This window comes from Cornus florida, unplaced genomic scaffold (genome assembly GCF_030987335.1).
Source record: "Cornus florida cultivar Cherokee Brave unplaced genomic scaffold, ASM3098733v1 CherokeeBrave_3.0.0_Hap2_Chr10, whole genome shotgun sequence".
Lineage (NCBI taxonomy): Eukaryota > Viridiplantae > Streptophyta > Magnoliopsida > Cornales > Cornaceae > Cornus > Cornus florida.
This window is the reverse complement of record NW_026775580.1, coordinates 31,264,879-31,336,967: the sequence shown is the minus strand read 5'-3', so window position 1 is coordinate 31,336,967 and position 72,089 is coordinate 31,264,879. Positions and strand designations below refer to the sequence as shown.

At 36.9% G+C, this 72,089-nt stretch overlaps 1 protein-coding gene and 1 pseudogene across 1 annotated transcript; both read right to left on the bottom strand.

The window, feature by feature from the left end:
- Window positions 1-14,896: 14,896 nt before the first annotated feature.
- On the bottom strand, window positions 14,897-14,997 carry LOC132280595 (small nucleolar RNA R71; annotated as a pseudogene).
- Window positions 14,998-35,214: 20,217 nt separating this feature from the next.
- Window positions 35,215-53,884, bottom strand: LOC132278622 (protein ESSENTIAL FOR POTEXVIRUS ACCUMULATION 1). The gene is made up of 10 exons (XM_059780457.1): window positions 53,690-53,884; window positions 43,645-43,733; window positions 42,501-43,418; window positions 42,299-42,419; window positions 42,020-42,211; window positions 40,833-41,624; window positions 37,970-40,712; window positions 36,299-36,489; window positions 36,172-36,231; window positions 35,215-35,814 (listed from the first exon to the last, which is right to left on the bottom strand). Exons 1-10 carry the CDS (start codon window positions 53,736-53,738, stop codon window positions 35,426-35,428), a joined length of 5,544 nt encoding a protein of 1,847 aa, XP_059636440.1. The 5' UTR covers window positions 53,739-53,884; the 3' UTR covers window positions 35,215-35,425.
- Window positions 53,885-72,089: the final 18,205 nt, after the last annotated feature.

Sequence of the window (72,089 nt, the reverse complement as noted above, 5' to 3'; positions counted from 1 at the left end):
ATTTATAGAAAAACCCTAAAAGTGTCCCGAACGAGTCCCGCCAGGTCCAAAAAAGTGAAATTTGCGCAGACGCGCTCAAACGGTAAAACACTGTGAACAAAAAAGAACCAAAATGATTATAAAAAAAAAATGTGTAAAAAAAAAACGGCGTCAAAAACCGAATCCCGTGTAGAAAGATATGCCCCGAACAAGTTCGGCGGCAACCGGGGCCAGAAATCCTAAAACTGGTGAAAACGATCAAAAGACAATTCTAAGAGTACATGACTTGATGAAAAGTAAGAATGAATCTCGTACAAAGATCCAGGCTCAAAACGAGGCATTTTGCAATAACTTTCATTAATTACACAATGGCCCCTACAAAAATGATAACTGCAAAACTGGCCCAGAATGAAAATATCTTCCAAAAGATATTTTCTTAAAAAACCCTGAAATAAATATCTTTAAAAGATATTTATGAAAAACACCTCAAGAAAGAAAAATGTTTCTGAAGAATCCACGCCCCTACGAGAAAATGAAACAACCGGCGAACTTTTCTCTAAAAGTAAAGTTACGCGTTTCGAGGAAATCAACTGGAATGAAAAATCATGAAGTCAAAACTCAACTCCAAACATGAAACGTGAGGTTGTGTCAACAAAGTGACAAACGAGGAAAAAGACGAAAATTAAATAGTGTCCAAAAAATAAAAATGTGGAAATGACGCAGTCCTTTAAGGAAGTTGTCAATTCAAATGATAGAGTCTCAGAAACCAATCCCGAGCACTCAAGACGACACCAAGTGATGAGAAACCGAACTCAAAAAAGAAAAGATCAACAGAAAAAAATATCTATAAAAATCTAAGAAAAAGGAAAGGAAGGAAAAAGACCGGGTCATTACATTGTCCCTAAGTTTAGCCTTTCTTTCATATTCTGAGAGAGAGGAAGAGCTAGAACTTACATGAGTAACAAGAAATTAGAGTTGATGTTGTAATTTGGTAAGGGAAGCTTGGATACATTCTGGAAATCCATGGTGTTTCTTGAGAGTAGCTATAGTGCCGACCAGGTTTTGATGAAAATTTCCAACATTTTCCACATCATGAGCAAGATAAGATAACAATTTTTCTTTTGCCGCTGTGATTGGGTCCACTGAAGGATCTGAAAGCATGAGTATATCGGCACTTAATGCTAAAGTGCTTGAAGATTGAATGGCCTTGATTACCTTGTATAAATCGGCCAATGCTGGAAGAGCTCCTCTATGAATCATGAAATATGTTGATATAGACAAAGAAGGGGTAGCCTAAAGGAAAGAAAAGCTTTGTTTATTAGACAGAAAGTAAGAAAGGAGGTGAAGTTAAAAGTATAAAGACTTATCTCTGGGATGGAAAGAGTATGGCCTATAGAAGTTCCACTAGTACCGGAAGAAATAGATGTTCCACTAGTGGGAGTTAGAATGGGCAAACTTTTTCCACTTTGACCAACAAGACTTTCTAGAATAGAGGATTGAAGGGCTATGTCCTCCCCTTGGGCAACATGTAAATCCGATTAAATATTGAAAGGATTGTGTCCATGGAGGAGCCCTATTAATCAAGTTTAGAATGAAATTATGAATACTTCAAGAAACGAAAAGGTGGAAAGAGATAGTAATTGAGACTTACCAAAACAATCCCCTTGGATGGTTTTAACTTCTTACTTTTGGAGAGTCTCTCAGCTATTTGAACTCCTCAGTCTTTTCCAAATAGATTTTCCTTTTTGCTTTCCAAGTGATCTTTCTAGAAGGGCTACGTTTTCGTGAGTGTCTTGCTAGAATGTTGAGTGGAGGGTTGTCCTTTGGAAATACCATCATCATCGGAAGAATCGTCATCAGAGGAGGAAAACCGGGGTTGAAATTCTTTCTTCATAATAGCCAGTCCCTGCAAAAGTAAGTATTAGGGAAATCTAGAATTTGAAAAAGTTAAGTCGTGTTGGAAATACCTGAGGGGTCTTCTCTTTTCCTTTTGTCTTATACAAAGCATCCTCTTTTCCTTCTTCTTCCTCAACTTCTTCTTCTCTTCGTCACTGGAAGAAAGACTTTCATGATTCACACCACTTTCGGCCACACCCTCAGCCTTGGTGGGCAAAATAGTGGTTTTCTCTTCACTTTCATCTTCATCACTTTCCTCAGGAATTTATTCTTCTCCACCTGAGAAGTGTCAGGCCAAATTTTCAGTATGTGGAAAGGCAACAGATTTCAACATAAAGAAAGATGAAAGGAAAAGTATAATGAAAGTACATGTTACCTGGAGATAAGGGTTTGAAGGATGCTAATATGGTGTCACAAACAGCTTTATAATTCTTTGTCTGAGTGGAAAAGATGTAAGTTTTCCACCATACGTTAAACTCATTGGTTGACTGAGACTGGCTACTATGGCCTTGAAAGTTGAAAGTCGATCTCTCTACCTCATAAGCCTTGTCAATTGCTGCAAATTTTATAACATCTATGATCCGCACCCGTTGATCAAATAATCTGTTTTGAGATTTATACGGTGGCAGGGGAATAAGTTGGGTAAACCCCATTTGCCTAGCCAGTTGGGTAAATTGTAGAACTCCATGCCACAAAACTTATTCCTTAGAGTGTGATACCCCCTAATTTCGGAACACGGGTTGATCAAGTCCGCGTACAAAACCAGGGGATATCAAAACAATTAAAGTATTTCAAACAAGCACAGAGTACAAAAAGAAATAAAAAGAATAAATAACTCGCTGAAGGGAATCTATTAAATAAATGTTGTATTAATAATTCTCCAAAATTTACAACTCGGGAATCCTATAACTCAAGGACTCCTTAACTATAATCCACTATCCAGAAGTTCATTATTAAATACTAACATTAAAGGAAATGATAATAATATCCTACTTTTAAATAAACTGAAAGAATGGATAAGTCCTCCAGTTGCGGATACTCAACCTTAAGACTTGAACTTCTAATAACCTGAAAAACAAATCGCGGATTAAACCCTACAAGCAAGCTCTCTCTACCAAGCCTCTGAAAATCAATAAGTAGATCATCTCTAATCAAAACCAAACCTAATAAAGTTTTAAGTTTAATAAACGATGATACACATATGTATAAATAATTATATACAGTATAACATTCACATCCATTAATAGGTTCATTAATTTTCAAAACCATTAAAGCATGATTAAAACATAATCATACCTAAACCAATCCAAAATCTCTTTTTCTTTTAAAGAGAAATCTCTTTAACCTTAACTCCATTTTAAATAATTATTTAATCATTTAAATAATAAAATATAATTCAAAGAAAATTATATTTAATCCAAAAGCCAATAATGAATTTAATTATTTAAATCATATAGCCAATATCTAGACTTTGACAAATCATCCATATCTTTACCAATATTATTTTATTAATATATATAAAATAATACACTAACATGTAACTACTAGATTATTCTAATTTAAGAATACCTAATCCTAATCCAACTTATACATACAATATCCATAGATGAATTTTAATCATCTAATACACATAGCAATTTAATTATGCTTTAGCAATTCAACCATGCCATTATGAATATATTTATTTATATATTGGCAACTCAACCATGCCTCCTTAAGTATATTTATTGATAATTGGCAAATCAACCATGCCTCCACAAGTATATTTATTTATACATTGACAATTCAACCATGCCTCCACAAGTATATTTACTTATACATTGGCAATTCAACCATGCCTCCACAAGTATATATATTTATACCTGTAAACTAGTAACACATTTATACTTCCTATGTATGTATTTTATTCATACAAATACTTAGGCAATATATTCACGCCTTTGGCAACTCATTCATGCCTACAATTTAACCATGTACCAACCTTAAACTTAACAATAACCTAAATTATACATAAACATCTCATGCATATTATATGCATATTAATAATTTAACAACCAGCCTATTATGATTTAATCAACCACATTTCTATACCGAATAAGAATAATAATATTAATACTCTTAAATGATATATATACATACACATATATTATATATAATATATAAATATGTGTAATACCATCCATAATAATAATTGATTATTTAAAAACACATATACATATATATAAATATATATATATATATAAATATATATATATATATATATATATATATATATATATATACCCCCTTCTATACGAATCATAAATTAAATCAACCATATGTATGTACACATATATAACTATATATACATATATACACATCCTTCCATGACAAAATATTTAATTAATTATATTTACGCCAATTAAATGATACTAAATATCTTAGTAACACTCTAAGGCTCTCAGAACACCAAGAACACACCCTCTAATGGTTAATTTCAACCCTAACAAGCTTAAAATAAATTCTGAAAATTCACCGGACTCCCTAGAAACTTTCTGGGACCTCACACGTATCTCCACGCGCCGCCACATACTCCTAGAACACCCCCACGCGCCGCCATGCGTTTCCCCTTATTAGCAAGCACGTCCACGCGCCTGCACGCGCCCTCACACTCCAAATCTACTCTCGGCGTGTGTTGGCAGCTTCCCATTGGCTGTCCTTCCGTTTTGTGGTGAGCTCGTCCACACCGTGTCTTCTCCCACTATTAAATTTGCTTCCAGCGGTTAGATCTTGCAGGCGCACCAACTTTATAATACCCCTAATTTTAAAAGGATAATCTCGGTATTTATTTATTATTTTTATTATATTTATCGTGATTATTTGGTTTAATTATTTTTATTTATTGATTTGATTTAATTGTTTACCTATGTGTCATGTGTTTTAAATTGAATTAAGTTATCTTTTATTATTTAATTGGCATTTTATTGTTTAAGTGTTATTAATTATTTAATTGAGTTTTTAATTGGAATTAATTAGTTAAGTGGATTTAATTATTTAATTGTTTTTTTTTTCCATTTAATTCTGTTTTAAGTTACAGTTGACTTTGGGGTTGGAATTTCACATATAGGTAAGCCGTAACAGAGATAGTTTCATGGGCCGACTAGGTTTAGAATTAGGGCTCTGTCTCTAATTAAACACGGATTAGGGTTTATGTTTTTTACGCCTATATATATACGGTTATAATCTGTATCAAGGGTTGGAAAAACCCTATTCACGTACCAAAGATATAGAGAGAGAAACAGAGAGCAGTTGTGGGAAAACAGAGTGAGGCTTAAGAAAAATTGTATAGAGAGGACCAAGGAGGTTGAGTAAGGATTAGAGACAGAGTTATAGGAAGCTTGGCGGCGTTTAGAATTGTCGGAAAACTTAGAGACGACACAGGGATTTCAAAATTGAAATCACAGGCAAGTTCTTATCTTCCTCCTTCCCTCTGGCTTGTGTTCTGTGCACCTAGATAACCTCTAGGGGATTAATTGGACATTAACTGAACTATGCATGATTTGTATATGTTTACTTGAGGATCTTTTATCCGTGAAAATTTGTCTGTAAAACCATTATGTCTGGTATGTGTTCTATTCTTTGTTTTGGCGTAACGTCCCACTGTTCTAATTTTTATTTTGAACCTTACTGAAATCAACCAAGGTCTGAATGGATACTAGATGTAATTTAAGACCTTCAAATTTAAATTGGAGTAAGAACAGAGGGGTTGGGATAGAACTGATGTTGCAAACTAGTTTCAGTGCTGTTCTTCAACAATGCTAGTTTAAATGACTTGATTAAACTCCGTAATTGCTTTCAAAATTATTGTAAAAAATCTTAGGGAATACTTCTAGACTAAATTAAGACTCCTAAGACTAGTTTTTGAAACCAACAGAGTAGTAGAATTTGATCAGAGAAGGAGCAGACGGACTGAAACGAAGAACAGACGGACGGTAGGCTCTCAAAGAGGAGAGAGCATGCTCCACAATGGAAGGATCCGGCTCCCCCATCTAAAAGAGCTGGCTCTATGATGTTTAGAGCCGGCTCTAGGCTCTAAAAAAGAGGCTACTCCAAATTTTGGAGCAGGCTCCCTTTTTATTTTTGATTTATTTTAAGTTTTTTTTTTTTTTTTCTACGTACTATGTTCACTGTTGGAGCATGGAGACTATTTGAGAGAATTTGGAACTTTACAGAGGGATGGAGGAATGAATTTTGAGTGTTATTAAGACCCTAAATTGATTAAAGTTTAATTCTGTTGGGACAAACAGTGTAAAAATTAAGACACTCCCTATGTTGTTAACAAATGGAAGATGAATTAATTGTTGAATTAAATTTCAGCAATTTGATGGAATATAATGTGTTTATAAAACTTGTTTTAGAATGCATTCAAGTGCATGATAAGGTCATTTAATTATTAATTTTGATCTATGCATGCTTAGGAGGCTAGTTGCTGAATTATTAAATCGTTTCCTGCAACTATATGGTTAATGCTTGGATTTAAATTGCCGAAATATTAAACAATCTTCTGAAATTGTTTTAGCAATTTATTGGATAATAATAGGATTATTTAACCTATTCACATGCATGATGGAGTCCCTGACATATTAAATTTGGTTTATGCATGCTCTGGATGTTAGTTGTTGATTTGTTAAATCGTCTCCTGCAACTATATGGTTAAATGCTTGGATTTAAATTGCTGAAGCTTTAAATATTTTTCTGCAATTGTTTAGATGGTGGTTCTTGGGTCTGTAAATTATTAAACTGTTATATATGTTGTAATTTACCTGGATATGGAGGATTGTATGTACCGGTATGGGACGGTGACATACTAGGGATGGTTTAGCTCAAACGCATAAACCTAACCTAATGGATTAATGGAATGGATTGAAAGATATCGAATCCTAATTGTGACTAAGTCAGATCAGCTGTAACCAAGTTGAATGACTTCCTGGATTAACGGATGGTAGTTATGTCATATCAACTGAATAAGTTGAGTGACTAACTAGTTGGTTTATTGTATGTCAGTTTAATAAATAGTTGAATTGCATACCCTGGATTTGGACGGACTTTATATATATGTTTATGGTACCACGAGTTGAGCTTGAGTCTCAGACTCATTGGTTAGGGTGCGTATATGCAGTGGATGCGTAGCTGGTTATAATAGGTTGAGGTGTACCCTGTTAGGTCTAGGTACTCATGCCCACATTTGGGTGTGTATTCGCATGTTGCCTTCTATTCAGGTTGAGACCCCTATTATAGACTAGTGAATGTCCCTTAGTGTGGATATATTTATACGTATGGACTAGATAGATATTGTGAGGTGTCTACGGTGTATTTGCGTATCGGGTCACTGTATGGATTGCAGTTAGATTAGAACTTGCTCGTGGGTCTGACCCACTCCTTTATTATTCTTTTCAGGTACAAGATGGTTCCAGCCTTAGAGCTTGATCGTGCTTGTCGAGGACAGTCTCACTTTCATCGGATTACGTAGGACTTTCCCCGATGTTTCTAGTATTATCTATTTTTCAGTTTCAGTCTCAGTTGAATTTTTAGTTAGGGGTCCATCAGTGGATTTCCAAGTTGTAACTTTGAAGTTTTGGAGGATTGGAGTTTTAAATTTTCAGTTACACATGGAGGATTTTATTATTATTATTTCTTTCAGTTTTATTCTATCTTTATTGGTTTTTGTCATCTGTGTTCGTTTTAAAATACTTTAATTGTTTGATATTCCCTCGGATTTGGGCCTGGGCCTGATCAACCCGTGTCTCGGATCCGAGGGGTATCACAAACTTCCCATGGATCGCACCGCACCAGATCATCCTCCAACATCCATCATCTCCACCCATGGCCCAGATCAATGAGTGCACCATTCTCCTATGCATACGCACACACTGGAACATTCGATGATCATCAGGACCATTCTATGGTCCTGATTTGGGCGCATCGAAGCTTTGTGAGCTGCGCCGCACTGAATCGCACTCCCGTTGTATACGCCGTTGTATATACAGTAAATAGTGCATAATAATTTAACTAAAAAATATAAAAAACAATTTTAAAATAATTCCTAAAAATTATAAAATAAATCCAGAAAAATCTAAAAAAATTCCAGAAAAATCTATAAAAACCAAGAAATAAAGAAATCCTAATTAACCCTCTTGGGTCACAAATTCACCTATATTTTGATTTTAAAATATATATACAACACCTATATATATCAATTAAAATCCAATAATCAAAAATTAAATATAATAATTTATAATTTTAATTATTCCGATCTAACCATTATTTTAAACAAATAAATTTAATCTAAACATTGATACTCAAGGTAAAATCCTTATGAGTTCTAAGAGAAAAGTTAGAGAAGAACTCGCCTGAAGGTTTTGAAATGAAACCGATGCTTCAAGCCTTGATTGCCTCTTCAAATCCCAACGTCCTCCTTCTCAGATCCGGCCTCCTCCTTGTCAGTCCTTTTTCTTCCTCTCTCTCTCTACCTCTCTTATTTTTCTAACGTGTAAAACTTTTAACCCTAAAACCTTATGTGTATATTTATATACATTAGAATCCAAATCATATTCCTACTAGGACTACCAAACAAAATAATACAATAATGATCTTTAAATAATATAATATATATAAACATATCATATATACATATATATATATATATATATATATATATATTCCATAATTAACCATTGGTTAATTAAATCATATATCCTATATATATCCATAAATATATATCTATATATATATCCTTTCATAACTCTTATTAATTAATTATATTTATATATAATTAAATATATATTTATAATTATACAAAAAGAATCATTTAAATAATCAAATAACCATAGGCCTTTATTAATTAACCCAATAAGGCTTCATACAAGCCCAAGACCACATCCATTAGTCTCACTCCTCTTAAGCCCAATCCAATTAAAATAAAATAATTAAATTAATTAAATTAAAACTAATAATTACAAATAATTAACAAATAATTCACGCAAACATAAATACACACAAATCAAATAGACAATATAATCATAACATTCCATAAAGCAAAACACCATATCAATTCTACAAATATACTCACGAAATATAATCTAATTAAAATAAAACAATTAACCTAAGCACTCAATTAAATAAAACAAATTAGTTAAAAATAAAATAAAATCAATTAATCCCAATTAAATCAAACAAATCATTTAAAAATAAAATTAAAGTAATTAATCCCAATTATATCGGGGTATTACAGGATTGGCAGTGCTGTAATGAAGGTCTCGAGCAAGTAGAAAGCTTGCCCAAATGTTTTTCTATTCTCTAGAATGCGTTTTAGTGGAAACCCCTAGGGAAGGGACTAGTAATGATGGCATGCGACCAAGGAAAGTAAATGGATCGAAGAACTTGTCGTCTCCAGTCTCACATTGATTGTAAAAATACTCAAAGTTTTCAGCAAAGCTGAAAAAGGAAGGGGCTAAAGTTGCCAAGGAATAGCATAGAAGGGTTTTTCCAGTCTGCATGGCAAGAGGTGAAGTTCTGTCTTGGAAATATACCTTAAGCCACATCTGGAATAACCAGAAAGGGCCTTGAAATCTTGAGAATTTGGAAGCAATAAGGTTATTTAATCGTTCGTACAGATGGGAGAGAATAAGAGGGGCCAACGCCAAATCTCCATTCCTGGCTAAAGAGATGGCAACCTGAACAAAGTCCTTGGTAACCTGGCTGGATAGAATGCGCAGTAAATAACCAGAAGCCAACCGATCAGGAAAGCTATGTGCTCGTCTTTCTCGACTGGTCCAGTTTTCTTATAATGCTTGATGAAATGAAGGTGGGAGGACATGAATTTCTTACTGCTAGTAGTTTTGGTAGGAAAAGGGAACTGGTCAACGAAGATAGTTGTACTAACATCATCTCCATGGGGTTTAAGGCCGGTAATGTAACAAACATCTCTTAAAGTAGGAGATATCATTCCATATTTTAGGTGGAGGGCATTCATGGTTATGGACCAGAAAAAAGGGCTAGAAAAAGGAGATTTGGGTCAAGTGTGATGGAGGCCTTGCTAATTTGAATAATGTCAAAGATACCTTACCTTCTCTATTGTGAAGAAATCTTTTCATCTTTGGAAAGACGATTTACCCAAGAAGTCCAAGAGGAGCGGTATGGTGGCCAATTCTTTATACTGAAGAAGGGTTTTACTTTCTTTCCCTTCTTTAAAATAAAAGGGAACTCTGAATCAATGGGAAGGGGAAACGTACCAGAATGATAGAACTTTGCCAACTTGGAAGGGGACATACCTGCAAAGGCTGGTCCAATCCCAACTAAAGAATCTTCAAAGGAAGCCAGGGGTTCAAGGTGAAGCCTAGTAAGATTTAAGGATTTCAGAAGTAATTGGACTTGATGGCTAGGGCTTCAGGTTTTAGCCTTGGGTTGAGCTGAAGGGGCTGGAAGAGAGGAACTAGTGGCTTGTTTGGAAGGTTTCTTGACTTTGGCAGGAGCCATGGCTCGTGACTTCCAATAAAGTAGGGTTTGTTGCTTTAGGGTTTGGTTAGAGGAAAATAAATAAGAAAAGAAAAAGTGGCTTTGTGCGTAAGATGATAAGGATAGAAGTATATGCACATATATATATATAGGCAGTGAAGGAATAAAAAGAGAGGAACGGCTTTTAAGGTTGGTGGTTGGAAAGTTCAAAATTCAAAAAGGAAGTAATGAGGATTAGGAAGTTTTTGCCATAAATGGATAAGACTCCTATTAAGATACGGAATGCCTTTTAAAATTGGCGGCAAGTGAGATTGACATGGAAGAAATTGAGGAGACAGCCGCGTGTTATGCAAAAACTCTTCATGATTATTTCAAGTGTCCAATCCAAGGATGATATGTTAGGGAGTTATTTGGAAAGTTCAAAATTCAAAAGGGAAGTAATGAGGATTAGGAAGTTTTTGCCATAAATGGATAAGACTCCTATTAAGATACGGAATGCCTTTTGAAATTGGCGACAAGTGAGATTGACATGGTGAAAATCGAGAAAAGAGCCGCGTGTTATGCAAAAACTCTTTAAGATTATTTCAAGTGTCCAATCCAAGGATAATTTGTTAGGGAGTTGTTTGGAAAGTTCAAAATTCAAAAGAATGAAGTTGATCATGATGGCGAAATAATGCCTTAAAATTCAAGTAGATCATGATGGCGAAATTCAAATCCCATGCTTTGTCATCAATTTGTTCTTCACGACATGGAATTTAAGGGGTATATGTTTACTCCATTATTTTTGTCCCAATGGAAAGGCGACATGTGGCTAGTTTCAATGAGCTTGCCACACTTGATTGGTGTTTTAAATGTCCAAAAGAAGAACATATGAGGTGGAATTGTTGAAGGGAGATTGGATACAATCTACCAATAAAGAAGAGGTATGTGGTGAGTTCCAATGGAACTTGCCACGCCAGATCACAACTCTTGAAGAATTCTATTCAGAGTATTTAAATTACGTGATCTCACGTGAAAGTAAGGAATACGTGGACCTATCAAAGTCTACCACGTAAGTTCTTTTATTCTTTAAAAAGGAAGAGGCAAGTCCAATTAGGACTTGCCATCTTTAAAGCAATGGCCCTATTTGGAATAAAGGGAATGAAGCGTGAAAGTACTACACTACATGCACCCTCATGCAATTATCTAGTCAACGTTCATGTAACGAGCCACTCTACTACATGGTACAATCCACCCCCCTTGGAGGCCCGACGTCCCCGTCGGCACACTTCCGGCTGGGTCAGGCTCTGATACCATTTGTAATGACCCACTCCACCACATGGTATGATATTGTTCGCTTTAGGCCTGAACCCGTGATGAGCGCTGAAAAGTGCGTATTTAAACCCCTTAAGCTTAAGCATTATAGTACCTTTATCTATCTTACTTTACCGTTTTAGATTGATTTCGTATTATTTTCATTTTCAGGCACTTATCCCGAAAATAAGCTCACTCAGCCAAATAAGAGCAGAAATTAAGCAATTCTGGGATAAATCAAAGAAAGGTGCCAAGTGGAAGCAAAAAGAAGAAAAAGGTGAAAATTAACATTTTCGATCGATCTCAGATCAAGGTTCGATCGATCTCAGATCAAGGCTCGATCGATCCAACATGATCGATCTCAACACTTTAAGATGGATCAGAGCCATGATGACATTTTCAGAGATCTCAAAAGTTTGATCGATCCAACATTATTCTTCGATCGATCGAACTGTTTTGTCCTTATCCAAATGATTGATCTTATCTAGTTATACCACCCTACCAACCACTTTCATCCTTTTTCCCAAAAATATCTTCAAAATATTTTAGATTTGTCTTTATCCAAAAAGCGCCACCAATGAAGATCGATCCAGCCTAAGTTCAATAGATCTCAGCCATGTTCGATCGATTCAAGTCCAAGGTTTGATCGATCGAACTTCCTCCAGTGCAAAAAAGTTAAATTTCCAGCTCATTGAAAGTTGTCCTTTATCCAATCATTGGGGAATATTGTGTACACGACCCCGCTCATTTTGGGTATCATTTGACCTACCTATATAAGGATAAGGATTGCTTTTTACATGGGAGGACATCATACCATATCATATCATCTCTTGGAGAGCAAGCTTAGAGGAGAAAGAGGCTAGAGACACCATTGGAGACTCTTCATCAACCAAGGAGCAAATCTCTACCATCAAGTTAGCCCTTGAGGGTTAGAGAAGCACTACCATGAGTGGCTAGACATCTTCTTGGGGCTAGAGTTAGCCCCAAGCATGCTTTCTACATCTTGATTTTGTGTATTATTGAGGAATTAGTGTTACAATACATATTTTGGCACTTTTATATATATATATCTTGTTTATTCAATGATTTATGTGGTTTAATGCTTCCAATTGATCATTTCATTCTATTCATATGTCTATGTATGCTAGAATAGATATTCATGTGTTTGTCTCTATTTCTTGTGTTATTGACGCATGTCTATATGTATTAATGCTATAAATCTAGAGATTGTCAAAACATAGTGCTTAAAGGAATGCTCTTATAATTTTCTAGATGGTCCATGCTCATTTCTTGATGGATTGTGCCTCTCTCTTAGCTTAATTAGTTTAATTTCATGTCATTAGCATAATTGTAATGTAGTGGTAGCATAGTTGTTAGATGGGAGGACAATCTATGCTTGTTGTATGATATTCCATACTTTTGAATGCAAGTAGAATATGTCTCTAAACTTGTGGTGTATTTGGCTTGTGAGCTTAATGAAATGATTAATGACTTGCTAGATATATTGTGTTTTTCACATGCAATTTAGACAATATATACTTAATTGCTAGATATATTGTGTTTTTCACATGTTGATTAGACAATGTATGCTTAATTGGTCACCCTTACTAATTAAATCAACCAAACACACACACACACATCAATATTGCAACACACATTTCCCTCATTAGTCACTAGTTAAGGGTATAGAAAAGCATTGCTTGGTGGTGACCTCTAAACCCCAAGATCTCTCTCTCTCTTACTTACTCCTTATTACATTCAACTATTTAGTTTAATTTGCACTCTAGTTTAATCAACCAACCAATCATTTGTTTGATCACTCGACCTACTAACCCTAATTGTGATTCCACAAGCTAGTACGACTCCAATCCCTTAGGACGATCCCTACTCACCCTAACTATATTTTCAGTGAAGGTAGTAGTGGCTTTTATAAATGTAAAACTTGGTCGTCGCCTTAACACACACTCTTAAGATTGTGGTGTAGCGACACACCATAGTTTTTGGCGCCGTTGCCGGGGATTAGGCAATGTCGTATTTATGGAATCAATTAGGAATTAGTACTCTTTTGATCATGTCTTTACTTTGTTTTTATTTTTCTTTAGATTACTTATTGTGTTTGTTCATCTTTGACAAAGAGTATTGAGCTAGGATTCATGCAAAGGAGCATCCAAGCAAAAGAGCTAAGCAAGCAAGGAAAATGGCTAAAAATTTTAAAATTTTGCTAAGTTAAGCTATAAATTTGGAGTTGAAGTGCTAAAGGACCTTTGTGAGCTTTTTCTTACTCAATCCCTTAGTTAAATTGTCGGCCCGTGTGGAGGCTTGTTTTTAATTTCTTAGATAAATCGTGAGCCCACGCGGAGGCATTTTTAATTGTTCTTTGCATCATTGTTGTTAAAGCATAGGAGTATGGGTTAAGTGTTTGTGGAGAAAGTTCCATTGAAATTGTTGTGAAGTTGAAGTTTTTGTTCATTCATTGTGTTTATGTGTTTTCACATTGTGCATACATGGTCGTAGATCACTAAGACCAACTCTTGTCCCTCTTGATTTGCATCTTGAATCCATAATTAGAAATCCTAGAGGAAGAGGAAGTTCTAGTTCTACCCGATCCATTACATCAATGGAAGGCCATAATGAAGAGAATGTAGAGGACCTTGGTCACATAGACCAACAAGGTATCCTTCATCCAAATGTGCACCATGAGAATATGCAAGCACCATTAGGCATGCCTAGGCCATTCATTCACCAACCACAACAACAGCAAGGCCAAGTTCCATTTGGAATGCCAAGGCCAATGTATGCTCCGCAACCTCCCATCATTCAAGGAAATCAAAATCAAGGTGCCCATGTTGCACCTCAAATTGCTAACCCTCCACTTGCTTTAAGAGATCACTATGTGCCTAATGAATATAATGCACCCACATGCATTCAATTGCCACCATTTAGAGCACATCACTATGAAATTAAGCCACAAACGATTCAAATGCTTCCTAATTATCATGGACTTCCAAGTGAAGAACCTTACAAGCATTTGGATGAGTTTCTTGAAGTATGTTCCACCGTAAAATATACGGACATGCCGGAAGAGGTTTTAAGACTCAAACTTTTTCCATTCACCTTAAAAGATAAGGCAAAGTATTGGTTTAACAATCTTAGGCCTTTTTCAATCACTTCTTGGGCAGAAATGCAACAAGAGTTCTTGAAGAAGTACTATCCGGTTTCTAAAACCAATGCCATGAGGACATCAATTTGAGAATTTTCACATGGGGATGGAGAAACGTTTCATGAGGCATAGGAGCGCTTTAATGAATTGTTTAGGAAGTATCCACATCATGACATGCCCAAATGGAAATTAGTTTAATACTTATTTGAGAGCTTATCGGACAACTATAAGGGCATGGTTAACGCTTCCATGGGTGGCTCATACATTGATAGGCATGAGGATAACGTGTAGCGTCTTTATGAAAGCATGAGTGAAAATTCTTTGCATAGAACAATATCATCCAAGAATGGTAGAAATTCATAAGGTAGGAAGAGTGTTGGCTTACATCAAGTCGACCATTCAAATAAAATAGCCGCCGAAATGAAGTCTTTATCTCAAAGGTTTGATCAATTCTTGATTAACCAAAACTCGGCGAACCAAGTATCTTCCTTCCCTAACCATTCTCATCATGCATCAAATGAAACATGTATGACTTGTTCTAGTGTTCTTCATTCTACTTCTCATTGTCCTCACGGACAAGTGCAAAGTGAACCTAATGAACAAGTCAATGCGGCTTTTGTGAACCAAGGGAACAATCCTTATAGTACTCATTATAATCCAAGTTGGAGGAATCATCCGAATTTCTCTTGGAAAAACCAAGGAGCAGGCTCAAACCCTTCCCAAGGCGGTTTTCAAGGGAAGTACATTCCACCTCCACTTCAAAACCAAGGATACCAAGGTTATAGACCCTATCAATCACAAGGGAATCAATTTGCTAATTCTCATTTTCCCAACCAATCTTATTCCCAAGGTAATACTCGAAGTCCCACCTTTGAAGAGAAAGTTTTGAATGCTTTGGGCACTTTAGAGGCTAACACTCAATTGTTTCATTCTCACTCTCAATCTATTGCGAAGTTAGAAACCCAAGTAGGGTAAATAGCAAGCACTCTCAATGCAACAGAGAAGGGAAAGATGCCTATAAATGCCCCATCTAAGCAACAATGTGTTGTGGAAACCCATTCCTCATCGGAAGGCCACACCATTGAACATGTTAATGCGGTGACTACCTTGCGGAGTGGTAGGATTGTGGACAATCCAGTTGGAATGTCTAATGAAGAGAGTGAACCGGTGCAACCTCAAGTTGTCACCCGTCCCGTTTCACATCCCATTCCTCCTTCATTGCATATACATGATCTTGTAAATGAGAAAGTTTTAAAAGATGTGTTTGAAAAAGAAGTTTTGAAAAATGATATTGAAAAGGTTTTATTGAAAAATGATTTGAAAATTTCTTATGTTGAAGAGAGTTTAAAAGAAATTTTTGAAAAAGTGTTTGAACCAAAGGTTCCATTTCCGAATGCCTTAAAAGGATCCATTTCAAAAGACAAGCAAAAGGCAAAAACCAATGAAATCATGGAAATGTTTAGGCAAATGAAAGTTAATCTTCCACTATTGGATGCAATCAAGCAAATTCCGGCTTATGCCAAATTCTTGAAAGACTTGTGCACCCAAAAGCGGAAGAACAAGAGCCAAGCACCAAGAAAAGTGGTTTTGACCGAGCAAGTAAGCTCAATTTTGCAACATAACACTCTTCGAAAGTTTAAGGACCCCGGTTCACCCACTACATCATGCATTATTGGTGATCATATCATTAATCTGGCACTTCTTGACTTAGGAGCAAGTGTTAACCTTCTTCCATACTCGGTTTATGTCAAATTGGGCTTAGGTGAATTGAAACTGACGTCGATAGTTTTGGAACTTGCCGACCGATACATTAAGAAGCCTAGGGGTATAATTGAGGATGTTTTGATAAGGATTGACAAATTCTTCTTCCCGGTTGATTTCGTTGTCATAAACACGGAACCGGTTCCCAATCCCAAGAGCCAAATTCCCGTTATCCTTGGCCGTCCTTTCTTGGCAACCACTAATGCCAACATCAATTGTAGCACGGGGATAATGAAGATTTCATTTGGCCACATGAAGGTCAAGTTGAATATCTTTAATCCCACACCCAATTCATTTGACAAATATGAAGGAGAAGTTAATGTTGTAGATCAATGTCATGATCTTCAATGCCAAGGAAATGAGCTTTTGTGTAAAACCAAAACTTCCAAAGGATCATCTTCAACCTTACATTCTAAAAGTTTCAAACTCTTGCTTTGAAAGGGCATGGAAGCCCAAAGGTTGTAATTGCATAGACAAGGGACCAAAGACTTCTTTTGAGCTTAATCCAACAAGTTCTTCAAAGAACTATTTGTTGGGTGGAGTTCAAAGCATCTATCACCCCAACAAGGAGGGGATGCATTATAAGATCTTTGATCCGGGCTAAAAAAGCCCAATGTCTTGCTAGAGACGTTAAAGACTAGCAAAAGCATTCGTAGGGTGTCAAAACCCTATTCTTCCCCTATTTCTATCTTTCATTTCATTTCTTGCGAAGTCTAGATACTTGTTTTTGGTTCATATGCATTTCAAGGAACTTTGGTGAGGATTGCATAAGCTTTCATATCATTATTGAGCATTCTGCAAAGTTCGATCGATCTCAAACTTGAGTTCGATCGATCGAACTCCTCTCTGCATCCAACACTTAGAAGGTTTTTCGACCTGCAGCAACCTGCATCTAAATCACCTCTCTGTCCCATTGTTTGAACCAACTCCAAGATCGATCAAAACACCTTCGATCGATCCAACTTCCAAGTTCAATCGATCTCATGACTCAACACTTAGGAAAAATTTTGAGCCTGCATCAACCTGCATATTTCAACTCTCTGTCTAATCGTTTGAAACATTCCAAGATCGATCTGAAAGTTCTTCGATCGATCCAACTTCCCAGTTCGATCGATCTCATGTTCCAAACACTTAGCCAAATTTTTGAACCAAAAACCTGCATATTTTTGCTCTCTGTCTGATCGATCAAACTCTTGTTTCGATCGATCTCAATCTTCATTTCATTATTTTAACTTTATTTTGACTTTTCAAATTTTCAAAAATTCAAAAATATTTTCATTTTTATTTTATTTCATTTTGCTTTATTTTATTACATTTTCAAAAATCCCAAAATATCTTAATTAATTTTTAATTATTAAGTGTTTATTCGATAATAAAAAATAAAAAATAAAAAATAAAAAATAAAAACTTTGAAGAGAGTTCATCAAAGTTCGATCGATCACAGCTGAGTTCGATCGATCGAACTCTGTCGGGAATGTTTTTAAAAATAGAACCGAGGGTTTCTAGATCGATACCTTAGATCGATCCAACCCTCTCAAACCCTATCCTTCACTCCCTTTCTGCGCCGCTGTGAGCCTCAACCATCTTCGTCATCTCCGGTGTGTTTTCCGGCAAAACACAGTGAGCTTTGACTCTCTTTCTCTCTCTTACATTTCGGATCTCACCCCCTCTTCGCATCCACTTCTCTCATTCGGTTGAGGTAAGATCCGAAGCACCATAGTTGATTGCAAGCTTCAATCTCATGTATCTATACTTTATATGCCGAATCCATGTCATTTTCATGATCAAATCCTCCATGGTTGAAGCTTGAAGTATATTTGTATATATTTGTATATATGCGTATATATTTTTGTATTTTGATTCCATTTGGAAGGATGGGTCATGATTGGGTGTTAGAAATTGTTGATTTGTTGTGTTGATGGGCTCACAAACACGTTCGTGTGGGCCCCATGCTTCCAAGGTCACAGATCTGTGACCTTTGGGTTTTCATCGTCGCACAGTTCGATCGATCGATCTACTATCTCCGATCGATCTTGAGAGATCGATCGAACTCATGTCTTTGATCGATCAAAGTTGTGAGATCGATCTCACTTACTTTCGATCGATCCAACTTTTGTGATCGATCTTATTTCTTTTTATGATCGATCAAACTTCACAGATCTCACACATACACTTCATTCATCATCTCCTATGTTCATGTTATCATATCTATGCCCAATGCCTGTGATATTCCACATTGGATGCATTTCATACTTACATTGTTTAGCATGTTTCATATTCTACCACTTGCATAGATTCACGTCATATTTGTTTTGTCTACTTTACTTGACATCCATGATTCTATTTCGTGCTTTTAAATTTCTTATTCTGGCACTAACTCCCACTGTAAGTTTTTTTTCTTTTTGCAGGCCATGGTAAAGAGGAAGACCGTTGCCAACAGGCAACACGGGCCCACCCGCCATATTAGGCCACGAACAGAGGAGCTTGCAGAGCCCTCTTATGCACAGCGGGAGCCAGCACAGGCTACCCCGCCTCAGTCACCATCTCATGAGCCTGAGGATGACCACATACCATCCACTTCTACGGCTCATCCTACTTTCACTCCATCACCATCTCCACCGCAGACTGGAGCTGAGCATTCACATATACCACCTCAGCCTACTCAGCCAGCTCATCTACGGCGTGATAGGCCCACGCCTCGATATGCACACATGACACTCGACCATGAGTCAGAGTTTGACATAGCCTTCTTCTCTCGATCGGTGCTGACCTAATCCGCCTACCAAGATATTATTCAGAGGGGCCTAGCCGCTATTCTTGCCCCCGTTACAGAGCTACCCATGGCTGGTTCGGTTGTTCTACCAGAACCTCTGACCATCGCCGCGTACCACAGCCGAGATGGCCACTTCTATCGATGGTCATCCCGATCACCATTACAGTGGACACTTTAGCCCGCTCTTGCCGCTGTCCACACAGATGTCCTCTAGAGCTTTTAAACACATATCCGAGGCTATTCAGGCCTTCATATGCCGACATGGCAGTCTCCCTCACAGGTCACCATGCTAGTGGCGCGACTTTCGCCACCCGGATATACCTTCCAGACGACCTATGGTTTATTGATTTCGTCCTTTACCGGAATATATACATGGCGGGGCACAAGATTCAAAGGAGGGGCGATTATCTGACAGCCCTTTACACTTTCTACACTGGGCAGTGGGTGTCAATTCCCGCGCTCATCTGGAGCGTGATGAGGAAGCTGTATGACGAGTACATTAGCAAGGAGATGCCCGGACAGGCTAAGTCTCTTCCTTTCAGCCACCTCATCACCCAGATTCTCATTAACCAGCGCTATCCCATCCATCCTCGGGAGCACCTTGAGAGCGGTTCCTGTCACTTCCTCAGGAAGGACTGGAACAAGACCTACCGCTCCCTTATTACCAGGTTGTAGGACTACGCAATACTGGCTGCAGTAGAGTTAGAGCTGGAGGAGGCACAGTTACAGGCATAGGCCCAGGCAGAGGCACCGGCAAAGGCAGCAGCAGCACATCCCGTAGCGGACGAATCAGCAATCGATCCAACTGCCGAGCATTTAGACAACGACTTAGAGCGCCCTGCAGATGATGCAAAGTAGGACTCTCCAGCCAGGTTGCCCATTCATGAGCAAGAGCAAACTCAGGAGCTTTCTTCTGATTCATCTATGCCTGAGACTTCAGATATAACCCCCGGTTTTGGAGTACGTCTGCAGACGCTCGAGGATGCTGTTGTTACCATCCGAGCTGACCTCACAGCCCACAGAGCTGAGTTTGCTGCCTTCCACACGGATGTCGTGACCATGTTCAAAGATTTATCTAGAGACATCCACAGAGCCAGACCTGCCCGTCCTACCTCATCATCCTGAGCTCCCAGTCTTTTCTATCTTTTAATCCCTCTCTCCTTTTGATACTTTATTATTGTCACTGTATTATTTTTACAGCCAGTCTGTCGGCTTTGATATCTTTGTTGTACATGCACTTTATTCGTTTTATATATATCTATTTTTGCTATGGATGTCATATGATTGTATTCTCATATCTATATGTTTGACTCCATCAGGTGCATCACAGTGACTTCAGTGAGAGAGTGCTACCCAATTTCCAGGACCACCCTTATACCTCTCTCATTTCGTTATCTGTTTATCCTATTTACACTTGCATGTCCATTATGCACTGATTATCCCATTTTGTTATCTGATAAGTTTATCCAAGTGCCAATTTTCAGGACCACAGTTCATCCCAAGTTTGGGGGGGGGGGGGCAATACCACCCATTTCTGATACTTCAGTCCCGATCATTCTTGCTTAGTTGCACTGGTATACTCTTTCTTTTGTTCTCTTTGCACATTGAGGACATTGTGTAATTTAAGTTTGGGGGGAATGGTGTTCTACAGTGTTAGTTTTAAATTCAAATTTTGAGCATGACTTGTGAATTTGAGGGATATTTCTATGATTGGTCCATACCTAGCTATAATTTTGGTCTTTTGAGGACTATATTGCTTAAAATTTAAAAATTGCTTGACTTGAGAGTCCAATACTCCTTGTATGCCTTATGAATGCTATTTAAGAGTAAATTTTTCGAACGATTGATATCTTGTTTGTATTTGTGGTCTATATCATCTTGATTTTGTGATTATTTTGAGATTCATTCTAGTATTCTACACTAGCACCGGCGCACACTAACATTCATTTGTGGGTACATGCTTTGTTGACTATTGAATTGGTTATATCCCAATTGAGCTAGCAGTGCATTGAAAGCTTTCATTCTTGACAACAGTGGATAACAACCCCTTTTCACTAAGTAGCCGGGATTCTAGCCTCATCAAGCACTGAACTTCTCGCGCCGAAAGGTGGAGGGCCCAAACTCTAGGTTAATAATTGAATTTAAAAAAAAAAAAAAAAAAAAAAAAAAAGGGCAATAATAATGAGGACTTCTCCCAAAAAGGTGAGAAGTAGAAAATGATTAGATGGTTGTTGTCTTGATTTGTAGCCTAGTTGATTTGAGCTTGTAAGTCCGTAGGGGTATTTGAATGCCTAATGCCCTAAAGCCATCTGGTTTGGCAGTCATTGACCTAACGTTCGACCTCATGAATCGCTAGAAAACTTAATAAATCAACACATTGCACTATACTTCCATCTTTGATCCTCAATAAAAAAAAATTTAAAAAAAATAAAATAAAAATTTGAGTGAAAAGAATAAGCGCACCTAGAACAAAAAAGCTTTAATAAAAAGTCCACTTTTTGTCTTGATGATCGATACTAGATTTGTGTGCTAGTTTGAGGGTAAGGATGTGATTAATTCTTTAGTTGGCTTAGATAGCAACACATTTGATGCCGGTCAACTCAAAAGGATTCTAGAGTTGTTTTGATTTGCATGATCATTTTCTTGATGTGTGGAGGACCATACTTGCTTGCTTGATGTTGAAATTTTGGGAGATTGCTTAGAAAGGGTTGAAAAATTGCATACTTGAAGTAGTTTTCTCCCAATGCTTGTTTGCAATATTGGTGCCTCTTTTGAAAGAATGAGCTTAATGTTTATGGGTACCATTTCTGGAAACCCTCACGAGACTTCACTCGTCTACTAGGGGTAACCTTAGGGTTTAAAAGGTTTATTGCATATGCTAAGTGCAATCGTGTTCCCTACGACAGTGACGTTATCCATTTATTGTTTTCTAAATTCATACTCGTATAGTTGTTTATTTCATTCCTTTACTTTCTAACTCAATACTAGGGACTAGCAATATTTAAGTTTGGGGGTGTGATGAGCACTGAAAAGTGCGTATTTAAATCCCTTAAGCTTAAGCATTCTAGTACCTTTATCTATCTTACTTTACCGTTTTAGATTAATTTTGTATTATTTCTTTTTTCAGGCACTTATCTCGAAAATAAGCCAAATAAGAGCTTAATTGAAGCAATTCTAGGATTAAACAAATAAATGAGCAAAGTGGTAAAAGAGGGAAGCAAATGAAGCCAAAGGTGGCAAGCAGCAAAGTTCGATCGATCCAAGTTCAAGGTTCGATCGATCGAACAATGATCGATCTCAGCACTTCAAGATAGATCGAAGCCTTGACCCAAATGTATAAAATTCCAAAAGTTCAATCGATTCAACACCATCCTTCAATCGATCGAACACTTTTGTCCTTATTCAAATGATTGATCCTATCCACAGCTGTACCACCCACTAACCACTTTTGTCCTTTTCCCATAAATATCTCGGATTTGTCTTTTTCCAAAAAGCTCAGCCAGTTGGATTGATCCAGCCTAAGTTTTATCGATCTCACTTACTTTCGATCGATCCAAGTTCAAGATTCGATCGATCGAACTTCCTCTAGTGCGAAAAAGTTAAAATTCCATCTCATTGAAAGTTGTCCTTTATCTAATCATTAGAGAATATTGTGTGCACGACCCCAGCTCATTTTGGGTGTCATTTTGACCAACCTGCATAAGGATAAGGATTATTTTTTCAAGGAAGAGCCAACATTATTTCATATCATCTCTTAAAGAGGAAGTTTAGAGGAGGAGGAGGCTAGAGACACCATTGGAGTTCTTCATCAACAAGGAGCAGATTTCAACCATGGAATTAGCCCTTGAGGGTTGGAGCATCATCACCATAAGTGGCTAGACATCCTCTTGGGGCTAGAGTTAGCCCCAAACATGCTTTCTATATCTTAATCTTGTGTATTATTGAGGGATTAGTGTTGTAATTGATGTTTTGACACTTTGATATATATAGATCTTGTCTATTCAATGATTTATGTGGTTTAATGCTACCAATTGATCATTTCATTCTATCCATATGTCTATGTATGCTAGAATAGATGTTCATGTGCTTGTCTCTAGATTTTGTGTTATTGATGCATGTCTATGTGTATTGATGCTATAGATTTGGAGATTATCAAAACATAGTGCTTAAAGGAATGCTTTTGTAATTCTCTTGATGGTTCATGCTTATCTCTTGATGGATTGTGCCTCTCCCTTAGTTTATTTTCATATCAGTAGTGTAGATGTAGTGTAGTTATAGTGTAGTGTTAAATGGGAGGACAATCTATGCTTATTGTTTGATGATCCAAGCTTTTGAATACAATTAGCATATGTCTCTATCCTTGTGTTGTATTTGGATTGTGAGCTTAATGAAAGGATTAATGACTTGTTTTGATTTATTGTGCCTTTCACATGTCGTTTAGACAATATATGCTTCATTGCTTAAAGATATTATGTCTTTCACATGATGTTTAGACAATACATGCTTAACTAGTCATCCTTACTTATTGAATCAACCAAATACACATACACCAATATTACAATACACCATTTGCCCTCATTAATCACTTGTCAATGATATAGATATGCATTGCTTGGTGGTGATCTCTAAACCCCAAGATCTCTCTCTCTTACTTACTCTTAATTGCATTCTTTTGCTATCACTTAGTTTAATTTAGTTGCTCTTTAATCAACCAACCAACCAATTGTTTGATCACTCGACCTACTAGCCCTAATTGTGATTCCACGACATTGCTCAATCCCCATAATCCCTTGGGACGATCCCTTCTCACTCATACTACATAGTATAGGTGTTAAGCGGTTTATAAATTTAAGTATGATGCCCACTTGACACTAATTTTCAAACTCAAAGTGTTGTGCATTGTTTTGTGCACCGCCCGAGAGAGCGTCAGTAGGGGGTGTCTTAGGATTATATTTATGTTGTATTGATTGATATATAAGCATATACAACTTGTGAGCATGCCTTTGTTTAAGATTTATAATTTAATTTAATTAATTTCTATATTTGGGATTTAATTTAAATGTTAGTGTATGTAACTTGGAATTAAATTGTGGGTTACTAGTAAATTAGGCCTTGGTGTGTTGAATAACATATATTAAATTTGGAGCATTTGATTAAGAATTGCAAAACTTATTTAATATTTATCTTTGGTGAAAGTTTATTTCACATGGTCTTAGCAAGCATGAAATCAAGTTATGATGTGATATTTGGATATGTCTTGGCATGCTCTCTAACATATATTAAATTGGGAACATTTGGAATTGATTGGAAATCTAGAGAAAAATTAATTAATGAGCTTAATTAATTTTATTTTAAGTGTATTGGTCAGTTAAATTGTTGTTGGATGTAATAGGTTAATAATCCCATGAAATATAGTCCATTTAATCACCTTGTGAGCATGTTACTAATTTGATGTAGAATTAGTACTTGAGACATCTTGAAATGGTAATTGGACTTAGCATGATATAGAATATCATTGACTTGCATAGCTTGTTTAGATATATCTTGTGTAGGTGTATAGCTTGTTAGAATATTACAATTGTTTACCTTGGAAGCTAGTTACTAAATTAGGACTTATTTAGTACTTGTGGCTTAGTATGGTAATGTGGTTCAATTGTTGTAAAATATTCTTATTTTGGTTTATAAATTGCATATTGGAGACTTGACATGTCATATGCTATCTAATTCAAGTAGGACATGGTTTGTGTGGATTCAATCTTATTTGTGCATGGAAGATGGCTTTATGCATTAGTGAATTTGGAATAAATTTGGTCTAACTTATTGATTTTTGTATAAGTTTTGGACTTATTGACTTTGGAAAGCTTGTAAGGACATATTTCACGTGATGGCTAGGGTTTGGCTCTAGTACGGAGACAAGAGTCTTCTAAGTCATAAGTGCGCACTAGGTAGTACCTTGTGGGTCGTAATTGTCCGGAATAACTTATGCATGTGCGCACTAGGTAGTGCCTTGTGGGTCGTAATTACCCGGAAATACTTGCTTAGTCTAATGACCACATGTCCTAGTCTTTCTACTTTGATTTGGCATTCAATTTCAAGTTGTTAATCATGGATTACTTGTAACTTGAGAATTGGTGCTTGCCTATGTATTTTGATCTCATTTAGTATACTTAAAACTGTATACTTGAACTTGTATCCTTGTTGGTGTATCTAAACTCTATCTAGTGTATTTACGCTTAGTATGCTTGTCTTGTGTGTGTGGATTTCATTTTTGTATACTTGTGCCATGTATACTTATCTTATACGTATTTTGCTTTACTTAGTACACTTGTGCTTGTATACTTGATTTGTGAGTACTCTATTAGCATATCGAATACTTGTGTAGGTATGTTGGATATTGCTCTTCTTGTCTAACATGATTAGTGTACTTGAGCATGTATACTTCTATGTCATTGTTCATTTCAGTTGCATGAGTAGCTTAGGATGATCCCTGAGTCTCACTTTGACATAGACGCTAGGTGGCATGAGCCCCTTTAACATGTTTCACCATAAGGTGATAATTTACAAAATGCTAGGTCGATGCATGCTCACTTCCTACGAGTAGCTTTATGTTACTCACCCACGTAGTGGGAAAATTTTTCAGGTATGAAGACTTGGTTTGTGGTGCTCATTGCTCCTTGGGTGGCTTATAGTTTCTAAGTTTCCATTTTATGTAAGTGTTAGCATAAAATGCCTCTTTGTAGCCTTATTTGTCTAAATTTGTATTCTTTGAATCCATGTATGTAAAGTGTACATAAGTGCACTCTTTTCAATGTATTTAACATGTATAAGATGAGGCCAGAAGCCAATGACATGTATCTTGCTTTCTATGCACTTTCGTTTTCAAGGCTTAATATGAAAATGTTGAAAAATGCTTAGACATTGTGTCATAACTTTTGCATCGGGTGTGGGAATTTCATTTTTATTCTTTTGTAGGGTCTTTTTAATCATGTATAAAGTGTGGCCAAGGGCCAAACAGTAATTTGAAATCATTTGTTAATTTTGGTTTTCAAATTTCCCAATTCTTGTGCATTTTCGCCTTTTTGGCCGTTGGGGGGTCGGATTTTGCATTGGGTCTTCTTGGGAGCCGCGGACCATTCCCGCGCGCTTAAAAACACTAAATACACTTGCGTGCACATTCGTTTCAACCTAGAAATGCATTTAGGGCCAAATGCATACTTGGTGCAAAGTTGCATTTTTTTTTAGTTTTTGACCCCTTACTGAGCTAGGGGCATTTTGGGCATTTTACAGTGAGTTCTTTTTTAATTCTCTGATGAGTCATGTAGAAAACTCAATTTTGAGGGGGGTTTCTTCTTTGTGTTTTTCCAGAAAAATTCATCTACTAGCCCGTTTTTACTCTCTGTTCTAGCTGTTTCTGTAAAAAAAAAAAATGCTTGTAGTAGCTTTTTGGGTCCCGCTTGACCTACTCTGTTCTAGGGGCATTTTAGGAATTTTATAGTGTGTTTTTTTTCATTTCTTTCACATAACCGGGTAGGAAACGTGATTTTAAGGGGGGTTTCTTCTTCGTGTTTCTGCAGAAAAATTCGTTTAAGGGTCCATTTCTAGCCTCAGTTCTGGAAAAAAAAATTGAAAAATTGTTTTCTGTCAAAACACTATTCCTGCCCAGATTTTCGTACCCTGAAAAGTTGGTTTTTTAAAAAAAACTTTGAGACTTCATATCTTCTTCATCCGGACTCCAAATCAAGTGATTTTTGAGTCTAAGTTTATTAATTTTTGCTTGCCTATCCAACGGTATGAATGGTTGCATCCAATTCTATCTGAAAAGACCATTTTACCCCTTGCAAAGTACCCTTGCCACATTGATTTGAACCTAGAAGTCTTTTTTTAAAAAACTTTGAGGCTTCATATCTTCTTTGCCCGGACTCTGAATCAAGTGATTCTTGAGTCTAGATTTATTAAATTTTCCTTGTCTATCTAATGGTATACTCAGTTGTATCTAGTTTTATCTTAAAAGACCATTTTACCCCTTGTAAAGTACCCTTACCGCATTGATTTCAAACCCAAAAGTTTGATTTTATGAAACTTTGGAGTTTCATATCTTCTTCATCCAGACTCCAAATCAAGTGATTCTTGAGTCCATCTTGATTAGTTTTTCATTGTCCTTCCAGAGGTGTGCTCGGTGGCACCCGAGTCCATAATTTTCAAAAATGACTATTTTGCCCCTATGGGCTTATTTGTCATATTTTTGGTCTTTTGCTTCCGCATCAGTTCTCATTGAGTTCCACGACCTCATAGAAGGTCACTTTGACTTCTTAGAGTCTTGTTTTCTGTTTTCGCTTCCTTATTTCGGATCCGTTATCGGATCAAACTACGGTTCATCACAGGATGCACAGGCTTGAAAAATCAGGGCCATCACATCTAGCTATGATTTTGATCTTTTGAGGACTATATTGCTTAAAATTTAAAAATTGCTTGACTTGAGAGTCCAATACTCCTTGTATGCCTTGTGGAAGCCATTTAGGAGTAAATTTTTCGAAAGATTGATATCTTATTTGCACTTGTGGTCCACATCATCTTGATTTTGTGATTATTTTGAGATTCATTCTAGGATTCTACACTAGCACAGGCGCACACTAGCATTCTTTTGTGGGGTACATGCTTTGTTGATTATTGAATTGGTTATATCCCAATTGGGCTAGTAGTGCATTGAAAGCTTTCATTCTTGATAAAGGTGGATAACAACCCATTTTCACTAAGTAGCCGGGATTCTAGCCTCATCAAGCATTGAACTTCTCGTGCCAAAAAGTGGAGGGCCCAAACTCTAGGTTAATAATTGAACTTGTTTATTCCAAAAAAAAAAAAAAAAAATAGTGAGGACTTCTCCCAAAAGGTGAGAAGTGGGAAATGATTAGATGGAGGTTGTCTTGATTTGTAGCCTAGTTGATTTGAGCTTGTAAGTCTGTAGGGGTGTTTGAACGCCTAATGCCCGAAAGCCGTCTGGTTTGGGAGTCATTGACCTAACACTCGACCTCATGAATCGCTAGAAAGCTTAATAGATCAACACATTGCACCATGCTTTCATCTTTGATCCTAAAAAAAAAAAAAAATCGAGTGAAAAGAATAAGCGCACCTAGAACAATAAAGCTTTAATAAAAGGTCCATTTTTTGTATTGATAATCGGTACTAGATTTGTGTGCTAGTTTGAGGGTAAGGATGTGATTAATTCTTTAGTTGGCTAAGATAGCAACACATTTGATGCCGGTCCACTCAAAAAGGATTCTAAAGTTGTTTTGATTTGCATGATTATTTTCTTGATGTGTGGAGGACTATAATTGTTTGCTTGATGTTGAAACTTTGGGAGATTGCTTAAAAATGGTTGAAAAATTGCATACTTGAGGTAGTTTTCTCCCAATGCTTGTTTACAATATTGGTACCTCTTTTGAAAGAATGATCTTAATATTTGTGGTTACCATTTCTGAAAACCCTCACAAGACTGCACTCATCCACTAGGGGTAACCTAGGGGTTTAAAAGGCTTGTTGCATGTGCTAAGTGCAATCGTATTCCCTACGAAAGTGGCGTTTTCCATTTATTGTTTTATAGATTCATACTTGTATAGTTGTTCATTTCATTCCTTTACTTTCTAGTTCATTGCTAGGGACTAGTAATATTTAAGTTTGGGGGCGTGATAAGTGCTGAAAAGTGCGTATTTAAACCCCTTAAGCTTAAGCATTCTAGTACCTTTATCTATCTTACTTTACCGTTTTAGATTGATTTCGTATTATTTCCATTTTCAGGCACTTATCCCGAAAATAAGCTAACGTAGCCAAATAAGAGCAGAAATGAAGCAATTTTGGGATAAATCAAATAAAAGAGCCAAGTGGAAGCAAAAGGAAGAAAAATATGGAAATCAACATTTTCGATCGATCTCAGATCAAGGTTCGATCGATCCAACATGATCGATCTCAGCACTTCAAGATGGATCAGAGCCATGATGACATTTTCAGAGATTTCAAAAGTTTGATCGATCCAACATTATTCTTCGATCGAACGAACTGCTTTGTCCTTATCCAAATGATTGATCTTATCTAGTTGTACCACCCTACCAACCACTTTCATCCTTTTCCCAAAAATATCTTCAAAATATCTCAGATTTGTCTTTATCCAAAAAGCGCCACCAATGAAGATTGATCCAGCCTAAGTTCGATAGATTTCAGCGATGTTCGATTGATCCAAGTCCAAGGTTCGATTGATCGAACTTCCTCCAGTGCGAAAAAGTTAAATTTCTAGCTCATTGAAAGTTGTCCTTTATCCAATCATTGGGGAATATTTTATGCACGACCCCAGCTCATTTTGGGTGTCATTTGACCTACCTATATAAGGATAAGGATTGTTTTTTACATGGGAGGACATCATACCATATCATATCATCTCTTGGAGAGCAAGCTTAGAGGAAGAAGAGGCTAGAGACACCATTGGAGACTCTTCATCAACCAAGGAGCAAATCTCTACCACGGAGTTAGCCTTTGAGGGTTGGAGAAGCACTACCATGAGTGGCTAGACATCCTCTTGTGGCTAAAGTTAGCCCCAAGCATGCTTTCTACATCTTGATTTTGTGTATTATTAAGGGATTAATGTTGTAATACATGTTTTGGCACTTTTATATATAGATCTTGTTTATTCAATGATTTATGTGGTTTAATGCTTCCAATTGATCATTACATTCTATCCATATGTCTATGTATGCTAGAATAGATGTTCATGTGTTTGTCTCTATTTCTTGTGTTATTGATGCATGTCTATGTGTATTAATGCTATAGATCTAGAGATTGTCAAAATATAGTGCTTAAAAGAATGCTCTTGTAATTTTCTAGATGGTCCATGCTCATTTCTTGATGAATTGTGCCTCTCTCTTAGCTTAATTAGTTTAATTTCATGTCATTAGCTTAATTGTAGTGTAGTGGTAGCATAGTTGTTAGATGGGAGGACAATCTATGCTTGTTGTTTGATGTTCCATACTTTTGAATGCAAGTAGCATATGTCTCTAACCTTATGGTGTATTTGGCTTGTAAGCTTAATGAAAGGATTAACGACTTGTTAGATATATTGTGCTTTTCACATGCTATTTAGACAATATATACTTAATTGCTAGATATATTGTGCTTTTCACATGTTGATTAGACAATGTATGCTTAATTGGTCACCCTTACTAATTGAATCAACCAAACACACACACACATCAATATTGCAACACACATTTCTCTCATTAGTCACTAGTTAAGGGTGTAAAAAAGCATTGCTTGGTGGTGACCTCTAAACTCCAAAGTCTCTCTCTCTCTTAATTACTCCTTATTGCATTCAATTATTTAGTTTAATTTGCTCTCTAGTTTAATCAATCAACCAATCATTTGTTTGATCACTCGACCTACTAACCCTAACTGTGATTCCACAAGTTAGTACAACTCCAATCCCTTGAGACGATCCCTACTCACCCTAACTATATTTTTAGTGAAGGTAGTAGTGGCTTTTATAAATGTAAAACTTGGCCCTCGCCTTAACACACACTCTTAAGCTTGTGGTGTAGCGACACACCAACCCGCACAGTTTTACTCTTGGGCTTTACCCCAAAAGGTCTCATACCAATTAGAGTGGCACCCTTACATATAAGCACTTCAACTTTCCTTTACCCAGGCGATGTGGGATTGTGCACCCGTAACTCGCCAGTATGGTAGCCTGACAATGTCTCGCACCAGCTCATGGCACACCAATCCACCCCCCTTGAAGGCCCAACGTCTCAATCGGCACACTTCCGACTGGGTCAGGCTCTGATACCATTTGTAATGACTCACTTCACCACATGGTATGATATTGTCCGCTTTGGGTCTGAGCCTGCACGGTTTTGCTCTTGGGCTTTTACCCCAAAAGGCCTTATACCAATTGGAGTGACACATCTACATATAAGCACTTCACCTTTCCTTTACCCAGGCGATGTGGAACTGTGCACCCGTAACTCGCCAGTGTGGTAGCCTGACAGTGTCTCGCACCCGCCCACGGCACACTCGCCTACAAGGTCATCACAGTTCATCCAACCGATTGTTCTTCAACACATGGCAAGTACTATGGGATTTACTATAGCTTATCAATTCTTTTAGGAAGGACTTCTTGGTTTCCAAAAGAAGTAATGGAAGGAAGTTACACAAAGCCAAAGAAAGGAGAACGTAGGGGTTGAATTCTCTCCTTATTTTTAAGGAACTTCAGCAAATTGTCCAAGCCCAAGTCAACTTTTGTTGCTAACATTTAGCAAGGCGTGGGGGGTGTTTATATATTTTTCTAAATATATATATATATATATATATATACATACATATATATGTATATATTTGTCTGTCAGAGTAACCGCTGAAATGGAGGAGTTCATAGCGCCATGGGTTCTAAATCCAGATAAGAAAGGTTTGAAAGTAAGTTGCTAAAATCAAGGAAGCTGGTTGGCAGACGTGGAGGTTGATTTATATTTACAAATATATATATTTATGCATGTGTAAAGATATGTGTGTGTGTGTGTGTGTGTGTGTGTATTTGAAACAGCCCACGATGCCATGAAAGGAAGTCGCTAAAATCAAAGGGTTGTGCCACAAATACAACCCACGATGTGAAGCCGCTCAAACCATGGAAAGGGACCAGCATGTATATATGGAATTATTGATAAGGAAGGAGTTTCAAAAAACATGGGACACTTGGCTAAACAAAACACTTCAGTTGAAAGTGGTGGTGCTTCAAGAGGTAACTACCACTAACTGAAGTAAGTTATCAAAGATTGTGGATAACAAGGCTAATGAAATTGTGTCTGAGAGAGTAAAGAAATTTACAGCAAGGGTAGAAGAACAAGGAAACATGGGACATATGTTAATCTGTGAAGAAGACAACTAGAAAACTTAATTCAGAAATATGCACAACTTGAAATCATGGAAGACATGGCTGAAGATATGCTCAGAAGGAATAAAAGGAAGAAAAAGATGGAAGAAGAAAGTTACAACTGTCAAGAGAACATGGGACACTTGTAGTCAAGACAAATGGAAGCTACCGAAGCTGCCATATCAAGCTTCTACATGCATGGAAAACTCTATAAATAGAGCACTTAGAGCTATTTACAAATCTTGTTCAACACACACAACAAACAACACCTTATCTTTCAATTACATTTCATGTCTCTTTACATTCATTAATGCACTTTCAATATATTTAATTCAAGTCCTACACTTATCTTTCTTACTTTCCAGTACTCGACTTTAAAGTCCTGCACTTTCAATACCGTTTTTCTTTCCACTAGCCATAGAGTAGTCCAAAAGTCCTTTTTCAAGGCAAAAAGAACCTTCGAATGTGGTAATTCCAGTCCTTCGTACAGTCACATGATCCCTGTAATCTCCTAGTGGATAATTGTTCGGATATCTACTTTAAAACGACAGTAGTTTCTAGCACGCCCGACAACCCTTTCCACCCCGAGTAGAAAGCGGAACTCTCTAGCTTTTTCGTGAGCCGAACAATGTGCATACCATGTTATTGGCATCCCCAACTGATAAAAATCATCATAACAATAAGTTAAAAGCAGTTTTTAAAAATAAGTGAAACCAATTTTATAAAATGATGTAATTTCATTGGTCGGGTATACTTATAACTTGGTACATCGCACTGCATATCTTCTCCATGTTGAGACAGTTTTCATCAGAAAAAACACCTACTTTTTATTTTCTTTTTCTTTTCTATTTCTATTTCCATTTCCATTCTTTTCTTTGTTATTGAGAGATGAAACGTCAACCTTTGGATAAAACTAATCTCCTTCGAGTACGGGTTAAACTAGTCTCCCATGCATATTGGATCCGACTGCCTTAGGATAAAATTAGTCTCCTTCGAGTACATGTAAAACTAGTCTCCCGTGAAAATTGGATCGGACCAAGAGAATCTTATATTGTGTTTAGTGTGTAGAAATAGAATGGATTGTAAGTGGGAATGCAATGAAAATGGGGATGTAATGTAATAATCATTCTCATTCAATTATTTGATTGTAAATATGAAATGTGTAGGAATGGAATAATAATAACCATTCTAGTGTTTGGTTAAACCAATTTTGAATTTAAAATGGAATAAATTTCAAATTGAGTTCTCCAAAATATCCCTGTTAGTAACAAATAAATTAAATTAACAAAAATGACATTCTTCTATAATTTTCTAAAAATAAATGGTGGTAGTAGCGGTGGCGGATGGTGGTGACGATGGTGGTGGAGGCGGCAGCGGTGGAATAGTGGAAGGCAGTGGCGGTGGAGAAGGAAAGCGGTAGTGGTGTAGGTGGTGATGTTGGAAGGCTGCAACGGTGGCAATGGTGGAAGGCGGTGGTAGTGAAAGGCGGGAGTGGTGGAAGGCGATGGCAGTATTGTAGTAGTGGTGGTGGAAGAAGATAGTAGTGTAGGTGGCGGTGGTGAAAACCAATGGAGGTAACTGTAAAGGTGGTGGAAGGCAGTGGAGGTGGCGGTGGTGGAAGGTGGTGGTGGTGGAAAGTGGTGGAAAGTGGTGGAAGGTGGTGGCAACATCGGTGGTGGTGGCAGCGGCGGTGATGGAGGGTGAGGGTGGTGGTGGTGGTGGTGTAAGGCAATGGCGGTGGTGAAAAATGGTGGCGGCGGTGGTGGTGGAAGGCGGTGGCTGTGGTGAAAGGCAATGGCAGTGATGGTGGTGGAAGGTGATGGCGATGGTGGTGGTGGAAGGCGGTGGCGGTAGTGGCGGTGGCGAAAGGTGGTGGCAACAGTGGTTGCAGCAAAAGAAGGCGGTGTCGGTGGGTGAAAGGTGGTGCGGCGGTGGTTGCGGCAAAAGAATGCAGTGTCGGTGGCGAAAGGCGTTTGCGGTAGTGGAAAGTGGTGGGCGATGGTGAAAGTCAATGGCGATCGATGGTGGTGGTGAAAGGCGGAGGTGGTTGTGGTGGAAGGGGGTGGTGATTTTTAGACTTGAAACATTATGGTTTTTTGGGAAGTTGATCTTAAAAAAAAAATACTTGAGAATGGAATGGTCTTTCCATAGGTTTAGTTGTGAAATAAATTTTCATTCTAATGAAATGGCCATTCCCACTTTAAATTGCATATCAAACAAAGAAATGGTTAAAATGAGCATTCCATTCCAGCGCACCAAACGCAACATTAATTCACTTAAAATGATCCACTTTGTAGACTAATACAAAGTTCATCCCAATCCTACCCACTGAAACGGAATCCTATGCTCAAATCCATAGACAACACTCAAAATCTTTGCCAGCTTTGGCAACTTGCATTTGAAGTAGATTGGCCAGACTTAGCCCTGAAGCCGATAGCTTATACTGCCACTTCTGCTGAAAGAAGCTCAGTGAGAACTAAGAAGCCAAACAACTTCAATGAGGCCCTTTCAGATAGCTTCCGTATCTCCCATGGCATTAGAATATGCATGTAGAGTTCGGTATGAACTCAGAAGCCAACCAAGGAGATACAGAAACCTCCCAGCTTTCTTTCAAGTACCACCCACCATAATAAAACCGGAATCACATACATCATACACGGTTGTGAGAAAGAGTAGACCTAATCTTCAAATCAGTCCAGAGGAGCAACGTTGGCAGCATCCGTCAATAGAAAATCTTTGCAGCCCTTGTATGTAGTATACGTTTGATTAATTTAAAGTTCGCTAAGAAACAAACAAGAAACATGGAGGATCTACAAAGCGTAAGCAAAAAATTAAGAAGCATTAAGACCACTGAATATAACTTCGAACCAACCAAGAAAGATCCAAAGTTCACATGTGACCAAGAATTCTTCCATCCCATCACAACAAATTATGTGACGTAAACCAACATAATTAAGAAAGAAACAACATAAACTTGATATGAAGAATTTAACCATGGTAACAAGGGCTCTACCGTTAAAAGTCTTACTTCACAAAATTGCTCGAGCAGATTAAATTAGTGCTGCTGCTATTGCTCTATAAAGGATGAGAACCAAAATATCCTAAGTAAAAACCATTTACAAAGTACTTCAGACAAATGTATGTACAACTGCCTTCAGACCACCTAATCCTCCACAGTCTGAATCTCTCCCATCATGATGCGGTTGCTAACAACATTAAATCCCAAAACCGAAGGACTTACCTTCTTCCCTTTCTTCCCCTTCTTCTTTCCTCCCCCTTTCATGGATCCATCAGGAGCCATTGGATTACCTTGGTCAGAGTCCCCAAAACCTGCATTGTCAGAACTCACATCTCCAGCGCCATATTCAGTGGCCTTGCGATCATTCCGATTTTGGAAGGCAATTTCGAGGACATCTGCGGGTAACAACTCCTTGTAGTTGAGGAAATTGTCAATAAACTCATGGTCTGGATCAAAAGACCCAAGGTTCTCTTTCAGAAGAATCTCAGCCTCCGATCTGGATTGCTTTATACAAAATTCCAGGAAACTTGTATCTAGTGGGGGGGAAAAATAACATCAGATTAGACAAAAAACAAAGACCCATGTATCTTTAGTAGTAAAATAGCGATGACAAATCTATTAGTTATTCAAAACTGCTTGCGATATTTTAAAGAGAACCAATTATATTCATCAACAATCCCCAAGGACATTTTTCAATAATATTGTTTCTTTTCTGTTTTTTATTTTTTATTTTCAGTTGGTGGGGTGAGGAGTGGGGCAAAAGTGAATTTCTTTGATCTTCCACAAAAGAGGAACCAAATTTATGTGTATACAACTGGTAATTTTTTTACCAAAAAAAAAATACTAATAATCAGATAGGCAATGCACACTCAATAGTAATAACATAATACCTTTTGTCCCAATAAGCCTGACAGATTCACTCTCACACCAATCTCTGAAGTCCATGGCCTCTGCAAGAGGAGAGAATGTCAATTATATTCTTAGATAAATACATAAAGAACTTCCTAACAGCTATACCTGAATGTTTTGTCATTGCACTTTTTTTCCCTTTAAGGGAAGACTGAGCAGCAGGAGATGAGGAAAGAGAACGCTCAGCAGCTCTACCACCCACAGACTTCTGTCTGTTCAACGAACCTCCTGGAGTCCCCTTTACAGGGGTAGTTTTTGTTCCCCAACTACCCTGGCTTGCAAGATGAGGAAAATCCGGCCTGCTTGAAGAATGATCATTTAGTTTTGCCTCACAATTTTCATTAACAAAACCCAACTTATTGGAATAACAGGTCCTATAAAACGAACAGCCTCTAACATCTGATTATCTTGAGCATCAACAAAGTCTAAAAAAAAATTCAAAATTCTGAAATAATCATTTCATATCTTAAGATGAATCAATATATCATAAGATAGAAGAATGTAAAAGTAGACCAAGTATCACAGCACCAATAAACATGTGTATCATAAGATATGAGAATTTAAACACACAAAAACACGAACACACCAAGTGATGTAGTACCAGTAAAAATGAGAGTGACATGGTCAGCACTGAAGGGGTCACTAAGCTGAGGGAAGAAAGACAGCTTATGTGAGCAAAGCAACAGATGATTTAACCAAAATTATGTACCTTAAAGAAGTGCAGCAACAGAAAAAGAATAAGTTTGTTCTTAGACTTGTATAAGTTCATGCATTAATATCAAACTCATAAGAGAACCTAAAGGCTCGCTCTTATAAGTTGCATAACCTATTCACAATCACCTTTTAGCTTATATCAATCTACTAATTATCGTGGCTTCTTTAGTTATGGAAGTCACCATTGGTTTATTAGTCAATTTCCTAGGAGGCTTGCTCCTATAAGCTCCGTATCATATTCACCATCACCTTATATCAAGCTGTTAATATCATGGCTTCTTTAAATACGGAGGTCGCCTTCAGCTTATCAATCAATGTCCCAAGAGGTCTTCTCCCACATCCCTACTCTCCCTCTCACATACTAATTAATGTCACTCCGAGTTAGTTATTGTCATTTCTAGAATATATCTCGTGTTTGGAATATTACAGTCTCAACTAAAAACCTTAAAATCAAACTAGTTGGGGTAGCGTACATGATTTTTTTTCTCCATTCCGCCAAGGGTCTTCTCCTCCATATATCGTAACTTCACTCAGATCTCTTTTTTCCCTTTTTCACTTTGTGGGGGTTTGGGGGAGGGGTAGGGGGGAGATCAGGCCAGGCAACCATCACCCAAAAAGTACCTTTGATTTTAGAAAGATATACATAGCATTTGTTTGGATGAACAACCTTCAGGTTTTCCCCAGTTTGCACCCAATTTGAGACTATCTGAGACCAAAGCAACCGGGGCATCTTGAGATAACGTCTAAACAAGACTTTAAGCACACCTGAGTACCTAATTTCCAAAACCAAGCCATTTTGCCCTGTTTATTTGTTTGTATGGACTGGGCCAACATTTTAAGGGATACATTGTGTGGTTATTCCATAAAGCTCTAACAGAAACAGGTTGCAGTCCTCCAGGGATTACTTGAGGATCACCAGAAGGACAAACAAGTAATAGCAGCAACAATAACGAGCATGTAAACAAAGCTGTGAAAAGATTTAAACCTAAAACAAAAACGAAAAAAAAAACATAACCAAACAATTATCAAAAGACACAATAGTGAAAGAAGAATAAGAGGTCATACTGCTTCAATTCTTGCTTTGGTTGATCTAAAGGACCCCAAAATAGATCATCATCTCCTTTATGTTTCGTTTGAGCAGAAGCATTGGAAACATTCTGGGTGCGAGTTGCAGCTTTCGCTGGAGATGATGTAGAAAGTGACCATGAAGGACCACTTCGGACGGACTGAGTTTGCTGGGACTTCTGAAGAGCTGGCGCCGGGGTTTGTTGCTGAATAGAAGAAGAAGAAACCTTTTTTTCTTGTTCTTTAAGAATGTCTCTCAACGATGTTGGTTTGGAAACCTTCCCAGACTCTGTTGACCACGCCGGAGCAGGGGGAGGGTTTGCAGAATCCCCTTTCCAGAGAACAAAATCTCCAAAAGAAGGACCAGATGGGACTGCCGGTAAAACTTCCTTGTCCAGCTGTGCCTGACGAGAACTCTTGCCTTTCTCAATTGAACTTGATCCAACAGCCACATCAACTGAAGCATTGGGTACTGAGACCTTAGCTCCAACTCCCTTAGCTTTTGCCGACTTTTTGCGACTTCTTTTAGTGTCTTTAGCCTCAATAAAGTTGTCATCATCTACTGAACTAGGTTGAATGCTCATAACTGTTACCGAGGGCAGACTTGATACACCATCTACAACATCCCCATCTCTTTCATTAGACATGTCTCTATCATTAGACTTTACCAAAACTTCTTCTGCCAACAGATCATGTAATTGGCTTTTCTTGCTCCTTTGGTTTAGAGAATTTTCAGACTGTCCTAAATTTAGATCAGTACTACCTGCATCTTGCTTAATGTCTCTAAATGTTTTATTATCTGAATTAGCAACAACCCCAGCCCAAGGAGTTGAAAAACTCAAGGAGTTAACAGATGTAGAGATCTCGGAGATTGCAATTTCTGTTTGTGCTTTCCTCTGCTCTTCCTGTTGAATTTCAAGCAGTGACTTTGGCTTGAAACCAGGCGCGGGCTTCCAAGCTCCTTGTCCTGTATGTAATTGTGTGTTAAGCTGTGAGACAGACAAACCCAGTTTTGATTCACCTTTTATTTCCACAGTTTCAACATCATTTATCGATGCACTGGTAGGCAATAGGCTCTTGACATGCTGAGAATCACCACTTTCTAAAGTAGTAACGTAGGATTTGCTCTCTCTTGTTTCTTGCGGAGATGTCCCATGAAGTAATTCCCCAGATGTAATCTGTAACTCAAATTTTGTGTCAGCAACAATAGGAACTTCACTTTCAGAAGACTTTGATAGCTTCGAAGAGAGTGTTTTAGAAACTCCCTTCGCCTGGTCTGAGGAGGATTGTGCCTTAGTAGATTTTTGCTTTCTGGACTTCTTCTCAGAAGCTTTTCTTACCTCACGTGCTTCAACACTTTTTAGTTCTTTCACCAAGGAGGTCTCATCACTGCATTGTTCTCTTTCAACCTGCGCGTCTTCTAGAGAACCATCTGGTGTTGTCTTCAAGTCATTTACTTGCTCAGACACTAAAAGATCATTCTCACTGGTTTCTGCGGGTGGTACAGCAACAGGCACAAAATCTATAGCAGCCTCGGAGGATGTGACTGCTACATGTTCAATACTTCTCAAATTGTCTTGTAATGTCTGCCCCTGTGAAGATTTGTCTGCCAACTCCATTCGGGGTAAGTTATCCATCACAGTTGACGCCACTAAAGAATCCTTCTGCTGAATGTCATCAATTTGTTCTGGCAGAGCAGCACCCCAGCTTTGTTGATGGATGGTGGCACTCCCAAACATTTGATGTGGCAAATCTATAGAAGATGCTTCAGAACATGCATTAAGACCAACATCCTGGGAAACACTAGTAGGCAAATTTACATAGTTAGTAAGTTCATCTTGAATATTGGGAACTGGTATTTGTAAACCAGTCTGAAACAGCTCCTGTGATGGCTGAAACCGAGGATGATTCACAGAAGCATTCCCAGCAGTCAGTGAAGCACCCTGTAACTGTCCATAAGATGGCTCGCCAAAGGGCTGGGGAGGATGATGATCCGACAGAACCTGAGAAAGCAATTGCTGTTGCTGTCGCAATAACTGTTGCTGCTGCTCCTGTTTCTGCTGCTGCTTAAGCAACAAGAGTTTATCCAATAGTGACATTTGCTGTGACGGAACTGGTGCCTGGGAATGTAACTGCAAAAGGTATTGCTGTTGTAGCAAAGCTAATAACTGAGGATCCTGAGATAGACCAGGAGGGAGCAGCTCAGGGGTTAAAATGTTGGAAGTATTTTCTATAGTTTGACCTAGTAAATTCGTTAAAGAGGGTTGGTTCTGTTGTTGCAGCCTCTGTTTTTGGATCGCAAAAGCAGCTTGGGGAGGAAAACTCTGGCCACGATGAGAGTCCAACTTATCCTGAAGGGTGTCCATACCGCCTTGAACTGATATATTGGGCCACCCACTAACTCCATTATTGACACCAGATGTAGACCTGTCAGGTAATCCTTGAAGGACAGACATCAAGTCCACATTCTGAGAATGAGACTGCAGACGAGGATGAGGATGAGGATGAGGATTGTCAACAACAGAAGATAGCAGTGTTGAATGTGGCTTTATGGACTCCTGGACAATATCTGAAGTTGGAACCATAGATGCTGCATCCCTCCCAGGCCAATATTGATAGGAATTTGGCACAGACCTCTGCGATTCAAGTGACATTCTCTTGGCCAAGAGATATAGATTGTCTCCACTTTCTGGTCCCAAGGGGGTCATACCACTAGAATTGTTTCCAACATATCCCTGCATACCTGCAAAGCAACAACACTAAGTCAGATCTAGGCACCCACAGAACCTCACAATGACCAAAGAATTAAGCATAGAAAGATGGAAGGCAAGTGGGCAGAATCCCCTCATGATTTAAAACCAACCTTCAGAGAAAGCAAAATTCTCGAGAGGAGAACTGCTCGTATTGCCAGACATCAGTGACTCCAAAAACCTATTTTCAGCTTCTGTCATTGGATTATGTTTATATCTCGGATCGTGCTTCAGCATATCAAACTCACTTGTACCTGCAGAAAGCTTTCCAAAACCACTGAGGTTTGACCTACTTGATACATCCGTAACTTCATTTTGTTTTGGTGAACAAAATCCGGGTGGTGGTCGGGCTTTCGCTCGTAAGTGGGGCATAACATCACCAAGCAATGAAAATGGTGAGTCACGGGGTGCATCTTTAAGGCGAACTAGCAAATCTATTCCAAAATATCCAGCCTCAAACCATCCAATGATATCACTCCCAGTAAAAGGGCCTTGAATTTCACCCTGTGGATCTTTATAGCAAAGAATTAGGTCTTCTGGGGAAGGCTGTGAAATTTTCCGGCTTTCCTGTTCCCTTTCCAGTAACGTAGATGGCTGCCTTTGAAGAAATGAGTCCTGGCCAGTTTTCCATTTAAATTCATCTTTGGAAAAAGATGGTCTTGACAAACCAGCTTCCCATTCACTATTTAGATCCTTCTGTGATTGTGACCAGCCAATGTCAGAGGTTCTCGACCTGACATCAGTTGGAATCTCTTTCCAATCATGTGAGGTTGAATGCATCCGTTCTACCATTGATGGAGACTGCCACGTAGTGCCAGGATGACCAGAGGAATTCACCTGCATGGTGGACTCCCTATTGATGGGCACCTCATCAGTCCTATACCCAGCACCATCTTCTCTCGAAGCTGCAGGCAACAGAGTGGATTATAGAAACATATTTCAAAAATAAACATTCTAAACAGGAATAAAAGGCGACATCTTCCAATGAACAAATCAAGACAACAGTTCTCATCATCACACTCCAATATCGCACATAGAGAACCAAGATAATTAAATACAACTTAGCCAACAAAATCCAGAACCAAGAACCAGAAGATCATAACTATTTACTACTCTCTTTTAGATCATTCATTTTATAAGACAATTCATATGTTGAGATATATTGACAATCTCGTGAATTGAACTTCAATCAAGATATCACTTTCTTCCAGCCTATCATTTGGTTTTCTGACCATCCCGCATAGCATAATAAGAATTGCAGAAGGAATTGAGTTTCTACGCAATTTCTATTTCTATGTACCTTCAAGATTTAGTTTATAACCAGTGTACAACTGATGGTCCTGCGTCAATTCTATTTTTGCATCAGACCTGTGAGAAGTCATCTGCTTCTCATGGGACAAGCGCTCTGGGTAATTTAAATGACCGCCTTTTGAACTGTCAACTGTTTCATCTTTATAATCATCAACAGCAAGTGGTAAATCTTCTCTACTACCTGAGGCAAGTCAGGTATAAAAGTAAAAATCACACAGTTAAGTGCATGCATATACAGGATAAAGTGCAACTCAGAAACAAGCATTACCAATCTTGCCCCTTCTTGATTGCACAGCATCATTTGAATTCCGTCCAACAGATCCATCCTTAGAATTCTGGGTTGCACCACTACTTATTACGTCTCCTTTGTCAATTCCCTTCAAAATAAACTATCATACAGAAAAAGAAATTAATTATACCTCCACTAATACCAACAAACCTCCCCAAAAATAAATAGTAAGTGCGAATACCAGTTCCTCGTGAGTAGGTGCACAAAATGCCAGAGGCTCTAATGGTTCTTCCTGTGTAAGGGAAGGCACTTGCATGACCCCATTCAATATTTTTTCAGACGACTTCATATCAGTCATCCTGTAAACATCAAGTAACTTTGTCCTGCTATATCTTAACGGGGAAGGATCTATATGGCCACTTTCACCTTTTTCTGAATTCAATCCAGAAGAGTGAGTATTAATAGAAATATTGTTCATAGAGACTCCACCAGAGCCAACCCTTCCCCGTCCATGTGAAAATGTAGAACCAGTATTATCCCCACGTCCCCGACCATAGGAAAATGTAGGAACCTGTTTGGTTGGCGTTAAAGATTGATGATGAGGAGGTTCCACCCTTCCTCGGCTGTGTGAGGAGTTATATCTCCATGGCCGATAATGATCCCCCTCCTTCTCATCCTTCCCATGATGAGTAAGATGAGATAACCCTTTCTCAAGTGGCATGTCAGCATCTCTGCTAGGGTCAATCCACTTCTCACGCAAACTATCTGTCTCTTTATCATCCGGTCCCCAGCGCGTGTTCCATTTGCTCTCACGACGTTGATCGTAGTTAGTTTCCTTATTACTTGAATCAGTCCACCGCTCGGATGGGGGACGGCGTGTTTCTCCAAAATGCCGTGCAGATGAGTTCTCTGTCCACCGATCCACCTTGCGGGTATCACTAAACTCTTTATCTCCATCCCTCCAACGATCCCTGCGAACGGAGGAATTGGTGTCTCTTTCTTCATCACGCCATCGGTCACGGCGACCAGAATCCATGTCAAGCACAGTTGGCCGGAAAACATCCTTCTTTTGAGTATCATTCACCTCCTCACTGTTTCCTGATGACTTCATCACATCTGAACGACTGGAATAACCCATATGCGAGTTGAAATGGTTCTCCTGTATATAGAACAAAAAAAGGGTAGAATTTCCAATGCAGTATAAAAATTGTTGCAGGTTAAAAAAATTAAAAATAAAAAGGAAAATCTGACAACGAAGGGGTAGGTTATCCTAAATGAGTAAAAAATATAATTATCAAGAAATTGATCCCCAAAATAGATTATTGAAAAGGAACACTATAAATGTGAATCAGATAAGAGAAAAACGGGAGTAAATGATAACACACCCCAGTTAAATGTCCGGGCTTATTCTCCCCTGGTTTTGGCAGAAGCCACTGTGGTGACAGCGGAATAGGATTGTCAGATCCTTGCACATCTACATAAATAGAGAGAATTAATCCTTTGCAAAATATCCAGAGCAAAAATTAGAAGGAAAGAGACATTGCTATTGCACTGACTAAGAATGCCACAAGAACAGATGATAGATTTTTCAAACATCAGTTGAACTGGATCAGGTAAATTGAGAAAGTAAATTGACAACTGTTTTTGCATTCCCATAAATAACCATGTTCAAAATAAGAGAAAATTGGAAGTCTCTGTTATTTCCACGTGAGACAAAATTAACGAAAGAAAGAAAAATAATATCGAAGCATATATGAAGCATAAATCATAATGACTATACTGCTAATTGGTTGTGTTGTTTAACTTTCACAAGAGATCAAGAAGCGAGGATATGTACCTACTTGATTCGGCAACAGAATAAGAGAACCCACTTTCTTTATTTTGGATCAGTGAACTATATAATTAATCATTAAAGAAGTTCTAATCTTCTTCTAAAGCAGAAACAACAGAAGTTGCAGTGTTCTACTATTACATATCGAATTTTCAACAGCTTGACATGTCAAAAAGGAGGAAAAAGAATGCATTGCAACTATATTCATCTCAAACAACTCGCTAGGAATCTCAGCAAAAGGTAAGATACATCATAAGTCTCTTGAAGTGGTAATATATGCCAACCAACAAACACAAATCTACTTTCAATAGCATGGGTTGTCAAATAAAATAAAATAAAATAAGGATTTGCAACTATAGCCAGCTCGATCAACTCAAATAATAAAGAATGTGGGAAAAACAATTTTCTTAAGACAGAGAAGGCATAAACATTAAATCAAAGAAAGAAAAAGGATGGGAGTAATAAAAGAAGAAATGAGAAATGAATAAGCGAAAAAAGAGAAAGGAAATAGTAGCTTACACATTACAAATATAGAACCCACGGACCATTCGTCAAGTAACTTTTTTAATTTAAAAGTAACTAAGAACTCGCACCATTATCAACAAAATACATGGAAAATCAACCAAATATGAGTCTTTATTAAAACTAGAAAGCAGACCAAATTAGATGACATTTACTCTTCCAAATAAGTAAATCCTATAGGCATAATTACCAAAGAATCCAATAAACACCTGATACATAACCTCACATAGTATACTTGCGCACAAGATAGAGAACAGGTGATGCAGGTTCTAAAGGAGACAGAGGATTTGAAGGAGTGTTTTGAGATAGAAACGGGTTATTAAATAAGGTAAAGTATATGACAAATTTGAGGGATGGAGACAAAAATAAATAAAAGAGAGAAGGTAAAAAAGGGTATCACGAATAAGAAACACAGCCACTTCTATATATAATGGATATAAATCATCAAATCTGGCAATTGTTTATGACAAAAATGGACAAAAAAATTAAGATTCAGTGCGTGGGAATATATATATTTTTAGAATGAAACCGAACTTTGAATTTATTTGAAAAACTTCAATAAGCCGCCACAATGAAAGCAAATGCATTATATTCCCAATAAATTTATGTATAAGCTTATATAAGCGCAAAGAATCTGTTCATTTCTTTTAGGCTGTGATATGTCAAGTATAGGTGTAAATTTACTTATCATTACCAACCAGAATAAACCAAGAACAGCTAAAAAGGATTTTTCTATCAAGCATGCAAATAAATAGTGATTCCAAGAAATCGCGTATAAACTTATGGGCGGTTAAAGAATCCATTCATCACTTTTAGGCTATGACATGCATGGCATGGCCCTACAGCCATATGTCAACATGGACAAATAACAGACAGATATGGAAAATGAATACAACACAACACAACACAGACACGGAGAAATTACAAATCCGAAAAAGGTAAAATATGGACACAGCAAGACACAGAATAATAATTATGTACTTCTTATATATGGACTCTATTATAAGACTAATATTATTCTTTCTCAACCTAAGTTACCTAAGAATCAAAAATCTACAAATCACAATAGCTAATGAACTACAACAATACGTTTACGTCATAGAGAAAAGAATACAACATCAAGAACTATCTTCCGTGAGTCACTCAGTCCTTCCTATTGCTTCTGATACTACTGCTTCTAGAAAGAAAGGTCAGACCTTTATCCATTCCATGAAAAATGGAGGGCCAGATAAGAGTTTTTTTTTTTTTATAAGTAGGGCCAGATAAGAAATATGCCTTCGGTGCAAATAGCAAATAACAGATTTGCTCTTGCAAGACTACATTAATAATACTGTAGCTCATAAAAACAGCAATAGAAAATCAAATGACCCACAACGAAATAGATTATACCCTCCTATAAGGAAAAGAGTCCTTAAAGCGCTTCAAATAAATCAAGGATGTATTCATACGACTTTAATGACATAATGTCCATGCCCCAAAATGCGAGGCACCGGCAGATTTCTTAGAAGCGCATCGTTTGTGAAGAGACCTCCAAACTGCAAGAAGATTTGCTTGACGAAACAATCTTTTGCACTGAAGTCACATCAAGACCCACATCGAAAGCCTAAGAGATGTATTTTTCCAGCGCCTCAAAAACATATGAGAAAGATTTGTCCAAAATCAGCTTTTGAGGCTTTATTACTCTTGAAGGCAACATAACCCCAACTAAGAAGCACAAATACGGATACAACACGGATAAGGCGATACGAAAATTTCAAAAACAAGATACAAGTACAGCTAGGATATGCCAATAAAAAAATAATGCATTATATTTTTATATACAATAAAAAAATAATAATAATTGATCGGTTTTCTACAATATTCAAACCCACCACTAGAACTCACCATATCACTAATTTTCCAAAGAAAAGACAGTTGAGCATAAATAAAAAATCAAAAAACACAAATAAACATATAAAAAAAAAATAAAAACTTATCAAGTATTTGACCCATCTTGAGGAGAAGAACCTGGGTGCACCGGCTCATCAGAGCCACACGTGCACAACACGCACCTGCGCGTACACATTTACGGCTCGGATGAGATCGGTGCAAGGTGCGCCGGGTGCACCAGCTCATCAGAGCCACACGTGCACAACACGCACCTGCGCGTACACATTTACGGCTCGGATGAGCTCGGTGCAAGGTGCGCCGGGTGCACCCAAGTCTGTCTCCATCTTGAGGAAAAGAGGCTCCAAAACCCTCTATAGCTATGTATAGCTATGCATATATATATAGCTATGTATGCATAGATATATAGCCACGTATGCATAAATGTATAGCTGTGTACATATATATACATAAGATTCAGAATAGTAGCCAGATTATAAAGAAAAAAGAGTAGGACTGAGATCTCCTCTCTTTCTGTAGTCTGCAATCTGCGTTAATAATCTTCCAAGCAAGAAATTGAATTGGGCTTTTAAACGATTCTGTTTTATCAACTATTAACCTGTGAGCCTTTTAGTATTTACAATCCGAACTCAGTTTTTTAATAAAAAAAATTAAAAAAAATGCCTTGACGTATCCAAAAAGCATCCATCCATATCCCAAAAGTACCCCCAATGTATCCCAAGGGTACCCAATTTTATAGGTATATATATATATATATATAGTTAAATAGCAAAAAAAAAAAAAAAAATAGAATACTTCTCAGCCATATTAGAGATGCGTTCGGCCATATCTAGCGCGTATCTGTATGTTACAATTGTCCGATACTACCACAGCCACCTTGGGAAAGTATTTGTACTTCCTGCAGTTCCTGGGACCCCGCATTCCTTCACACTGTCAGGGTCATGTTCCAACATGTCAGAATAGTTAGTTCAAGACATTACCAATAAGAATAGGAAAAAGACACTACCTTTTTTAATTGAAGCTGAAGGGGTGAACAAGCATTGTGGTAACAAGCTGTAAAACGATGAGCATAGCATTTCTTCTGCTGGCCTTTATAGGAGTAGGGTGGATTGCCTATAGAGAAGACTAAGAAGCCATTTAAATTCTTTAATTTCATGGCTGATGATGAGAAATTTATCACTACTGTAACTGAAATTTGGAATACTAGGGCATGGTAAGATAGACGTCCCATCCTGCAGTAGCTAGTTACTCGGCCTTAATCATGAGTTGATCTTACACTTCAATCAACCCCTTCGTATTTCGATCCAATCGATCAAGAGGCTACTCTTTTTTTTGGGCCGATAAATAAAAGAAAGTCCTCCCTTTCAAACAAACATGGATATAGCAGCATAGCATTTGCTTCAATTGAACAAAATTTTCTCATTTGAGGAGAGAGAGAGAGAGATAGACTAGAATTTCTAAACTCTCTTTACAAAATTTGATGTAATCAAAACCCGGGATTGAACAAAAAATTGTAATTGTACTAATACCAAGTACGTTAAAAGGAAAATTATATAGAAAAATCATTAGACCGTCTATTCTATATGGAGCGGAATATTGGGAGTTATAAAAGAAACATGAACAATGCATCCATGTGGCGGAATGCGGATGTTAAGATGGATTCTAGGAAACTTAATATTAATAATCAAAGGATTAGGGAGAAATTAAGTGTGGCGCCTATTAATGAGAAAATGAGAGAAGGTAGACTTAGGCGGTAGAGGCAACATCCAACACCAACCATAGATGCACTATGGTTTCGTCAAAGAATTATAATAACAACAATAAAAACCCTCCACGTTTGTTATACCCCATCACAAAAATAACTTGATACACATATTTTATTAATACCTCCAAGTCCTAACATAACTTTGACACACTATAGAATCTTCATCCCTCTATTCCACACACAACTCTAGATTTTTCACGTTTTATTGATACCTCCTACATAACTTGACAGACATGCTTATCAGGATTTTTTTTAGATTCAATGGTAACTGTTAACATATCAACCTATTCTGTTTACCAATATATTTGTAGATCACATTTCCAGCCTCTGTCTTCAATATTATATCCTAATTTCATAAACATGTATGTACCATTAGCGGTTTGTAGCAAGTGTCAGCTTCTTCATTGCCATTGCTGCACTATTAATCAACAATATTATTTTGATAGAATTATCACAAGAAAGGAACATGTATCAAATTCAATTGCATCAAGTTGGATCTGTACAGTTTCAAACCTAAAATCCAACAATTTGACAGATCACACCTAAATTGAACTGTGAATATGTTTTTCTTGTGTAATAGATTCCAATAAAAAAATGTGGAATGCATGAAAATATCCCTTCAGCAACATCCATAAATGCATATCCACACTTACAAACTGCTAAAAGATTGTTATCACAAATTTACTTGTGGATGCAACCTTGATTGACAAACATAATCAATATAAAAAGGACTAGCCTAGTGGATGAAGCTCCTGCCACTGCGGGGTTTGGGGAGGGTTAGACGTAGGTAGCCTAACCTCCATGTGTGGAGAGGTTTCCCATTTTGGACCCATGACCTCTACGTCACAATGGAGCAACGTTACCATTGCGCGAGTAGAATCGAAGGGAGGGTCAGATGTACGCAGCCTTACCTCTCTACATGCAGAGAAGTCGTCTCCATTTCGAACACATGACCTCAACATCACAATGGAGCAGCTTTACCGTTGCGCCAAGACCCTACATCCGAATAGAATCACAGGGAGGGTCAGATGTACGCAACCTTACCTCTACATGCAGAGAAGTTGTCTCCATTTCGAAACCACGACCTCCTGATCACAATTAAGCAACTTTACCGTTGCGCCAAATCCCACCTTCCGAACAGCATCAATACGTGGAGCATATTACTCAGTAGTAAAAAAAAAAAATGTAACTTACACATACCCACACCACAGCTTGGTCCCCTATATTTTAGGCTATAATCATTAGATGATACTGAATTTTATACTAAATACAAACAATTTGAAAATCCAACAAGACTCAATGATAAAACACTGCATTTATTACTTGGACCATATTAGCGATTTATTTAGATACTCAAACAAATAAAAATTTGCCAAGTAAATAGAAATGTCGATTTATTTACATACTGCATTTATTACTTGGACCATACTCGCAATTTATTTACATAATCAAACATAAATAAATTTGCCAAGTAATTAGAAATGTCAATTTATCATGGAAAAGCTCTGATGCTTTAACTTGGACCATATTCACGATTTATTTACATACTCAAACAAATATAAATTTGCCAAGTAATTAGAAATGTCAATTTATCACGGAAAAGCCTTGATGCTTTAGGATGAATCACCACAACAATTTACCACAGATAAGTCTTGATCCATTAGGGGGAAAAGCTAATTTACTAGAGTTTGTACTTATGCACCAACAATCTTTACAAACTCAAGAACTAGAACCGACACCAAATAACATGCAAATTTAATGGTTGCCGACTGAGATCCTTTTGGTTTTACAATTGAATGCTACCCACGGCAATTGAATAACAAGAATCCTATTCTAAACCTTGTTGGCATACATGTGGACTCTACAAAAATGTCCCTCCATCCCAAAATAAGTGTCCTTATTTCCTCTTTGGGATGTCCCAAAATAACCGCCCCATTTGAAAAGTCAATGGGCAAAAAATTAAATTTTCCCAAATTAACCTCGACTTCTGAAAACTTACCTCAATTAACATTTAATGATATATATCCTTACACAATTAGATAGCTAGTTTTGGAATTTCAAAGGGAGAAATGCATGTCCCTCAACAAGTTGGAGTTCCCAAAAGGGACATTCATTTTGGGATGGAAGGAGTAAGTTTATTTCCCTAACAGCTTATCTTTTGAGCCGGATACTAACACATAGATACAATTGCTTGATTCAAAACATGAAAAGAAGAAAGATTATATTTGTTTTTCCTGATTTATGCAGCTCTTCATTTTTTCTATACTTATGCTAAAAAAGTAAAATCGCAATTTATTCATTTTACTATGTATCTCAACTACCCATTTTCTACAACTAGATGTTTTACTATTAGGAAGCACTGAATTTCTCAACTTATTTAGGTGTTATTTGATAAATCTAAAAATTAAGCACTAGAAATTTTGAGAGCTGAATTTTAAGTGCTGAAGTTTTCGAGCGTTAATTAAAAAATAAATACTTTTTATATCTTTTTGAATTTTTAAAGTTCAACATTAAGTGATGTCCTTGTCACTTATAATTTTACCCTATTCTAAGTGACGCTTAAGATTTTCAGTGATATTCAAATTGCATTATCAAAACGCACGTAATTGGATAAGCCCTCAATCCATTCAGAATTAAGCGCTGAATTGAGTTATCAAACAGAACCTTAGCATAAACTTGCTCTTGTTTCTCCAAAACTAATTAGACTGGACGCTCTAAGTATGCCCTCACTTCCCTATCCTCTTTATTCCGCAACATCACATTGCGGTACATTTACTTCACTTGCTACAATAATCTCTCATCATTACAAATGGCAAAACAGAACAAACATATCAAAGCAAGTCCAAGGATACATAACGGTATTGATTTGCACATAAAGCTGAAATTACATGCCATAAAGGCAGCTCAAGGTACACACAATTTTCACTCATTCCCAAAGTATATATATATATATAATATCCAGGAACCTGATTATCATAGTCAAAGTATATGAACTATTGGACCATAACCACCACTGAAGCACATGAAGGAGAATCAGTAAGACATAAGTAGATCACCAAAAAAACCAGTAAGTACATCCACAGATCCTGGGGGTTAATATACAAATACTGAAAATAAATCATTGCAATATATGAACACTGCAACCACAAAACTCTGGGTCATTTTTCATAGGAACTTGTTTTCATCAAGCAGCAAACTCATTCATATAGCAAAATTTAACGAATTCAGCATGCACTCCTGATGAAGTTGAAACATCCCCTCTCAAACTAACCATCACAAAAAAGCATATGGGGCGAAGGGGGCCTAAACAGATGAAAGAGCCGGAGGAGGTCTAGTCATTCAATGGAAATTAAATGATTCTCATGGCCGGTTACCCTAGATGGCTAGTACCGAACGAACTTGTGGAGAAGAGCATGATATCATAAAAAGCACGTCTGACACAAGGAGGCAGGCACCCAACATAAACACAATGCTGCTTGCTTTCTCACAACTTTGCAATACAAGGGTACTCCAAAACCAATATACAAATTAAAAGGGCTTCTTAGATGCCATTATTGTTCCAGCACTGACATTATTGAGCCTTGTATCACTACTAAAAAGTGAACTTAGAAAAATAAAAATGAAAAGAAAAGGCCAAAGACTTTGAACTTTGATCACAAGAATGCTTCAAATATTGCAGAGTTTGGCTCAAAAAAGTGCACAAAGAGACATCAGCAAGATTCCAAATATGCTTACATTATAGCATATTATAAATATATATATGCGCAACAATGCACGATAAGTAACACTATCTTTCCCATTTCAATTATAGGAAGAAAATATAAGCAAATAAAATCAATAAAGTTCATAATGCTTTATGGAATATTTTAGTACTATTTCTCATGCAACAATATTAAACAACATTAAAAACAAAGTATCAAACTTTTGAACACCATAATTAATCTTCACCAAGTCATCATTTACCTTCAACAACTAAGCTTCAAAACATTGAATTTAGATCCAACTTCTGAGTAATATTCATGCACACTCCCATAAGTAATCAGAGGGTCCAAATAATCAGAGGGCAAATTTTCAAACTAAAAAAAAAGTACTCTGTTCTAACAAAATTCGCAATGACAATATGCAAAAAAACCTAACGAAAAATGTCTGGGCTCATATTCAAGGAGAAGGATAATATTCAAAAGAAAAAAATCAAAAAGAGTGAATGATGCAGCACCTCTCTTATCCAATTATGCGTCAAAAATGTCTCAGCATAACACCAAGTACCGATAGCCAGCCCAAATCAGTAACAGCCCATATATCTGAACTACCAAAATGAAGGCTTAGCTCCGTATTCTGTATTTTAACTTCTCTCTCATTCCAATTAAAACAAGTACTAGCCACGAGTTGCGTTAATCCTTTTTCGATATTAACCCTTTTACAATATCAAGCCAAACCCCCAAATCTTTTCTCATGGCATTACACTAAATTCATCCAAGTATGCAAAGCATGTGCATATAACACTATACTCGCCCGCCCGTTATTGAAATAACTCAAAAATCAGCAAAACAGATTAAGGCAATGGTGGTTACCTCCACATATACAAAGCCAATAGGGAATGGTATAGCTTTCATATAAAAGTTTGCCCATAGTTGATTAATCCAGCTATATATAGCCACAAATTTATCACTATAACAATTCGTCAAAAGACAAATCACCGAGATGATAGGTCGAGTAAAACACTAATATCATTCAAAATATGGTGCAAAAACAGTAACCCCAAATGTATTAAAATAAACAAAAGTCTCTGTTATAACCTTCATAAAAGCATACTCTAGGTGCAGAGACTCGAAAAGTAACTCCAATAAATAAAAAAAATTAATGCACCAGACCAAAAATACACATGTATGACAATACAAAGATATCCAACTAACTGCACAATACTGCTGTAGCACCAAATCAAAAATACACATGTATGAGACAATACAAAGATATCCAACTAACTGCCACTTCCTTAATGGACACCAAAAAAAATTCACACATATATATACAAAAAAAAAGGATTTTAAGACGGAAGAAAACCCCAGTATAGATAATAACTGTTCAAATCAAGAAGAAGTACAAAACTTCTAAACTCCATTAAGCAAAAAAAAAGTAAGACATGAACAATAAAATGCAAGAAAACATGGAAGCATTTCCTTTTCTTTATCTCTCACACCTCCAGGAACCAAACGGAGGATTAATCAGCCAAAAGAAATAACTAAACCCACTATAATGGTCAAGCGGACAAACAAACGAAGACACTATAGCTCCAATATATCTACAATAAATTAGGGTTTTAAAAACAAAACCCAATCACTTCGTCTGAAAATCGAAGTACTTGCCCCAGAATTAGAAAATCGACAAGGAGATTGAAGTCAGGTGATGGAGAGAGAGTGTGTGTTACCTTTGGAGATCTGGTTGGAGCGAGAATCGAAGTCGGACTTGTCAGCCATGGATGATCCGGTAGAGAGAGAAAGAGAGAAAATTAGGGATTGATATAGAGAGAGAAAGAGAAACGCCAAAGAAAGCCCTTTTTCGGTGGTTCGATTGACTGCTAGAAGGAGAGGAAAGAGAACGCGAAGCCAAATGGAGGGTGAATATAAGTGAGGGGCAATAGAGCGGATGAAAAAAAAAAAGTGGTGGGTGTAGATTAAGAAGGTGTCACCAACGGCTTACGTTAGTGAACTGCGTGGGATGTACGGTTTCATGTCCAACCCTAATTCACTCTTGGACGAGTTCGGTACCATTATTCCCCACGCGCGACCCAGTCACAATAGACTTGAAATGACAATTTAACCCTGTAATTTGGCTTCGTGTCATACACGCGTTGATATAATGACGAGCTTCTTGTTGTGAATTTTGTGATGATAATAATTCCTTCTGTCCAATTTCCTTTTCTCTAAGGGTGCGTATTGCGCCACGTACTGTGCAGGTTAGGTTATCGGTACAAAAACGCGGCGTTTCGATACAAGGATTGGTTCGACTCAAACGGTTTGAGCACTGTGAAGGGGCTAACGTGTCGTGCGTGGGTTGGTCGTGGCTAGGTATGGCGTTCCCTCTTCCGTAACCCTAACTGCTAAATGTTAAATCAAATGGTGGTGAAAATAAAAAAAAAAAAGGAGGGATAATGGTAATTTAAGTGGATTGGGTTGTATAATTTTACAGAAATACCCTTATATCTTCATGGAATTACAAGATTTAACGTTCAATGACACTATTGACCTCATCCCCACTAAACCACACCGCAAAGCCCTTTTTTATCATATCCCGTATGAAAAACCCTAAAACAAAAGAAAAAGTAGGGATGGTGTTAGTAATTTTGGATGCGTTTAGTAACATTTTCGTCTTATATTTTTATAGTCGCAAAGAAATAAAAACATAATTTTATTTTTCAAAGTACAAACAAAAAGCAAAAATAACGTTTAGTAACTTTTGCTGTTGTCATAATTTTAATAACAAAAAACAAAAAGTAATGTTTAGTAAAACAATTGTTACAAAATTTTTTTTTTTTTTTTTGAAATTTTTTTAATTTATTTTTTCATCCATCTATCAAAATCTAACTTTCAATCACAATAAAAGACATATTCTAAAAAGGAATATATATATATATATATAGGGCAAGATAAGCGTACAATTGTATAATATATATATATATAGAATATAAAAATAGATTTTATATATACATATATATTAACAAAAAAATTTGAAAACAAACCACAACCAATATTAAATACAGTACAGTTGTATAATGTATATATATATAATATAAAAATAGATTTTGTATAATGTATATATATATAATATAAAAGTATTAATGGAGTAATGTCAGTGGTTGTGTATTAATGGAAGAGTAATGTCAGTTGTTGCGTAAAAAATGAGGAAAACAGTAGTGAAAACGTTTCCTCGTGAAAAAATACAGGAAACATCATTTTGATGTTTTCTCTTTCTTTCATAAAAATGAGAAATGTTTTTCATTAAGAGGAAACAAAAACAAATTACTAAACATGATTTTTGTGTTTGTTTCTCCTTTTTAAGGATTGACAACAGAAAACAAAAAATGTTTTGGGTTACTAAACACACCCTTAAGTGGATTGGATTGCGTAAATTTACAAAAGGACCCTTGAGTTTTCATGAAATTGCAGTTTAATTTTGAAAATTTTCATGACATTATTGACCTTGCTCATATGCTCTGCCAACTTATCTTCCTCTTCTTTTGAGGTAGCACACACTACAGAACCCTCTTCCTCTCTCTCCCTTTGCTTACACTAGAAGCAACGTGAACATGTAGGATTGATGGTAGAGTGCATGTATGTTGTGATGGGGAGAAACTTTGGGGCATTGTGCACATGTCACATGAGCATAGTGAAAACTTGAAAAGCAAAAGGAAATAAACCCCAAGGAAGGGTATAAATGTCATTTTTCCAACTTAATATAGAATGTCATCTTGCAAACTCTTACTTTCTCCTGGATATTTAGGATATAAATATAGTATTTTTAGATGGGATAAATTGCAAAACATCCTAGATAATACATGATTTGTTATATCCTTTCCAAACTATAAATGTTGCAAAACCCTTCCACTACCATAATATAATTGTAAAATTATTTTTTTACGCTTTGTAAAAAAGGAAAAAAAAAACTCAAGAAAGGTGAAATTACATAATGCCATTGAACAAAATGACAGTCATTTTGTATTGACGATCAACACACAACCTGAAAAACACTTGCCTCTTACACTGATCTCTCATTCACTGATCTCTCATTCTCATCTCATGTTCTCTCACACGAAATCAAATAACACTATCATCGACTTAGTGAAACTTGCAATCCTTTAACCCATCGAAATCGAAAAGTTTATGCCAGTAGGATAATTTTCTCATACATAAAATTGAAGATACATACTCTTGTGATTAACCTAATCCAGTAAAATTGAAGAGTTTTTGTCAGTGGAATCATGCTATAAGAGTTTTCATTGGAGTCGACGACTTGGAAGTGAAGTAAGATACTTATTTTGTTTTATAATTTAGATGAATGTATTGTTATGTGAAACACTAGATCCCTGTACATGTGATTTAAGTATATATAATATTTATAATGGATAAATTACACTCACACCCCCTGAATTTTGTCTTTATTATAAACGATGGTCAAGATTAGACTTAATTATACTATCCACCCTTGAAGTTTTGCACATGATTACAACAACCTCCAACATTAACTTTTCGTTAAAATTTGTTGTATAATGACATATTTTCCCTTCCCACGTATGAAAAGACAAAGATAACCTTCTGAGATTTATAAAACTACAAATATACAACTATATCACATGTTCATTTTAAATTTATGTTACATTTTATTATACTACTATATAAGTTTAATTTCATTATAAATATTTACATTAATTTCTCAATCTTCAAACCATTCCCATGGCTAGTCATTAGTTTGAAATTTTTTAAAAAAATTCTTTTCAACGGTACATATTAGCTCTCATACTTATTTTTCATATTCCATACAACTATCTTAAATTCCAACAAATTAAACCACAAGACTATAAATGAAAAATCAAGCATCCCAAATACAGCAAGCAGAACCTCAAAATTAAATTATTTACCCAAAAAAAAAAAAAAATTAGATCACTTCCTTGAAACTTTGTCATTGTAACCAACACTGATAAGTATTACCTGCAAATTTACTCAGTTGTTTACTTTCCATTGAAATAAAAATAATATTATAATTCAATATCATACATGAAATGATCAAACTAGAGATGATGATCAAAGCAAACCACAAAAATCACTCATTATTAACTGTAATTTGCATAATACAAAACATATATTTAAACCTCTATAAAAATGGACTAGACAAAAAATAAAGGAAGAAATAGAGTTGGAGAGAGAGAGTTCCCCATTCCCCATGCTTCTTGATTCAATGACACAAAGAAGATGACTTCGAAGCAACAATTCTTTAACATTCAAGACATGTTTACTTAAATCACAACCGAACCCTAGTAGTATAAATGTCCGCCTTTTCTTTGATCTTTGTCGAGGAACTCGAATCCAATAGTCACGTTACCACTGGAATAACCCTAAAAACGGTGACGTCATGAAGGACTTTACTCTTGATGAGAACATCGGCATCTCTAATATATATATTGGATAAGTAAAAAGAACATTGGCATCTCTAATATGGCGGTCAATCTTCACCAAAATCAAATCAACGTCGTTCTTGGGTCTTGAGCTTGTCATCGAGAAGGTGAGGTTATGGTAGGCTTCAGAGAGTGAAAGTGTATCGAAGAAAGTGTGGGATAGAGAGAAAAGACATCTCAGAAGTTCCAGGTCCCAGAGCTCAAGCACTGGCCAAAATGCTCGAACACAAGCTTCCAATGCTCGAGCACAAGAATTTATGCTCGAGCACAAATCCAAGAAAATTGGAAAAAATGCTAAGTCTTGGAGGAAAAGACGCTTCGGAAATAATTGATGAAAAGTTGGCTAAGTATGGAATTTATTCTCGAGCACAAGCTGTAGAGCTCGAGCACAAGAATTTGTGCTCTAGCATTATTACTTCAGGAAATTTCCTTAACTGCGGGATTAATCTTAAAACCATCCTTTTAAGTTCTAGACAGGCCTATATGACCTCAAAAGTCCTAAAGCCCATCCAAAAAGGGATAAAAGTCAGTTGCTTATATAAAAGAATGTGTAAAGTCATAAAGAAATTCTCTTACAATTGTTCAGATCTAGCGGCAGCTTTTAGGGTTATTGGGTTCTCTTTGAAGATTGAAGAAGAAGATCCCAAGAAGAGGAGTTGCAGTCTATGAAGATGTTTTCCACACCAACAAAGATGATATTCTCCATCTTCATGAGTAGTTAAATCATCTCTTAGGGCATTGATGTAACCCGAATCCGATTAATATGGTTTGATTATTCTTTATTTTGGGGATTTTCAGTATTTATGTATTTTGATTGCATAATTATAAGTAATTGAGTTAGATCTTCTAAGCAAATGGGATTTTAATGAAATAAACTTAGTTTTTGATAAAATTAATATCTTGTCGTAGAATTGATTTTTCGTTAATCAAATCCAAACTATTCTTATTGTTTGAGATTAACGACTAAGGGCTTCTCATGGTAATAAGAATAGTGATCATGCAATTGTGCTTAAACCGTTTTTATAAATGAACATTTTGATATTTTATGCTTAGGGAAGACGAATTATTCTGCAAATTAATTTTGAATATAGGTAGATAATTTGTACTAACCGAAGATAGGTTATTGCTTAACAAACATTCATGATTTATCTTCTTAAAATTGAATTAAATAGAATGTTAATTCATTTAATTCCTGATTATGCATAAATAATGAAATCCCTAAGGTTAACTCAAGTGACAATATTACAAGATTCGTGGTGAAGTCAAGCCCTGGGTATTTCTTCCCCTGATCTCAATCCTTATTTTTATTACTTATTTATTTATTTTTATTTTTTTTTTATGTTATTTAGATATAAACAAACAAACAAATCTTCTCTCTAAATTAAATTAGTAATTAATTTTACACTTGACAATCCACTACAGTCCTTGAGTTTTGACACCCTCAACATAGCCCTATCCTACAAGGATTCGTTCTATTGCGAGTGGTTTTTATCATTGATATAACACACATCATCTATTTACTTCTATTCCCCTCTTTGGCACTACATGACCTAGCATAATTCCTTCTTGAACCATAAAATGGCTCTTTTCCCAACTAAGAATAAGGTTTTTCTTTCTACATCTTTGAAGATCTAGAGAGAGGTGATGAAGATATGAGTCAAATGTAGACCCAAAGACTGAGAATTCATTCATGAAGACTTCGAGAAATTTTTCTACCATGTCCGAAAATATTGATATCATACACCATTGGAAAGTGGCTAGAGCATTACACAATCCAAATGTCATCAGTCGATATGCAAAGGTACTGAATGGACAAGTGAAAGTAGTTTTCTCTTGATCGAAAGGGTCAACAACTACTTGATTATATCCAGAGTATCCATCTAGAAAGCAATAGTAGCTTTGCCCAGCCAATTGCTTTAAAATTTGGTATTTGAATGGCAATGGGAAATGGTCTTTTCTAGTGGTGGAATTGAGCTTCCTATAATCAATGCACACACGCCATGAGGTGGTGGTACGTTTTGAGATTAACTCCCCATTGGAATTCTCTACGATAGTGATTCCCGACTTTTTAGGCACAACTTAGTAGGACTCACCCATTTACTATTGGAAATATGATAGATGATCCCGGCATCCAACAATTTGACCACTTCTTTCATAACAACTTACTTTCATATTAGGATTCAACCTTGTTTGAGCATCTCGAAAAGGTTAAGTGTCATCTTCTATATGCATGCAGTGCATGCAAATAGAATGATAGATGCCCTTCAAGTCGGCTACACTCCATCCTATTGCTTCTTTGTTTTCCTTAAGCACATCCAAAAGACTTTCTTCTTGGTCATTTGGTAGATTTGAAGCTATGATGACCGGAAAAATATTATTTGGGCTAAAAAAGGCATACTTTTGATTGGATGGGAGTGGTTTGAACTCTAAAGTAAGTGGTGAGACAAGAGATGGTACCGAAAGAGTACTTAAAAGTGGAGGGAGTGATTCTTTTAGAGTTTTCTATGGAAGATAATATGTTAAGGTGACAGTATCACAAAATTGAGCCATTAATATCAAAAGCATCCATATTAAAATGAGCAAGACCTGTGTCTAATGGATCATTTGAAATGATAGAAAGAAGAGATTATTGGACAAGATCGTCAATCACATCAACTAGGAAACACTCACCTTCTTCTATAGGATGTTGGCTTGCATTGAAGACATTCAAGTTGACCATCATATTACCAAAAGAGATATCCATGATACCTGACCAATAATTTATTGTGGCATTGGTGGTGGCAAGGAAAGGGCGACCTAGGATGATTGGGATATGATTGGTAGGATTAGGCACCAGTTTGGTGTCAAGAACTACAAAATCAATCGGGAAATAAAATTTGTCCACCTTGATGAGGATATCCTCAACTATTCCCCGTTATTGTTTTGTTGACCTATCAGCGAGTTGAAGCACTACCAATGTTGGCTTTAGATCTCCTAACCCCAATTGACAATATATCGAGTATGGAATGAGATTAACACTCGCTCCTAAATCTAAAAGAGCCTTATGAATTTCATGGTCCTGAATGATACAAGAAATGGTGGGGATACCGGGATCTTTGAATTTCGGAGGAGTATTATGTTTGATGATTGAGCTCACTTACTCGATAAGAATCACTTTCTTCGAAACTCGACTTTTTGACTTCCTCTTTTGAGTACACAAGTCCTTCAAGAACTTGGCATAGGGTGGAATTTGACGAATGAAATTAAGAAGAGGTAGATTAATTTTCATTTGTTTAAAAACTTCCATTACGTCATTGATTTTCTCCGTTTCACGTACTAGAAGGGAGAGTCCTTTTAAAGCTTGAGGAAATAGAGCTCTTAGCTCATAAGGTTTTCCCAAAGGTAAAGGCAATGATGACAACAATGGAATTTCTTCTTTACTATTTTCATAAGATGAAATGGCTTATGGAATGAATGGAGTACTTGGTAATGGCTTCTCACTATTTCGCACTAGCTCACTGTCTTCACTTGGCATCTCTTTCACTTTATTATCAATCATCCTAACCACTTCTCAAGGTTGTGATGGCTTGAACTTGCTCATATGTGGAAGGTCCCGAGGTGGGATTATATTCCACCATGCAATGAGTCTTTGGGTTTGGCTCGGGTAAACTAGGCAACTTCCCTTTTTCTTTTGCACTCATAGAATTTGTAATTTGCCTAATTTGGGATTCAAGTTTTGCAATTGATTGAGAATGAAAATGAAGCAATTGTGTATTTGCCTCAAGGTTACCTAAAGTAGCCAACATCTTGTCCTCAAAAGCGGAGTTCCTTTAAGGTGCTTGAGAATCATTGGAGTATGATTAGAAATTAGGAGCCTGATAATGTGAATTGGAAGAGTGATCAACATTTTGATGATGAAAATATTGCGGTGGATGATATGCTTGAGATTAAGAATTTTGGAGATGAGGCGTAACATATTTTCCTTGAGTTTGCACTCACTCCTTGATTTTTCCATGAGAAATTTAGATGATCTCCCCACCTGGGATTGTAAGTGTTAGAAAAAGGATTGTTACCCGGGTGAGAGAATGTGACATTCACTTGCTTTTGAGGCTCACTTGAGATTGATTATCCATGGGGATAATTTTTAGTATTGTGACATGAACTCGAGCAAATCATGCAAGTTTCACTTTGAATTTGGGGAAATGAGGATGATGGAGTTACTGAGGTTTGACTCATCAAGAATTAATCAAACCTTTGAGTAAGATTTTTGACTTCCACGGCTACTTCTATAGACTTATCAATGTGATAAAGATTTTTAGTTTTCTTACCCCCTAACATTGACACACGACCCGAACGGGTAGGAGAAACACGATGTATGGAGTTTTCACTCAAATTATTGAAAAGAGTCCAAAAGTCATCTTCATGTTTTAGCAAGAAAGTACCTCCACATAAGGCGTCTACCATTTGCCTATGAGTGTCAGACAAGCTTTTATAGAAACATTAAAAAAGTTGCCATTTTGGAAGGTCGTGACGTGGACACTTCCTTAGCAAATCATTCAATCTTTCCCAAGCCTCATGGAATGGCTCCCCATCATTTTAAGAAAATCCCATAATGGCCGTCCGCATATGATTTGTTCTACTTACGGGGTAATACTTACATTTGAGCCCAAGAAGTAATTGTATTAGCCCCGAGGTTGTTAAACCAATACTACGCCTTTTCTCGAAGGAAAAGGAAAAGCTTCTTCCGAAAAATCGGTGATTTTCACGGTGGAACATACCTCTAAAAACTCATATAAGTGTTTATACAATAACATGGAAAAAACGCACTAAATGATGGACACATTTGTATGATTTCGGGCTTGATTTCGTAATGATTAGCCTGAAATTTTGGTAAACAGTAACATGTGGGAGCATTATAAACATTTGTAGTGTAGTGATCTCGAAGAACCAGGGGACGATTAGGTAGAGGATGTGCTCCATGAGATGCATGGTTCGGGAAGAACCAGAAGAATGTCATTTTGTGCCATTGAGTTAATTGGATGATTGCAAATGGATAGAGGTCTCCTTCTACGATTTCTCAATTCCCTAAGAGAAGATTTAATTTTTAGGTCAAGTGGAATGAGATGATTATAAAGAGATCTTCTTCCAAGCATACACAACAAAGCACATAAATAATACAATCATAATAACTTCACCACCAAAACATCCACATACGATGATCCCATTCTCCTCAATTCAACAATATCACAATGCAAAATTTAAATTGGCCACGATAAGGACCAATGCTTGAACATGAAATTAAACAATTGATAGCCTCGACAAGGACTATCCACTTATCAACTAAAAAGTGCACAAATAAAGTTCAAGAGTTCAAGATACACTCACAAAGGTCTAATGCACGATGCTAAGATCCCAAGCTTGCTTCTCTTTCAATCAAGTACCTAATTGCACACAAAAATAATAATAAGAAACTGATATGATTCCTAAACTAGCAATCAAATGAACACTAATATTAAATTCTAGTCCAATTGAACCGTAATCCCCAGCAACGGCGCCAAAAACTTGATGTCGATCTCAGTGATGCAATAAATATAGATATATAAAAATGGCAAATGAGAAACTCCAATTTTTTAATTTATAAAAACCACTACACAACTATGTGTGAGTATAGCGAGCAGGGATCGTCCACAGGGATTATAGACTTGGATTGAACTTAGTATCAATGAGCGTGAGATTGAAAAGATGATGATTGGTTGAATAACCTAATGTTGAAAATCAATTATATATAAATTGAAAATGAGATTATATGAAAAGAAATTGGAGTAATGTAACGGTGAGAGGGACTTAGGGCATGGATTTTACCACTAAACTCATGGAATTGCATCAAATGCCTTCAATCAATGGGAATAATAAGTTGTACTGAAAATGTGGCTATAAGCACACATCAATGATAAAGTAGATACTACAATGAATAAGTATGAATTATCAAATTTAAGTATGAATTGTCTACCTAACTACCATTAATCTAAGATATAGAATAACCCATCAAAACTAAGTATAATCCATCAAATTAAGAACAATTGTATCCAATAAAAACAATGCATGGCCATCATTAAGCATAATTACAAAAAGTACTCAATGTAGAGATCAATCCACAATCAACCACATATAAGATAACATATAGCCAATTAGAAGATCAATTAAAAGAATTATCAATATAAACGTTGGTACAACCAAATTGGAATTCACAAGACCAAGCAAAAACATGTACAACTTATAATTCCACAAATTAGAAGACAAAAGATACAATTACACAAGCTTAAGGCTCATCCAAGCCCTAAGTGAAGATCTAGTCAGATATAGAGGTGATGGATGTGATCTTCATGGCCTTAATTCCCATCTCCATGCTTGGTTTCATCTTTTTCTTCCTCTTTAAGAGCAAGCCCTAGAGAAAGAGAAACCCCAATTGTAGATCTAAAATTCCACTAATTCAATCCCAAGAATAATCAAGAACTCCCTTCAAATTGGGCTATATCCTCTATTTATAGGTGATTATAAGGCTCCCAAAATGGTCAGACCTTGTATACAAGGACACCTGATGGATTGCACCATGAGTCCCCTCGAATCAAGGCTTAAAATCTAAATTTCGTAACTGCCAGGCTCGTTCAATTGATCAAGCTGTTTGCTCGATCCATCTGGCTCAATCGATCGAGGAATTCTCTTTTGCAGCCTCTTTTTCCTTTTTGCCCCCTTGTCTTTTGCTGAGAGATCAAACAAGCTGTAATAACCTGGAATAAGTTTTGATTAGTCTAAATTGCCTCAAATTGGTCATGAAACAAGTTATTACTAAGGCGGAAAAATAAAGATAGATCAAGGTTTTATTATACCTAAGATTAAGGGCTGAAATGTGCATATTTCAACGTTTATCAATGGATCGGGTTTTGGAATCCGGGGTGTAGTTCAATTTCAATAATGTTTATGTTAAGTTTTAATTTAATTTATTTTCTTTTATCACTGGTTTTAGAATCCACGGTGTGACACTAACATAAACAAATTTATATATTTATGTGAAATATTAGCAATTATACATAAGTATGAATATATGGGGTGCCTTATAGTTTCCTCGTGTATGATCAAATTGCCATATCTACTAATCTAGCTTATTAAACTATGTAGATTCATCACATAGGATGCATTTAACCCGTAATACATAGTTTAGGTGACCCAACACACAAAAATTCAATGTCAAGTGGCAACTCTATATTTATTTGGCCATGTTACATTATGTGGTATTAATTTTTTTCCTTTCTCAGTGGCATTTTTATTTATACAATCTTCATAAACGTACTCTTACAAGGCTAGATAGTGTTGTATGAACTATTGGGCCGTACTAAATAACTTTTTCTAATTTTTTTACAAGGCTACAAATTAGTTTATTTTTTAACAATAACACCTCTTTAAGTTTGCTTCTTTGATAAAGACATCCCTTGAATGCTCTAACATGTAGTAAAATGACTTAAACGCCCTTTGACTTTTGAAGTGACACTTTTTAATAGTAAAATTACCAATTTTCCCATTCTAACTCATTTGAAAGGTCCTAAATAACCTCTTCATCTCAAGTACCAATCCACAAAGCCACTGCCACCACTTCCTACCACCACCACCGCTTTTTTTGTCTCTTCATTATCTTTTATATATATATAACTCCAATCCAATCCAATCCACACATACAATTCCAATCCAATCCACTCCTACACTGCCCTAATCTTCCTAAAATTAATCTCAAAATTTTTTTGTCCAAACCTGTAGACCCAAACACCCAAGACGCCATTTTTCTCTCCGACCCAAACACTGTTGAACTTGGTTGGTGTATATACATAATGTTGATGCGAAAATCCTTGTGACCCTGAATGACGGCGTTTACCTACAAAATAAAGGGACGTCACCTCGAATGGCACCGATGGGGTGCCAGCCAAGGACCCTCTGACGATCAAGTTTGTACTTGTAATCGTATCATAAAATAATCATGTATTCAATGTTTAGGGATTTTTTCTCATACCTGATTTAATGGCTCGATACCCTATTTATGGCTGCCGATTGGAATCAAGATCGTTATGTACATGTCGATGGTTGAGATTTCCCTTATCATTAATAACGGGATCTGTTGAGGTGATGAAGTTAGTTGCGATATTGGGGTTTACCTTATCCTCTTCATTAGTTGAATAATAATATCTTCATATCCTCAAGTTAGAGAGGAATGGTGGCGGATCAACCCTATAGTTACTTTTTTCCCCATCAGTTACCCCCTATTTCCTAGTTTGGAACGGACTAGGAAATATAGTAATTTTTTTTTCCAGCCCGGGTTCCTATTCTCGAGGTGAACAAAGATTTGTTTTTTCACCCCGAGTTACTATTCTCGATGTGACACTATTCCCGAGGTATCCACAAAAATTTCAGGTGAAAGGGTATGAGTTCAAATCCCACCACCATGTGATTGATTCTCAACATTTTTTCATCTACGTTTTCGAGGTGAATAGTTTTATCTCGGTTATATATCCCAAGGTGAATACTAGGTCGATTTTTTTTTTTTTTACCTCGGGTTACTATTCTCGAGGTATCCAAAAATTTTCACGTGAAAAGGCATAAGTTCAAATCCCACTACCACATGACTCTTTGGAATCCAACATTTTTCACCTACGTTTCTCGGGGTGAATAGTTTCACCTCGGTTATATTTCCTGAGGTGAATACTAGGTCGATTTTCCACTACCACATGATTGATTCCCTTTAGAATCTAACAAAAAATTTCACGTGAAAGGGCGTGAGTTCAAATCCCAGATTCTCTTTAGAATCCAACATAAATTTTCACATGAAAGGGCGTGAGTTCAAATCCCACCACCACGTGATTGATTCTCTTTGTAATCTAACATTTTTTCACCTACGTTTTACGAGGTGAACAGTTTCCCTTGTCAGTTATATTTCCCGAGGTGAATACTAGGTGGAATTTTTTTTTTTTTTTACCTAGGGTTACTATTTCCGAGGTCTCCAAAAATTTTCACGTAAAAGGGCATGAGTTCAAATCCCACTACCACGTGATTCTTTAGAATCCAACATTTTTTTCACCTATGTTTTCTGAGGTGAAACTGTTCACCTTGGTTACATTTCCCGATATGAACAATACCTCCTGAGGTGGAAGATATATATATTTTTTGGTGACCATGCCTTGATCCTGGATGAGCAGACCTTTGTAGATTAGGCCCTGGTTTTGATCTTTGATGACCAGACTTGGGGTGACTAGGCACTGGTCTTAGATGACCGAACCTTTGTAAACTTTGGGTAATCAATCCTTAGTTTTGGTTGACTAGGCCTTGGTTCCAGATAACCAAGCCTTGATTTCTGATAACCAGGGGTTATACACTTAGGCAATGTGTTTGCCCAAGGGTTCTACCCCTGGGCGCACCTTTATGATCTAACTTTTGGTGTTGGAATTGTTTTTTCTTTTTAGAGTTGTATTTAGATTTATTTAACCATTAATGTCTTGACCCTTTAATAAGGGAAATAGTTGTTCTTACTCCTTTGATAAGGGGTTCGTAATATATTCAAGCTTCACTCAGTTTGCCCCATTGATAAGGGAAATAATGATTTCGCACTTCACTCAGCCCGCCCTTTTAATAAAGGGTTAATTTTTACGAACTTCACCTAGCTCGCCCCTTTAATAAGGAGATATTTTACCCAAGCTTTATAAGATTGCCCTTTAATAAGGGAATAGACAATTTTTTTTTTTTAGTTCAATGAACTTGTCTTTTAATAAGGGAGTAAAAGTTTTTCACTTTCATGGACTTATCCTTTATGCTTACCCTACTATGTGGCTATGGTGGTAGTGACCCATCAGATTTGAAATGCAAATGACCAAGCTTAGTGTAATACCCCTAATTCTCAAACGGATATAACTGAAATTTATTTATTTATTTTATATGGATTTTAATTGATTATTTGATTTGTGTGCATTTGAAATTGTTTTTTTATTTTATTATTTGCGTAATTGATTAATTGTGAATTATTTGTTTGTTTTACTTTAATTATTTAATTGTAATGGGTTATGTGTTTTAATTTAAATTAGTGTATTTGTGATTTAATTATTTGATTATTAGTGACTTAATTGACGTGTATTTTTGGTAACTTAGAGTATTTATGTGTGTTGTATTTATAATTATGTTTAGGGTTTAATTTATGTATGGGGTAGCCGACGTATTAATGGACTGGGATTAGGATTAGGGTTTAGAAGGAACCTATATATATATAAGACAGTAGGGTCTGCTAGGTTACAAACCCTATTCATGACATAGTATCTTGAGAGGAAAAACAGAGGAAAACTAGAGAAGAGAGAAACAGAGAGGTTTGAGGGGAAAATACAGAGAGCTTTTAGCTATAGACTGAAGGTGTGCCACAGAGAACGGAAGAGGTTGATGGTGGAATAGAACTGGAGCAGTAGGAAGGTTGCCGGTAGTTGTCCGTTCGTCGGAAACTCCATAGACGGCGATGAAGATTTCAAACCGGAATCTAAAGGCAAGTTTCATTCTATCTCCTTCCTATAAACTTGTGTTCTGTGCATTCTCTATAGTCTCCAGGAATCTAATTTAATTATTAAAACGGATGTTTATGCGTGATAGAGTCTCTGTACAATTTTAAACCCTGTTAGCTTTTGAAATTATGAAATGTTGTGTTTTTGGTTTAAATTTTTGTCAATATTTTCACAAGAGAATTTGAGGAGTTTCTAGGATTGAAGGAACTTGAATTAAACCCTAGGAATGTAAGAAAAATTCTAGAACGGAGAGTTGAACTTTGCCGGACGCGAAGAAGACAAACAGAGAAAACATAAACTGTTGCGTTCATAGTTTAAGCCTGTGTCAAGTAATTCATAATGGAATTGGAGAAGTTTCTAGGAGTATTTGGGCTTAAATTGAACCTTTAAAATCCTTAAGAAACTTAGAACAGACAGTTGGAATTTCCGCCGGAAACGAAGACGAAGAACAAAAGAAGCAGAGAGTGAAAAACGTAGGCTGGGGAAGTGCAGGCGGCTCCACACTTCAATGGAGGCGGCTCCATTGAAGTGGAGCCGGCTCAACCTCAAATTGGAGGCGGCTCCAATTTTATAAAGTGCCCAGTACGTGATTTTTTGTGATTTCAGGGCTCCAGTGTGTGTTTAAACTTGGTTGGATGGATTTGAATGATGTAATTAAATAGGATTATACCCAGGAATGATTAATTATACCCAAGAATGATTAATTCATGTTAGGAACTTGATCAACATGGGATTTAAAATTAAATTCACATGCGGTTTACGGCTTGGAAGAAATTAAATTGCTTGTCGTGATGTTTAAGCAAATTTAATGGAGAGGTTTTAAAATGATGTATTTAATTTATTAAAAGACCTAGAATTATTGGTTGAGGCTATGGGAGTGGATGTCATGACTTTTAATTATTAATTAAGCATGCAGTCAAGGAAGGTGGAAGGGTTTAATTTCTAGCGTGGTACTAGTAAATTAAACGGACTAAAATAAAAGTTATTTTTGTGAGGTTATATAAATGAAATATATAATGTATGGGTCCCAGGAATGTTGGTTTCTACTATAGTTATAGACATTATGAAATTTAGATACTAAATTATATGCTGTCAAGAGCAGTGGAAGTTGTAATTGCTAGTCTCGCTTTAGAAAACTAAATGGACTAGCGTGGAGGTGGTTTTGGCATTCAAATAAAATGTGTTCAGTTTTTATATCTGAGTATCATTAGATCATGCTTCGGACTTTTAGTTGGGGATCAAGTAGTCGCCATGAGAATTAAATATTAATTTACATGCCGACAAGGATTGAAGAGGATTTATATGCTAGTCTTCGTTTTAATAATGTAAATGAACTAGTATGGATGTATTGGTTGGAAATTCTAGTATAATGTGCAGTTTATAATTCTGTTATTCATTATATTATGTTATGGATGATAATTGCTGAACTGTCATAATTTCTGTTCTGTCAATTATATGGAAATGGATGGCTTAAATTGTTTATCAGTACTTTAACAATTTAAAAGGAGGATCTATGATTATAATTATATACTAGATACATAATAGGATCTTGTCTATATTTGATTGCTATTATGTTTGTTTCTGGATATATTTGATGTTCATTTGAATGTGCATCATCTGTGAATCATATGCATGTATGTACTGGTATGGGACGGTGACATACGAAGGGACGGATTAGATCAAAACGCTAATTCCAACCCAATCATACATACAGAATGGATTAACTAAAACAGTTAACTCCTACATGGATGCATGTCCTGTCAACTAAAACAGTTGAATGACATAATGGATGGTTGCTTTATTTTTCAATCTTAGGAAGGAATTTATATATATATTTATGGTACCGTGGTACGAGCTTGAGTCTCCTGATCATGGTTAAGGTGCGTATATCGCCTAGGATGGATAACTGGACATATGTGTTGTTCCCTGGTAGGCCTAGGTACGCATGACCACATTATATGTGATTTGCATGGTATCTCTACTCAGGCTGAGACAGACCTACTGGATTAGCGAACGTCCTATAGTGTGTACTTATATCTATATAGACTACTTTAGTTATTGTTGAGCTATTTAGGATGTATCTGCATATCGAATTTATGTACGGATTGTAGTAAATTGGAACTTGCATGTGGGCCTGACCCACTCTTATTTTTCAGGTGTTCGTCAATACCAGGCGTAGAGCTTGATCGTGTTGATGCAGATACAGACTCTCACTCTTCCGACTACATAGGATTTTCTTTCTTACTTTAGATTTGGGTTTTAATTCTGTAAAGTTTTATCATTTAGGATTATTAGGGGTTCACTAGTTGGATTCCCGAGTTGTACGGAATTAAAGGTTTAAATTTTATTAAACTTTAATTTGGAGGTTTTTTTTTTCGTATTTAGATTTCTACTCAGCTTATTATTTATTTTCTTTATTTCGTTTTGTATTCTTGCTTGTTTACATATTAATTGTTTGGTATCCCTCGGATCTATGCTCGGACTTGATCACCCGTGGCTCTAGAATTGAGGGGTATCACACTTAGTTCCTAGTAGAAAAGACTATCATTGGTGCTCAATGGTTAAAAACCTCATCGGGTATGGGACCACCTTAGACACGGTGGACTCATTGATTGTAGAAACTTCACTGGACTTAGAGTTTTTCCTGGTGTGTAGAGACTTACCAGGCTATGGTTTTGGAGGATCGTGCGTTGGTCTTGGATGACTAATGCCCCAGAAGGGTCGCTGGGGGAGAGAGGCCAAAAACCCGGTTAGCTCGATATACCGAGGTTGGTACGTCAGTCTTCAAAACCTTATTATCATATGTAGATCGACAATTGATATCGAGTGATCTATTATTCTGCCCTCAATATGATGGTGGGATCTTGGGTGATGACCCATTCTATGGACGTTTATACAGCGGACGGGGTGCCTGGTGCCTAATTGCACGAACGAGCGGAGTAATGAGACTCTATTGCTAGAGATATCCTTAGTGGTAGAGGCTTTACTAGTAGGTAGAGACCCTTTTGTTGGTAGTGATCTCCTTGGTGGGTGGAGACCCACTCATTTATGTAGGCGCAAAAGGACTAGGTCTTAGTCTTCGACGATCAGGCCTTGGTATTTGGCTTCTGCCAGACAGGAGATAGAGTTTGGTCTTGGGCGACCAGACCTTAGTAGTGAGGGCACCGAGCACCGCTAGATGGAAGACACCACATTGGACTGGTGCCTGGGTCGACATGCCAACTTTTGACTATTGTCATTGTACATTGGGTGGCATCACGCAACCCTCTGTTTTGCCCCCAATATGATGGATGGGGAATCATGATATAAAGACCTGTCCTTATATAAGAATGAGGAAACTCATTGTTAACGGATGACTTTGTAATGGTTTCCATGATCAGAAATTTTCGTCTTACCATCCGAGCCAAGTCACGTCAGAATTATTATTTCTTTAGGAAACTAATCGTTCCCATAGACAGCACCAACTGTTGATGCGAAAATCCTTGCGACCCGGAACGGCGGCGTTTACCTATAAAACAAAGGGACGTCACCATGAATGGCACCGGTGGGATGCCCGCCGAGGACCCTTCGACGATTAAGTTAGTATTTATAATCATACCACGGAATAATTATATATTCAATGTTTAAGGGTTTCTTCTCATACCTGATTTAATGGCTCGATACCCTATTTATGGTTGCCGATTAGAATCAAGATCGTTCCGCACATGTCGATGGTTGAGATCTCCCTTATCATCAGTAATGGGATCTATTGAGGTGATGAAGTTGGTTGCGATATTGGGGTTTACCTTATCCTCTTCATTAGTTGAATAATAATATCTTCATATCCTCAAATTGGAGAGGAATGGCGGCGGATCAGCCCTAGAGTAACTTTTTTCCCCATCACATAATATACTCATAAATCATATACTATCGCAATATCATCCTTGCACACTGCACATCTTATAAGGACGACCACTCTATAATTTGAGTCCTCTGGTTTTTTTACTAGCATAATCTGAATTATGAATTTTTAAAAGTGTCGAGGTAGATAACTGATGATGGTGTAGAAAGAAGCAAAAATACAATATAATTGGACCCATCACTAGTTTTGATCTACCACC

Bases quoted from the DNA above. Each gene is read 5' to 3' on its own strand.
- LOC132278622 (XM_059780457.1), bottom strand. From the start codon at position 53,738: ATGGCTGACAAGTCCGACTTCGATTCTCGCTCCAACCAGATCTCCAAA. The intron at 42,212-42,298 runs GTAATGCTTGTT...GACTTGCCTCAG, and splicing joins ATCAAGAAGGGGCAAGATTG to GTAGTAGAGAAGATTTACCA. The intron at 35,815-36,171 runs GTATTATGTTAT...CCCCCCCACTAG, and splicing joins CAGGCTTATTGGGACAAAAG to ATACAAGTTTCCTGGAATTT.